The sequence below is a fragment of the Sipha flava genome, unplaced genomic scaffold (genome assembly GCF_003268045.1).
Source record: "Sipha flava isolate LNK unplaced genomic scaffold, YSA_version1 89_pilon_pilon, whole genome shotgun sequence".
Taxonomy (NCBI): Eukaryota; Metazoa; Arthropoda; class Insecta; order Hemiptera; family Aphididae; genus Sipha; species Sipha flava.
In genome coordinates this window covers 398,962-470,000 of record NW_020273631.1, presented here as the reverse complement: position 1 = coordinate 470,000, position 71,039 = coordinate 398,962, and the positions used below count along the sequence as shown (strand labels likewise).

General features: G+C 30.4%; 5 protein-coding genes across 8 annotated transcripts; 4 read left to right on the top strand and 1 right to left on the bottom strand.

Annotated features, from left to right (window-relative positions):
- The first annotated feature begins 8,008 nt into the window (after positions 1-8,008).
- On the top strand, positions 8,009-8,429 carry LOC112693703. Its single transcript, XM_025568893.1, has one exon. It carries the CDS (start codon positions 8,028-8,030, stop codon positions 8,427-8,429), a length of 402 nt encoding a protein of 133 aa, XP_025424678.1. The 5' UTR covers positions 8,009-8,027.
- Positions 8,430-10,647: 2,218 nt separating this feature from the next.
- Positions 10,648-20,620, top strand: LOC112693689 (cytoplasmic dynein 1 intermediate chain-like). 3 transcript variants are annotated; one of them, XM_025568878.1, is made up of 14 exons: positions 10,648-10,757; positions 11,142-11,238; positions 11,297-11,405; positions 12,318-12,445; positions 13,097-13,117; positions 16,584-16,631; positions 18,003-18,158; positions 18,227-18,383; positions 18,452-18,703; positions 18,779-18,896; positions 18,999-19,230; positions 19,289-19,449; positions 19,511-19,777; positions 20,419-20,619. In XM_025568878.1, exons 2-14 carry the CDS (start codon positions 11,166-11,168, stop codon positions 20,566-20,568), a joined length of 1,872 nt encoding a protein of 623 aa, XP_025424663.1. In that variant the 5' UTR covers positions 10,648-10,757; positions 11,142-11,165; the 3' UTR covers positions 20,569-20,619. The 3 variants fall into 3 exon arrangements, with proteins under 3 accessions (XP_025424663.1, XP_025424665.1, XP_025424664.1); XM_025568880.1 differs by lacking the exon at positions 16,584-16,631 and having other exon boundaries at positions 20,419-20,620; XM_025568879.1 differs by lacking the exon at positions 16,584-16,631 and having other exon boundaries at positions 17,973-18,158; positions 20,419-20,620.
- Positions 20,621-22,525: 1,905 nt separating this feature from the next.
- On the top strand, positions 22,526-29,925 carry LOC112693730 (neuralized-like protein 4). Its single transcript, XM_025568918.1, has 18 exons — positions 22,526-23,079; positions 23,161-23,361; positions 23,422-23,650; positions 23,957-24,044; positions 24,108-24,560; positions 24,625-24,827; positions 24,908-25,319; positions 25,377-25,648; positions 25,709-25,875; positions 26,815-26,957; positions 27,024-27,117; positions 27,178-27,324; positions 27,389-27,553; positions 27,611-27,790; positions 27,860-28,313; positions 29,209-29,433; positions 29,517-29,592; positions 29,670-29,925. The coding sequence occupies exons 1-18, from the start codon at positions 22,918-22,920 to the stop codon at positions 29,875-29,877; spliced, it is 3,879 nt and encodes a 1,292-aa protein (XP_025424703.1). The 5' UTR covers positions 22,526-22,917; the 3' UTR covers positions 29,878-29,925.
- Positions 29,924-31,939, bottom strand: LOC112693731 (polynucleotide 5'-hydroxyl-kinase nol9). The gene is made up of 8 exons (XM_025568920.1): positions 31,624-31,939; positions 31,385-31,564; positions 31,105-31,321; positions 30,902-31,041; positions 30,637-30,835; positions 30,473-30,574; positions 30,259-30,401; positions 29,924-30,201 (listed from the first exon to the last, which is right to left on the bottom strand). Exons 1-8 carry the CDS (start codon positions 31,937-31,939, stop codon positions 29,984-29,986), a joined length of 1,515 nt encoding a protein of 504 aa, XP_025424705.1. The 3' UTR covers positions 29,924-29,983.
- An 83-nt stretch (positions 31,940-32,022) lies between these two features.
- On the top strand, positions 32,023-37,341 carry LOC112693732. 2 transcript variants are annotated; one of them, XM_025568922.1, is made up of 6 exons: positions 32,023-32,319; positions 32,674-32,716; positions 33,379-33,558; positions 35,156-35,320; positions 35,929-36,380; positions 37,133-37,341. In XM_025568922.1, exons 1-6 carry the CDS (start codon positions 32,281-32,283, stop codon positions 37,280-37,282), a joined length of 1,029 nt encoding a protein of 342 aa, XP_025424707.1. In that variant the 5' UTR covers positions 32,023-32,280; the 3' UTR covers positions 37,283-37,341. The 2 variants fall into 2 exon arrangements, with proteins under 2 accessions (XP_025424707.1, XP_025424706.1); XM_025568921.1 differs by having other exon boundaries at positions 37,079-37,341.
- The last annotated feature ends 33,698 nt before the right edge of the window (positions 37,342-71,039 follow it).

Sequence of the window (71,039 nt, the reverse complement as noted above, 5' to 3'; positions counted from 1 at the left end):
CCCCAAAAGACGGCAGTCTGTGGAAAGCCACAAAAAAAATTCTCCGATATAAAGCCCCCAATCTCCCTTTAATAAAACATAACGGCAGTCTTACGTCATCGGACTCTGAAAAAGCTGAATTATTTAAAATATATCTTTCTGAGATATTCCTGCCTCATCCAGATATATTTGATCCTGATACAATAACACTGGTCAATAGGTCTCTCAATGTCCCTCCTCAATTCTCTCTCCCAATTAAACCCTTCTCTCCTAACGATTTAAAATATCAAATCCTAAAATACCCACAAAAAAAATTTCCAGGCTACATTCTAATCACGGCCGAAGTAGTTAAATGTCTCCCCAAAAGAGCCATTGTTCATATTACTCATAATTTCAACTCAATAATCAGATTATCTTATTTTCCTCTACTATGGAAGTTCTCGACAATTTTCATGATCCATAAGCCAAATAAGCCAGCTGATACAACTTCTTCCTACAGACCAATAAGTCTTCTTCCCTTCCTTGCGAAAATTTTAGAAAAAACTTATACTTAAACGTATCCTACCAATAATTTCTGACAAGAAAGTTCTACCGGACTACCAGTTTGGTTTTCGTTCTTCGCATTCGACGACCCATCAACTGCATAGGGTAGTAGATGCAATATCTTTCTCTCTGGAAAAAAAATTATTTTGTACAGCAGCTTAGACATATCACAAGCTTTTGATAGAGTCTGGCACGATGGTCTCCTGCATAAAATAAAAACATTTCTTCCTTCACCCTTCTATCTTCTAATCAAATCATATCTAACTGAACGTACCTTCCAAATACGATACGGGTCTGACACGTCAAGTATTGGCAGTATAAGTGCTGGGGTTCCACAGGGCGGCATTTTATCCCCCATTCTCTACAATATATTCGCAGCAGATCAACCAATCACACCAAATACATCAGTAGCAGATTATGCCGATGATAAAGTAATTATATCTATGAATGACAACCCATGCATAGCCTTCGCAAACCTTCAAACTCACCTAGACCTTATGGAGAATTGGTATACCAAATGGAGATTTAAATTAAACCATAGCAAGTCTATACACACCACCTTTCCGCTTATACTAGCTCTTACCCCTGAGGTAACTCTGTACGGTGCTCCAATTCCATCCTCTCCTTCAGTTAAATACCTTGGTCTTACATTAGATAAAAGATTAACTTGGGCCCACCATATTAGAGCAAAAAGACTTTCACTGAACAACCGCTTTAGTATCCTCAAACCTCTAGTCTCTAATAAACACACCTCCCTTCATGTCAAACTCCTCATCAACAAAACACTATTGAAACCAATCTGGACGTACGGGATACAGCTATGGGGAAGTGCAAAAAAGACAAATTTAAATAAAATTCAATGTTTTCAAAACATTGCGCTAAGAAAATTAATAAATGCTCCCCCATACATATCTAACCATACTCTCCATACAGACCTAAAATTAAAAACTATCCACGAGGAAGCCAAACACTCTTACAAAAGATTCCACAACCGTCTTTCCTCCCACTCAAACCCTTTAATTAAAAACCTTTCCTCCCTCTCAATCCCCGGCAGTCCTCCTAGACGATTAAAACGTGAATGGTGTAGAGACCTGTTACAAATTTTAATATAGAAAAAAAAAAAAAAAATAAAATAACTTATAAAATATATATAATTCATTTACATTTTTCATATAAACTATCAACATTTAAGTGTCATCATTGGGTGGCTTCTTTATTCACTTTTTGTATATTGTATACTCATGTTATCTGTACCCCTTATCATATATGCTTATTGTGTCGTTTGATATAGATTGTATATTACGTATTAAAATAAAAAAAAAAAAAAAAAAAAGTTCGGTACGCATAAATTCGATGAATTCAGTTCCGTGTGATCCTCGTAAATCCAAATTTAATTCTCCGCCAACGATCATGGGTAAATCGTGATTATTATACTTTTTGAGCACCTCGAACATTCCTTTTAATTTAGGGCTGTATGCCATTAGATTTAAAACGAAAAATGCTTTAATTCTTTTGCTTTAATTATTTGGAGAGATGTAAACTGACACAAGTACAGTTCGTTTACAATTGATCGTCGTCTCGATCGAACAAATGTCACCGATATCGTCATGGAGATGTCGCAATTCGCTTCACGTTCTTATTTTCTCGATTAAATTTGAACAAATTGTACTCGATCGATTGTACTCCATCGGAAGAACTCATATTCTTATTTTCGCATATAGCAACACCACCCGAACGAATCGTATTTCGTTTGAAACGCGAAAGCGTGCGAAAACCTGGTATTTCGACAGGTTGATCATTTTTGATCCATGTTTCGGAAATGGAAAGTAATTTACAGCGTGGAAGTACAAAATCTGTAGTTATATCAAGCGAGTGAGCGTTTAAAGATTGCGCATTGAACGTGCAAAGCGAAAGCGAGGTAAAATCTGACTCCAAAGAACGATCGAGAAAATCGCGGCATGTGTCTTCTATTGTTTTTAAACGATGGCATTCGAGACGAGCAAACTCATTCCTTAATTCTCGATTCACTTTTCCACGATGGTGGTAAAACACGTGGTCATCATCGCGATTCGTTAGGTATAACCCGTTTAGTGAGGTGGCGCGAAAGAGGGCGACGTAAACAAGCTGTTGTTCGTGACTTTTACTGTACTCGTAAACGATAGTATCATACGTACCTCCCTGCGATTTGTGGATCGTAATTGCACAGGCTTCAACGAGTGGAAACTGTGTGCGTTTGCAAGTAATGATTTTACTCGTTGTATGCAGATTGCAAGTACGCTGCGATATTGGTGTCCATGAATGATCGAGGTCCGGATTGGCGAGTAAATGTGCCTGGGCTTTTACACGTAGTAAACGACCTATCTTCGAATCATCGAAATAGAGCCATAGTCGTTTGATCGCACTCGTTTCAGCATTGCGGTCGATGTAGCGTAAAGTGCCGATAGCTCCCTTGACGAGACCATCGAGTACGTCTACATTCGTGGTAACCATGTACGGTTTACAATACAATGTCCAAATTTGACTCAAACACTTTACGCGATTCCATAATGAACGCTTCGTGTTCGTCATAAAGAGTTCGATAGCGATTTCTGTCTAGTACATCGATCTCTTCATTGTGGAAGGGTACGTGAAGAAGGACCATTTCTCGCTTGTACTCGTCCGCTTCTGCGAGCTGGTAATTTCGATACCGCAATATTTTCGGTATCGCTCGGCGTTTGTAGTTCTTCTTTCGATCTTGATAGAAATGAGCCATAAACTGCGCAAGTGATATTGTCTCCATCGTTGGCCGACGAGATTCGTACTTTTCTAGAACATTCTCTATCCAAATATCTGTTGATTCTGTTCCCAGTTCCTCGTCTTCCATTTTTTTCTTTGATTTGCGAACGCGCTGACGTTCACGCGGCCACGTCGTTGGAACATACTCGACTTTACGACTGCACTCACTCATATGCAGGTTTAGTAAGTACCGCGTGGCCTCTTGCGAGGAAATTTCTACCGCGTTCAACATTTTCAACCCGACTTCGGTCAATATAGCGCTATAATCTTTGTCGGGATATTCGTCTCGTAGTTTGATTAGTTCACGTTGCAAATTACTCATTCCACGGTTTGTTTTGTTCACATACTCAACAACATACGTGGTACACGAGTACTCTTCCAGAATAAACTGTATATCACAATTTGATCGCAGAATTTTCGTGACCCATGGGTTGAAATTGTTAATCCATCGTTGCGCAATCAATCGCTTTACAAATATCTTGGGACGAGTGATGCCGGCGCGCAAGATATCGAGATAGTAGTCGTTATTATCGATGCCATGGTGTAAGAGAAAAGTGTCTAGCGAATCAAATTCTTCGAATTCGAGCGAGCGGTGCATATCGGCGTACTTTTGTCACAATCGTTCGCGACGACCGTCGTCCTTTGTGATCGGCAGAAGCACCACCGTACGTTCCATTGGCCAGAATGGGGCTCCGAAACGACAACGTTTGTTCTGTTCGTCTTTGGCACGTTTGTAACAAGTAAACGTATGCTTGTGCCTCTGAAATTTCTCTTGTTCGATACGATCAGGATCAATGCTAATTAACGAGTCGATCAAGGATATAGACAGTTTCATATTTTCGTCGACGGTTTCTTTGGGATCAGCGGAGAGCCAAAGTAAAATGTGTGCATGCAGACTACCACGATGTTGGAAATCTACGCGCTTGAAATATTGGACGACATGGTAGCGACCGAATGGAGAATACACTTTCGACTTAAGAATATACATTATTGTGTCGACGAGTTTATCAAAGTATAAACAGCAAGTTACCGGGTCCTCATTGACGAGCGTCGTCCGCAAATCAGTGCTCATTGAAGTGGCTGGATCGCCTTCACCGGCCCATTCCTTTCCCACTTCCAATTTATGAAGTATTCGCAAAAGATCAGACCAACTGTACTCACTCGCGCTTAAAGTGAGGAAAATCGTGGGCTTTCCGAGCTGTCGAATCATCGCAAACACGTCTTTTTTTTCTAGCCATCCAATATTGCACGCTATTAGGAATCGATTTTAAGAACGCCAGATTACACTCGATCATACTGTCCATAAACTGCTTATCTTCGATATTTTTGCGAGTCAGCTTCTTTAAGTTATCGCTATTCTTAAAAGTGCAAAAAATGCTTTCCGTCAATCGCATTCGCATCACTTTCATTGCCATATAGAGAACGTGTTCGGGCTTGACTCCGCGGCGATCGGAACGACGGATCTCGCTAGTAGCCATCATATATAGTGTAACGCCGTCAATCGTAAATTTACGTGGTTCACCTAGGTAAATGGACGGGAACGAGAGCTCTTCGGCATGCTCGTCGAACAGAAGCGAAAGATGATATTTGTTCATCCCAGGTGCAAGCTCAAGATACTTATCCTCACTTCACATCAACGTTTGCTGCTTCGAGAGTAAGAGATTGTTAACGTGCTCCGGGTTTTCGGAAATGGGTTCGATCATAAGTTCGCCAGACGCATCAGCTTCTGCCTCAGGAATGGGTGCCAAAACGGGTGAATTATCATACTCGTGGTACAAAAACTCGTTGATACGAATTCCAAGGTACAATGGTTAAGTGACAAGAAATCGGAGCCACCTTTTTACTACCGACTTTTTCACGTATCCCGTCAAGTAGGTCGATTTATGAATTAAATGTCGTTTAATGTGAACATCGAACGCAAGATCGTCATCCAGTTGGCGAGGCAGTTCCGATACCATCGAGTTAACATCCACTGGAATGTTGATTCCAAATGTAGGTCATTACATGTCACCTAACCTCTAATTACTTTATGTTTTTGCCCCCCCCCCTGATTCAATTCTTAGCTACGCCCTTGGGTATAGAATATGTATAGAAAATCTATAGATAATTATTTTTATTTATATTCGTAGAATATACCGAGTACGGTGCGGGCCGCGAGATAATAAAATCCTCCACTCGTCATAGTGCAGACGGCAAACGCTGTTTTGATTGAAGTATAAACTATATTTTTATAGTAAATATAAAAATAGTAATTACTCATTAGTAATTAATAATTTTTTATTCGATTATTTTTATAATAATCGAGTTACTCGATACATTCATATAATCGAGTTACACGATTATTTTTTCTCGATTGTTCACATCACTAATGACACATTTAGTCCCGGACTTTCAGCCGCCCGCCTAACACGTAAATAATTTTTGCTGTAGACTGTGGAGTGATAGTGATAGTGTACCAAGTGTATGAACGTGTACAATTTTTATTAAAATACATTTTTTAACTGCAACACTTAATTGGTATTAATTTTGTTGAATTATCACGTTAATAATTATTGAATATGTCAGAGCAAAAACGTATACGGTTATCAGGAGCTGCATATGGAAAACAAAAATTAAAACGTGATGAAGAAATTAAAAAAAAAACTGGTTCCTTTGAAAAATATTGGAAAAAAAATAATGAAGTTTTAAATAATCCAGAAACACATTCTAAAATTATTTTAGAAGAATCAAATACCTTATAAGTTACCGACAATGAAATAAACACAACTTTGGAAGAATCAAATATCTTAGAAGTTACTGACAATGAAATAAACACAACTTTGGAAGAAAATACGAGTATTAAATATAATGAAAATGAAAATAACATATCTGACCCCGGGACATGGCCAGCGATTTTTTCAGATTTATTACGACTTCAATTAGTAAAAACAGGTCCCACTAAACCAAATAAAGATTTCAAATATCCTAGAGATGCGTTAAATCGACGGTTTCCAATTTCAATTTTAAGTAAAGCATTAAAAAATGGTGAAGTTATAGAACATACGTGATTAATTTATTCTGTTAAAAATGATGAAGTTATAGAACGTACGTGATTAATTTATTCTGTTAAAAATGATGTTGTGTACTGTTTTTGTTGTAAAATATTTAGTAGTGAAAATTATGCATTGACTAAATTTGGCTGTAATGATTGGAAAAACGTACTCAATATAGTTAAAGAACATGAAACAAGCAAAATACATTTTAATTCTTTAAAAAAATGAATGGAACTGTCTGCTAGATTAAATAGCAATCAAACCATAGATCCTGCCCATCAACGTGTATTAAATAATGAAACTCGGCATTGGCAAAATGTACTTGAGCGTTTAATGGCAATCATTGAATTTCTTGGTAAACAATGTTTACCTCTTCGAGGTACAAACGATATTCTTTACGAAAACAATAATGGCAATTTTCTCGGACTAGTACAGCTGCTGGCAAAATTTGATAGTGTTTTATCAGAACATGTTCGCAGAATTCAAAATAAGGAGATTCATAATCATTATCTAGGTAAGGGGATTCAAAATGAAATTATACATTTACTTTCTCGAGCAATTAAAAATAAAATACTTGAAAAGTTAAAAAATACTAAATTATACAATAATTGTACTCCCGATAAAAGTAGAGTATAACAAATATCAAGAACTATACGGTTTGATGATATTAATTAAGATACAAAAAAAGTAGATATTTGTGAACATTTTCTTGGATTTATTCCGGTTGATATTACCACAGGTCAGGAACTTACAAATGCAATATTGTCAGAATTAAAAATAAATAAAATTCCAATACAGGATATGCGAGGGCAAGGTTATGATAATGGCTCAAACATGAAAGGTCGTAATTCTGGTGTACAAAAAAAAATTTTAGATATAAATAGTCGTGCTTTTTTTGTACCATGCCATGCTCATACACTAAATTTAGTTGTAAATGATACTGCTAAATCATCAACTGGAGCAAGCAAATTTTTTATTCAAATTCAAGCTATATTTGTATTTTTAAGTGGTTCTATTCGTCGATGGGCTATTTTAAAAAAACATATAACACAATTAACTTTGAAGCCATTAAGTGAAACTAGATGGGAGAGTAGAATAGATGCAATTAAACCATTCAGATATAAAACAGGTGAAATATTTTATTCATTATACGAAATAAGTCAGGATATATCTTTTGATCAAATTACACGATTAGAAGCTGAATCTTAAGCTAAAAAAATAAAAAATTTTAACTTTATGTGTTGCGTTATAATTTGGCACTCAATTTTAAATCAAATAAATCTAGCGAGAAAAGTGTTACAGAAAGTAATATTAGATATATCTGGCGCAGAAAATATTTTATCTGAAACTATTAATTTTTTAAAAAAAATTCGATGTGATGAGAGTTTTGATAAATTTTTAAAAGATGCTGAAACCATAGCTCTTGAATTGGATATTGAGGCTTCTTTTACGCAACAAACTTATATACGCCCACGAAAAAAAAAACCGTGTTCTTTTCTTATGAACAACCAGATGAACCCATAATTAATTTAAAAACTAAATTTTAAAGTTGAATTATACTTTTATATATTAGACGTAGCTCTCAATTCTTTTGAAGAAATATTTGAACAATTACATAACCACTGCGATAACTTTAAATTTTTGTATGATATAAGTAGTCTAAAAAGTATAACGAAAGATAACATTGTGAAAAATTGTATGGATCTTCAATTGCTACTCTCAGAAAATGAAAATGTTAGTAATTCAGATATTGATGCCATAGAAATGACAGATGAGTTAGTAGCAATATCCGAGTTATTAAAACCCAACAGTACTCCGTTAGAAGTGTTACAGTTTATTGTAAATAATAAAAATTTTGTACCAAATGTAGCTGTAGCACTTCGAATTATTTTAATTATGCCTGTGTCGGTTGCATCTGGCGAACGGAGCTTTTCAAAATTAAAAATAATTAAAAACTATTTAAGGTCTTCTATGAATCAAGAAAGATTAAGTGATCTTGCTACAATTTCTATTGAAAAAGAAGTAATGGAAAATATGGAATTTAAAAGTTTACTGCTTGATTTTGCCCAAGAAAAGGCTCGCAAAATTAATTTTATTTAATATATTTTTTAATGTTAAATTAAATACATATTTTTATTAATTTATTTCATACCCAACATTTATTTTAATTTTATTATTATTATTTTATATTTTGTAAAGAAAACTTAAGTCAGTCAAAACATTTTATTTTGTTTAAATAAACAATGTTTCATAAATAAAAATGAATGTCCTTATTTTATTCAACCTCTTCCTCTCCAAAAAATTAACTATTGCATAGGGCAGCGTAAATTAGATTTGCCTAGGGCGGCAAAAAACCTTCGGCCTGCTTTGGGGCCTGGCATAAAAATGTTTTATTTTATTATACAATTAAACTAGTGGATTCATTTATGAGGAGATGGAAACTGGGACATTTGCCAGTTTAGTCTTCAATTTATAGTTGGCACACTTAAAAAATATTAGAAAACTTCAAGAGGCTAATTTTGTTAATAAATATTAATTTTGGGTCAGCTGACCTCCTGAACCTTTCCTAAATCCACCTCTGGGCCAAAAGCAACCACGCTAACATGAAAAATCGCAGTACTTATTTCCCTGAATTCAATTAAACTAAGGTTATTCTTGTTGACGTGATTTAATAGAACTAGGTTTAACCGCTATAGTTTATATACATTTTTGTCTCTAGATCAGAATCAAACAAATATACTTTGAAAAATTGAGATAAGTGTTGTTAACGGTCACATACACGAACACAATGATAATTCGTTAATTACATAAATTTATATTTTATACATACATATGTATGTTTGTTCGGCTTTAACTAATAGTCTACCCATCGAATTTTGATGATTTTTTTTTCAATATTCTCATGACTCCAAAAGTGCTATAGGTAGCGCCGTATTTGGGAATTTGACACCAGTGGCAACAATAAAAAACGCCTCATTATACCAAATTTCTGCGGGTTGAAAAAAATTTTTCTGAAGAACAGTGGCGCACACAGGATTTTTTTTCGGAGGGGGGTCAAGGTAAAAATATAACACATTTTACAATTAACAAAATCAAGCAAATCCTTAATATATTTTGACTTAAATAATAGCATTGATAATAGAATAGACTATTCTATAATCAATGATACTAGGTATTTAATACTAGCTCTTCATATTTCAAACTTGTAAAATTTGTAAATTTTGACCTAGATATCGGAGAAAATTTCGGGGGGGGGTTACAACCCCTTATCCCCTCTGCGTGCGCCACTGCTGAAGAACAATTCATTGCTGGTGTACACAAAAACATTCGAAGTGCGATGTCAACATAAGAATAGATTGTAAATCTTTAGAACTATCAACAGTACTCGACCGTTACCGAGTGTGTGTGTGCCGTGACGCCGTGATTGGCGATATATATATTTTTTTGAGATACACTTTTTATTTTGTAAAGAAGTTACACTTCAAAAATATTAGATCATTAAATATTGAAAATATAAAAAAATTATCCGCCCTCTTATATTCATCCAGCCGGGGAAACAGCACCCTGTAGCTCCCCCCTTAATTACGGCCCTGGGTATAGGCTATGTTTCGTTAAATTTTGTAATATATTTATTAACTTTTTAATAAATTTTCATGTATATAATTGCACGGCGTATTTCGGATGTTCCCGTGACCGAACACGATAGTACCTACATATACTAGAAACTTCTAGAAGAGATAAATAAATAGCAGCAATAATGCTGCTATTTTTAAACATTCATGCGGTAGCTTATGCATATTAGCATCAATTATAAATACAGTATTTATATACTTTTGCAATAAATAATGAAAATATTAAATTTCTTACAATCAATTTTGAATAAAAGTTATCAGATTAATGATATTGTTACGTTCAAGATTATATATAGAAATAATCTATAGAATTTGGGGAATATTATAATAAAAATGGAAAATTCCATGACGTTACAACCATGGTAGCCTAATCACCAAACATAATTTCGTTGCGCTCGTAAATGTAGGTACGTGTATTGAACTTTTTTCTACTTATGTCAGTTGTGTTTCATTTCTAATTTATTTATGTTACAAATATTGGCAATTTTTAATAGTTAAGTACTTGTGCTTTATAAAATTAAAATTGTTGTGTTAATAATACCTACATCTACTTACTTTTATGCTAATTTTTTATCGACGTTTTAATTGTCTATTTAAAACGAGGCAAGTATATTTAATAAGGAATCCGTGTCTTATATTTCATAGTACTCAAAAAGTAAATAATAATATTAAGTTTTTTCTAATAGTAGGTGCAATATGGCAGACCGAAAGGCGGAATTAGAAAAAAAGAAAGCAAAATTACAAGCTATTAGAGAACAGAAAGAACGTCTTCGTAAAGAAAAAGAAAAAAAAAGATGTAAGTGAGATGCATATTTAGAAATGTACAATAGAGTACAATAGAAATACAGTAGACATTTTATTGTAATATTTTTTTAAAGCTATACTCTTTATACTTATATTATAAAAAATATGTATTTTTTATAAGAATTTTATTTTAATAAACATAAATATTATTTAGAAGTGATTTATACCAGATTAAAATATTTTCAAAATCAAATCAAAACTTTAATATTTTTATGTATATAATACCAATTGTCTATTATAATTATCTATTAAAGTTTTATTTACTTAATAATTAATTGAACATTGGTAAATTGTTAATTAAAGATAAATATTTCTTTATGAATTGTTCCAAAAGAACTGAATATAGTGTAATATTATTAATTATTTAATAAAATAGGCAGATGAAGCAGTTTCTCGTGGTATGAGTATTGAGAAAGATCAAGGTAAAGAAATTGATGAAATGTTATCATCTCTTGGAGTTGCACCAGTTTCCGGTATTTTTTATTTACATTTTATCAATTTCTTCAAAATTATTTATTTTAATTATTTTAGATGTATTGTCAAGTTTAACCATTTCACCAAACAAAAGTGAATTATACAGTTCTATGTCAACTCCTGATTCTAGTATCAAAAGATCATTACCTCAAACTCCCTCTACTTGGTAATACCTAATTAAAAAATATTAATCATACATTTATAATCTTATTTATTTTTATTCGTTTAATGTTGCATTATTTTGATGGTTGATAATTAAAATAATAATTTTTCGATTTTAATTTAAAAATTAAATACTTATGAAACTAAATGTCAGCAATTCAAGTTAAGTCTACACAACAAGTCCACTATGTCAGCAACTATTTATTACTAAAGCTGTTTTTTCTATTATTTATAAATTAAAAAATAAATTAAATTTTATAATGAACTTTTAAAAAAAGAAAATTTTTTTTAAAAAATTTCTTTAAAAAAAATCTTAATTATAACTATTATAACTTTTAATGATCAATCTCAATTTAAGATGAAGGCAAATCAATTTGTAGATTCACAACAAACATTTTAATTGCTAAAATTTTGAAATAACAAATCTAACTAACTTAAATGTTTCTAGTTATCACCCCCTGTTATTTAAAACAAGAAATCTCCTAAATTAACATTTATAAATTCTTGAACGATAAATTAGTGTATAAAATATATGATTTAAAATTTTAATTAAATAAAAATATTAAAAAAAAGTTGGAGTAGGTATCATTAATAAGGCGCTGTTTTTGTAATATTAAGCACGTTAAAATAAAATGGCCTCACTTTTGTTCTGAAATTGAAACAGATTGTGTACAATAAATAAAATCAAAAAACCTACAGTTATATAAGATCAAGTTAAATTTAAAATAATTAATAATATTAAAACTTCTTATTAGTGTTAGCATTTTAGATAAAAGATAAAAATAACTAACTGTATTTTAATAAATTCTATAAAATATATTTTATATTAATATTTTTTCTTTATTATTTTGAGAAAAAAATTATTTAATATTATTTTAAAATTATCTTATTGTATTTATATTTTTAAATATTTCAGTCCAAAACCAGTAAAGAAAGTTAGTGAGTTATCAATTGTTTCTTTATCTTCTACTAATATTCCACCTAAAGAAGTTGAATGCTATACTAAAGCTGTTCAAACTACACATTCATCTAATGAAAGAGACGGTATAGTTCACTTAAACTATTTTAATTTTAAATCAAATAAAAGTATAGATTTTAAAATTAATTATAAGCTAGAAATCAAGAAAAATGTGCTTGTTATTTTTTATTTAATTTTCTTAACATTATTCATTGATTTATTCTTAATATTACTATTGTCACTTATTATATTTCTTATTGTTACGCTACACTGGTTTCTGATGTATAAATTAAAGGATCCTACACTTCCTCCCTTCTTAAAGGTTATTTAGAAGATTGGTGGAGGCATAGAAAAGATTAAATTCACAATTTTCCAATAGTAGTCATCTAATTGTCTCATAGTCATCTAAGCACAATTTTAAAATCACTTTGTGGTTAATCCAGGTGGTATACCCTTATAAAAGTGTTATTAATACATTTATTTAACCATTGATGTTATGAAATATGAAAATAACACTATATATAAATACAATATTAATAAAACTAAAAGTAGTTTTATTATAATAAAAATGGTAAAAGTCATCACGAGGTATTGAACATTTTAGTGTATATCACTTGGAGATTATTTTTAATTAATTTTGTATTTTAATAGTTTTCTTGTATATTAATTTTTTTATTCATTTTTTTTTTAATTTGATGTGGGCAATATTGAAAATCATGGATCATTCTCATCAACAGCTCAAGCCTTTGGATATTACGGTAAGGTATTATTTAATATGATCATAGGAAATAATTTCTATAGATATGAATTTGTTAATTATGTTAATTCATAGAGCACATAAATATATAATCTATAATAATAGGTATTATGCATGGTATATGTGTTAAAATATTGTTATTTAATTTTTGTAGATCATAGATGTAATAAAATTGACTATGTTAATAGTTTAGTTAGCAAAAATGATTTGATAATATTTGATAATATCTCAATCAAATACAAGGGTAGTTTAATATTAAGTAATACTAATATTTTAAGTGTACAGTTATGAATATAAATGGGATATTATATAATAATTAATAATATATAAATATTTCAATAATATTAAATTACATCAAATTATTATATTAATAGTAATGAGAAAATAAAACTTTTTTCATTTATATTTATAATTAATTAACGCAACCATCCAATGTAAGTGGTCCATAAAATTTGCTAATATTTTCATTTAGTTAAATTGGTTATTCATAAATTTTAATTTTACATTAAATTGAATACTTAAATATTAACTTAAGTAATGATACTAAAGTCACTATACTTAGTGCTTACAATAATCAATTTATTACTACATTTTTATAACTATTACATTTATGCACTATTTTCTATTAGTTTTATACTTGCACTGTTTTTTGCTTCTTAAACACTTAAAATTGTATTTTGAAATATATTATTTTTGTATTTTATATATATATATATATATATACATAAATTAAATTTATTACATTATAGCAAAAAGAGTTAATTTATATTATAAAGCAGGGGTGTCCAACTTGCATGGCCTCAAGGACCAAAACATAAACCTCTGATCTGGTTGCGGGCCATATACTAATTTTATTAAAGTAACAACAAAATAATGAGAGGTATAAAAATAATTAAAACAAAAAAGTAGTATTATTTCTTTTATTGCTCAACATCTTAATTTTTTATAAATACAGAAAATGTAGACTCTACATTGTAGAGGTAGTTTTTTCAAGAACTAAGACAAACATTGTAATAATAATAAAAATATATCTAATGTGAAGACTGTGGTCGATCGGCTTCATCCACCAATGAAGAAATGTCCACTGCCAGTTCAGTTGTAGACAGTCTCATGAGATGACGTAAGGTAGAATCGGTAAGGTTGATTCTGTTGGGGTTTTTAATGTATTTCATGTAGGAAAAGGCACTTTTACATATATATGTGTTTTCGAACATTGATGTCATTTTCAGTCCAAAATCTCGCAGGTTTGGGAATTTCTCCTTAGACAGCAATTTAAAAAATTTGGGTCCCTTTTCTTGTCGGGTGATTAGAAACATGGCAGTTTGAAGGTCACATAACTCAAGTTGTAAGTCAGGTAGTTGATCTTCAATGGATGCTCCAAGAGGATTATTATAAAGCAGTACACTGCTTTTGAGACTTTCAATATCTTTAAATCGTGTATTGAATTCATTAATAACTTGTTGAATTTGTGAACTGCAGCATGAAAAGTCAATATTTTTCTCACTGTTGAGTTCTTCTGCTAGTTTCAGGCAGCTAGGGAAGTGTGTTAGGTTGTTCTTTTCCAAAGCATGTTTAAACACGTTTAGCTTATTCCAGAAGCCGTTTATTATTACGACCAAATCTGAAACCGTTTGGTTTCTTCCTTGAACACTCAAGTTTAAGCTGTTAAGGTGATTACTCAGATCTGTTATAAAAGCTAACTGTCTTAAGAATTCTGGATCCTGAAACTTATCTTCCAGTTCAGTTGTATCGGATGAAACGTGAAATGCAGGGATTTCCTTTCTTATGGAAAAAAATCATTCCATGCACTTTCCTGCACTCAGCCACCTTACATAATTGTACATTAGCAAGTCTCCATACTCAGCCTCTGTTTCCACTAAAAACTGCCTAAGTTGCCTGTGTAAAAGAGATCGATTTCCACCTCTAATCATATTTATAATTTTAATCACGGTCTGAAAAACTTGATCCGGCTTGACTGATTTTCCACATAAAGCTCCCTGATGTATAATACAATGTATTGTCGGACAAGTAACACCATTCTCTCGAAGCGGACCCACTAATCCAGTTTTTTTACCAGTCATTGATGGGGCCCCGTCTGTTGCTATGGCTGAACATTTATTAAAGCCTCCAATTCTGTCAACTGTTTTCTTCAAAGCCTCATAGACGTCTTTTCCTTTTGTTGTTCCATAAAGAGGACAAATATCAACAGCTGACTTACATCTGATTGATCAGTGCTTTCATCCAGACAGTGAGAAATACGAACTTTTTTTAACCAGGCTAAGCAGTTAGAGTAAGAGTTTTCTATTTGCTCACCCATAGCAACAACCCTTCTTTGTATGGTTTGATGTGAAAATTGCACGGATTCAAATTTCTCTGCCATTTTGGAATCTTCAAAAGCTTTGGCCATTTCAACGGCACATTTTTTAATTAAATTGGCATCAGTGAAAGGTTTTTTTGCCTTTGCCAGCTCAAGCGACACAGCATAAGATGCATGCAAAGAATGCGATTGAGAGCGCAATATTTTACCAAACATACCAGTTTGCTGTTTAAGCTTTTTCTTCAAATCTGCAACTAGCGCACGCCGACTTTCATTTGTATATGTAGCATACTTCTTTTCATGCATTGTTGTGTAGTGTCTTCTCACATTATATTCTTTAGGCACAGAAACAACATTCATGCACACTAAACACTGCAACTTTCCATTATTGTTAGTAATCAAGTAATCACTCTCCCAACTTTCTTTATAACTCCTGTTCTCACTGTCAATTTTACGTTTTACGCTCATAATTGTATTGAAGTTTAAGGAATCAAGACAAAAAATTAAATAATTAACTAAGATATGTAACAGACAACTCGTTGAAGCACACTGGCGCGTGGCGATTAACGGCGCGACGGACAATTGACAGTTTATTATGACTGATTTTCACATTTTTATTTAATTTGATATTTACTTCTAGATCTATTTTTTGTTAAATTCTGAGAAGAGTAAACATTTTTTATTGTTTTTAATAATATGATAAGTATAATTGTATAGTATGTTGATAGATAGTTTAGAATTTTGCTTAATGCATAGTTAAAATTATTAAAATTTTAAATCAATTTATTATAATATTAGGTATATATAATATATTATTATTATAATAATTAATTTATATGCAATAGTCTAAGGCATATGGTTAATTTTAAAAGGTTAAGCAGGAAAAGACTAAATTAGTATTTATTATAGTGAAATTATTAAAAAAAACAAATGACTAAAAATTGTGCTATAATTTAAATTGTATGAACAAATGTGTTTATTTTAAAATCTATTTCCTTGCTTTTACCTTTTATAAATTAAAAATACATATATACATATGTTTATTTTAAGTTACATTCATAAAAAGAAAATGCAAAATTTATGCCTCTTATAATTAACTACTTCACGGTGGTGTTTATGTTGTTTTGCTTGTTTTTGTTTTTTTTTCAAGACGAATACAACTTAAATCCTGCCTTGGAATGGGAAGACGAATTTACAGGTAGGTACATCAGCAAATGTTTTTAAGCTTTTTTACATTTTGAATTCATAGGTAAAAAAAACTAAAATCACAATAATTGTGAAAAAAAAATGTTTGAATATAAATTATTTATATTTGAAAGTTTTATTTTTTTTCCATGTGAATTAATTTGAAAATATTTTATTGATGGAGGTTGCGTTAATTTTATGTTATGCTTTGTAAAATATTCAATGGATGAAAATTGCTCTGGATGTTTGTATGTGGTGTAATAAGATTCAGAAATTCAATTTGTTGCTACATAAATAAACTAGTGGAAATATTATTATTAATATATTAATACAGTTTATCAATTGATTTAATTTTTTTTTTTTTTTTATTAAAATTTATAAGTATTTATTTTAATTTTTATTATAAATAATAATTTTCAATTTTTGTTATTCTGTTATCATAAATTTATTTTCTGGATCTAATTCAATTTAAGTTATCAATGATCACAATGGTTTTATAATATATATATATAAAACTAGCCTCTTGACTCATACAAACACATACTTAACCTTTTTTTTTTTTAAATATTTTATATTGATTATTGGTAGAATTACATTTTTAACACAATTAACATATTATTACGGACATACATAAATGTAGGTCCTTACGACTTTCTCTTCATAGGGGAGCACATAATAAGTATAGGACTTGCGTAAACAATATATAAAGGAATTACTAGCACGATTATAGGACCAGAAGATAACACACATATGCAAATGTGAGTTACACGGCGACACTTCAAAGTAATATTGAGACGGGAAATCTATTTAATAATAGAATTCAATTATGAAAGTGCACCACGGAATATGGAATATGTGCGAGATGCAATATTAGCGAGGTCAACCATTAAAGTTTTAAATTTGGAAATGTACGCATTTACCTCAGGGTGTTAACAATAATTGAAAATAACTTTTATATTATAAAACTAATGCCGCATAACTGATTCCCACAAGATCTGAGTATATGAAGCGGTCGCTAACAGACCAATAAACGGATGTATTTTAGTCCGGTAAATTTAAGCACCTTCACGCCGCTTAACTTAATATTTTAATTTCTACTTGGAATTATTTTATGAAATTATACTATTGAATTAAGAATTTATTAATAAAGTATATATTTAAAAGTCTTTAGTTCTTTAATTTATCACTATCGATAATTTAATTGAGAAGCTGTACGATTGTTTTTATTCCTCTTCTATTGCACTAGTCTGTACACTCAGACTGGTACGCAACAATATAAAATATTTTGAACATGTATTAAATATGTATACTCTAAGCATCTATTGCTAGCCATTCCTAAGTAATTAACAGACAGTTCTTACGTTTGATGATGTTTCTGGTCAAGCGGAAGATGAAGATATCAGCCTCACAAATTTGTTCACATTTCAAAACAAGCTACCTCCAGGTATCCTATCTCAAGGACTCCCACAGGTTAAAGAAGTTGCACCTGCTATTATTTCCTTGGAAAGAGAACTAATTTTTAAAGAAGAAACAAAAAAGAGTAAAAAATTAATGTACATGTCTGTAATACTGTAAAACTCATTATATTTTTGTATTTTTATTATTTAGTTAGAGAATTAAGTGATGCAGAAAAAATGACGATAATTCATTCTGAAGATTTTCAACAATTTATAGACCGTGCTGGACGTGTGATAGAACGAGCTTTATCTGAAAATGTAGATATCTATACAGATTATACTGGTGCTTTAGATGACAAAGATCTAAAGTTAGTATCAATTAAAATTTAAAAAGATAATGCAAGAGCTTGTGTTGTAATGTCTTAAACATTTTCAGTGAAGATAAAAGTAGTACTCGTTTATCATTGACACGCGTATTTTTTGATGAACATTGGTCAAAAAATCGCCTAGTTACATCCTTAGATTGGTCTCAACAATTTCCAGAACTTACTGTTGCATCTTATAATGTTTCTGATGCACCCCATGAACCAGATGGTGTAGTTCTTGTATGGAATACTAAATTCAAAAAGGATTCTCCTGAATATGTGTTTCATTGTCAATCAAAAGTACTCTCGACCACATTTGCTAGGTGAAACAATGTTTAACTAAATTATAATAGTTTTATTTACAAAAGAATATATTCATATATGTATGTGAAATATAGATTTCATCCAAATTTAATTTTGGGAAGTACTTATTCTGGTCAAATAGTTTTATGGGATAATCGAGTACAAAAGAAAACTCCTATTCAAAGAACCCCTTTATCAAATACTGTACATACTGTAAGTTAATATAAATAATAGGATATATTTTTATACTTTAACAAAAATAATTTTGAAGTTAAATTATACTCATACCATATAATATATATTTATATATTTTAGCACCCAGTGTACTGCATTCAAGTTGTGGGTACACAAAATGCACATAATGTCATAAGTATTTCAACTGATGGACGATTATGTTGCTGGAGTTTAGATATGTTAACCCAACCAATTGAACGTCTTGATTTAACTGATAAACAATCTAAACCTGTTTCAGTTTCTTCATTTGCTTTTTTGCTTGATGATGTTAACAAATTTGTGTTTGGTAGCCAAGAAGGATCTGCATATTCTGGTTGGTTGAAAATACATATTCTATATGAGTCACATCTTATAATTTAATGTATATTTAGCATGCAGGCATACAAAAAAAGCTGGAGTTGTTGAGAGTTATGAAAGTCACATTGGTCCAATTACAGCCATTGATACCCATTGTGTTGAAGGGAGCACTGATTTCAGTCATCTTTTTTTAACTAGCTCATTTGATTGGACTATTAAACTATGGAATATAAAGGTTTGATATTATTTTCTTTGAATTTAATTTATATGTTATACAATTTGAGATATTATTGAAGGAATCAAAGCCAATCCACTCATTTGAAAACAACAATGATTATGTAAGCAATGTTGCTTGGTCTCCTGTACATCCATCTGTATTTGCTGCTGTTGATATTACTGGCCATTTAGACTTATGGAATCTTAATAATAATACAGAATCACCTACTGCTAGTACAGTACTTGATAATTCATCATTGTTAAAAGGTCTTATGTGGTCACAGAATGGAACTCATTTAAGTGTTGGTGATGAGTATGGAAAAATATCTGTGTTTGAAGTTGGAGAGGTAAGTAATTGTTTTATTTTGTTTAAATTTTCCCCAACTAAAAGTTATTTATGATTTACTTAATATGTTAGCAAAATATATTTTTTTATTTTTTTACCTACTATTGTCTATTTTCTACTATAAAGTATTGTAATAAGATAATGCAGCTAAAGCAAAGGAACAATGGGTGACAAGACATGGGAATTTAATGACTAATTTAACCCAATTAACATTCAAATCTTTACCACCCTATGTTTTGAATGAATCATGAAAATTCATGGTAGTAATTTTTTTTAATTTTTTCTTTTTTGTATTCTCAATATAAGTTAAATATGTTTTAAAAATTAAAATAACGCCAGTTTTTTAATTTAATCTTCTCAAATTTTAAATAAATTTATATTTTATTTTAATAAAAATCATTAAATTTCTTAATAAATGAGATTAAATTATCAAATTTTTATTAAAATGTTTTCTTATAAAACTAAAAAGTTACTTTTCTATTGCAATTTTCTTATTTTATACCTTCAAACCCAACCACTGACTTATTACCTTTTAATTGTGTATGTTATATAAAATTATAATGTATTCATTATTCAATTCTATTTATATATCCTTGAATACAATTTCTATATTAAAATTTTAATTTTATATTTTAAATTTAGCAAATGACACAACCAAGACATGATGATTGGTCAAAGCTTTCAAACACATTACAAGAATTCAAAAGTAATCAGGCAGATGAGATGGACAAACCGAATAACTTCAGTTCAGGATCAGTGTTCTCTAGATCTTCTAGTATTTTGATGAAATAAATAAGTTCTTAAATAGTATTTAAGATATATCTTGTAAAGTTTATATATATATATATATATTTAGAAATTGCCTTTATATTTTTATAATAAAATAAATTATTATTTTATTTATTTGCATTATATAAAAAAATCTTGTAAAATATTATTTATAAATTAACTTAAATTTATATATTTATCTTGTTTTCAATATAATTCATTTTTGTGATAGCTGAAATAAAATATGAATGATATAAAATATTTTTAATCATATTGTTGCAAATAATTAATAATTTGAAATAAATTTTTATTTGGTTGTAAAATATTATAAAAAAAATACATTATTTTATTAACAATAATAAATAATATTAAAAAAAGCAGGAAATCAAAGTTTTAATGTTGGAGCAGTTCTTTTGGTCGAAATCCTGTACAAAGATAAAAATGGCATATACAGGGAGGGGTTTAGGGTTAAGGTTTTTTTTTTAAATTAGGTAGTTTTTTTTTAAATAGGTAAATATTTGTATATTTTAACTTTTATAATCAGTGTTGTAAAATTATAAGGTACTGGTATAATTGACCCGCGCCAGGAAGGCAATTCCCCCGCCATTTACCAACCTATCTCTCGTATTTTTGATGTTATAAAATGTATAATATACTGATATACTGCAGAGTGCAGATAAAAAAGGTACGAATCATATACGGTAGTTATTTGTGTAAAATAGATAAAAATTAATTATAGATTAAAATAGATATTTTAAGAATTATATTTGGTAAAATCCGTGTACTGAAATGAATTATATAAGATAGGTATAACAGCGCGTGCTATATATAATATTATGATGTACCTACCTCCGTCATCTGAACAAAAATAAAATTAATTTCCGACAAATTTATAGTGACGTGCATGATGTTTCATCGGCAATAATTTTTTTGCAAAACCAAAATATTATCCATAAGACTAGGACTTGTGACAGTGAACACGAGATGGTTTAGGATACAGAAAGGGGTTGGATATATTTTAGGCTTTAATTCATATACCTTATAGATCTACTTACCTGGAATCTAAATACTTTAAAAACAGATGAATTAAAAACTTAAAATTTTACCATTTTTCAATTCTATTTCTATTTCTACTATATTATATTCATAATGTGCACCTACATTAGAAATTATTAAAAACAAAATGTTTTAATTTTTCTTCATAATTTAACCATTGCATAAGTAGTATGTTCAATTTACCTATTAGAGAGCAAAAGTTGTTTTTTTCTTTTAGGCAACAGTTCAACATTTGTTTGCTCCCTAAGAGTGCTTGTAGATTCTTTTTGGCGTCTATCCCCTCATATTCTTACACACAAATTTAAAATAACTATATAATTATAAGTACCCAGATCCCTAATCGCACTTAAATTTTTATTATTTATAGGATCTTCCTTATAATTAGTATAATTTGAATATTTATCAGGCATATTTGATTTATCATCATTCTCTTCATCATTTTGATGATGTAAAGTTTCTCTATTTAAAATAGTAAAATGCTTTCTTTTTAGGTGACCCAATAAATTAGTTGTGCCATTAGATCTTTTATAGTTATTTTTACAATTAGTGCAAATAGCCAGGTCTGAGTTATTTGCATCCTTTTTAAAATGCTTCCAAACGATAGAACAATTTTTTTTGGGAAGTAGCATTATGAATTAAACATGTATATAAATAATAAAATAATAAAAAATATATTAATATTTTATATTATACATATTTATATTAATAATAACCTAATATTAAACCATACAGTGAAATAGATCCGGAAATAGACGAATCAAAAAACAAGCATTAATACTAATTAAGTATTACTCAGATACGATAACGGTCGATTGTTTCGAGTCAATAGCCATTTGTTTTGATGTTCATTAGTCGATTGTTTCGATAGTCAATAATTTTGATAGTCGATTGTTTCGATATTCGATTGTTTAGATAGTACGAAAACAATCGAGTTAATCGGTTAAACAACCGAGTGAATAGATAGTTTAAACTACCGAATAGTTCGATAGTTTTCACTCGGTAGTGCCCATCACTATTTTGAACGTCACACCGCATTGTGACCAGCAATCGTAACAGGCAGACGTATCCCGCGTTGCCACTCGTTCATTGGCTGAAAGACATCAATTGGTCACCGCTCTTCGGCCGCGTGATACATTTGTCAGACGCGTCAACGATCATCCGAATGACGTGCGCTGGCTCTGCGATGTCGCCGGACAAAACTTCGTCGCCACCTCGGCCAGCTCGGGGAATCGATTCCAGGCGGGCGCGAGACCACGGCACGACGTCGTAAGGGAGGTCCCTTCGTGGACATTGTAGTCTTCCCTTCGGCGCATCGCGATGCAGGACCCGGACGACCGATTGAGGTTTCACCTTCGGTGTGGCACGTTAGTGAAATTGTCGACGAACAACAGGTCGGCCAAGCGGCTGCGTGCCTACGACGAGTTCAACAACGGAGTGGTCATGACGAATCGAAACCTGTTTGACGACGAACTATTTGAGGTAGCTGGCTGTGCGACAAGCGCATTTTTGGGGGCACTGTGTGCTTTGAATGTTCTTTCATGATTGTTTTTCCTCTCTCAGATTCGTATCGATAAATTAGTAGACAAGTGGAGTGGTAGCATTGAGGTAGGCGTTACAATCCACGATCCAGGGGCCATACCCATACCTTCAACAATGACAAATATGAGAACCGGCACTTCTATGATGTCTGGACGCGGTATATTGGCCAATGGCAAAGGCATTCGAAGAGAATATGGTAATTTCAATTTGGACGATTTGAAGGTACATATTCATTATTCAAGTGTTTCTGATTTTAGTTCTTAAGGCATATAATCGTTTTAGGTTGGTGATCGTATTGGCTTAATGCGAAAGCGAAACGGTGACTTGCATTATTACATCAATGGTCTTGATCAAGGAGTAGCGGTTTCTAATTTACCCTCAAAAGTGTGGGGTGTTGTTGATATGTATGGAAGGACAGTTAAAGTTACTATTGTTGATCGCGATGTCAACGAAGAAAAAAATTTGCTTACAAGACTAAGCAATTCGTTAACCGTATCTAATGAAAATCAATGTAAGTTTGAGAAATAGATTTTACGTGCTAACAAATTTCCTGTAACTATTGGTTTTATTCACATTGTATTTTCAATGAAAAAGATCTGTTGTCTATAATAGCACTATAGAAGATGGTTAGTACATACATTTTAAAACATTTGCTCATTGAAAAATTTGACTTTTTACCCTTGTTTTTTTTAACAAAATATTACATTTTAGTGAAATAAATTTATAAAAAAAAGGTTCTGTAATTGCTCACAGACATTAATTTAATAACTCAGGGAATATGTTATCTGGCATTAAATATACAATTATCGTGTTTTAGTGATCAATGAAGATTTACTTGAGTTTCATCCCATGTGTGGTGCACATACTCTAGTTATTAACAATAATACAGTTGCTTATAGACCAAAGTAATAAAAATATACCATATACTGCTTAAGATAATTCTTTACATAATTTAATTTTAATTTTAGTGCATTAGATGATTTTAATAACGGTGTTGTATTAACCAAGCGTCCTCTACATCCAAATGAATTATTTGAAGTACGTTTGGATCGTTTGGTTACCAAATGGGCTGGTTCAATAGAAATTGGAGTTACAACACATCGTCCTGGAGATATTGATTATCCTTTAACTATGACAAATGTACATTCTGGTACTTGGATGATGACTGGTGTAGGGATTATGCATAATGGCATTACAGTGGTCAATCAGTATGGAGTCAATTTAGATACTTTAAGGGTAGGAGACCGTGTTGGTGCTATGGTTAAATCAAATGGTTCTTTACATTTTTATGTAAATGGGTTGGACCAAGGAGAGGCAGCTAAAAATGTTCCGATAGGTGTTTATGGTGTTGTTGATTTATATGGACAGGCTGCACAAATTACCATATGTCGTGATAATGTTGATCAAATTTCTCCATACAAGTGATTACTTTTCTGACTATTGTATATATAAATTTTTTTAATTGTTTGTTTTTTTATAATAAAGAAATAATGTAAGGTTTTTCCCTAATCATGGGAAAAATGCACGTATTGTTCCTGGTTCACGTGGCCGTACAGCTGACAGGTTGTACTGTGAATATGAATTTAGTCAATCAATTGTTTTAGTTAATCAGACATTGCAAGATGGTGAACTATTTGCTGTCAGTGTAGATAAGCTTAATGATCGATGGTCAGGTTCAATAGAAGTTGGTATGTTTTTTTTATTGTTTATTTTTATCAATTGTAATATAAATTATAGAAAATTATAATTATTAGAAAATTTTGTCTAGGTGTTACTACAATTCCACCAAATATTTTGTCTACTGATCTACCAAACACCATGACAGATTTAGATCATGATACCTGGGTTTTATCTGGATGCACAGCGATGAAAGATGGACTTGCAATTAAATACAATTATTCATTGGATTTAGATAAAGTCAAAGTAGGTTCTGTGGTTGGTGTAATGAGACATAGCAATGGATGTCTACATTATTTTTTGGATGGTAATGATCAAGGAATAGCTTGTACAAACGTACCTCCAAATTTATACCCTGTAATTGATATATATGGTCGATGTACTCAAGTTACTATTCAAAGTCCACCAGAAATTAGATGTGATGATAGTGATTCAGATACAAGTTGCTGTTCACATGATGATGTAATATCTGTCCAAACTGAAACTGGAGTCAAAAAGCAAAAGTAAGACTAATTCAATTGTATAATGATTAAATTTTAATGTTTTTTTTTCATTTCTAGAGATATTAATTTATCTAATTACATTTATGGAGAAAATATAAAACTATTTGATGATAATAGAACAGCTACTCGAGTAAAATCTTTTAAAGAGGGCCTTTTAATATGTGACAATAAGATGCAACCAAATGAATTATTTCAAATATTAATAGTAAAATGTAATACAAATTATGCAGGGGGTTTGCGAATTGGTGTTGTTAGTTGTTTGCCAGAAACTCCATTGCCATCAAACATCAAACATTTGAATAAAAACAAAGATGTATGGTATTTTTCAGGTATATAATTTCATTGTATTGTTATATTTTCAAAAAATTTAATTGTTAAAATAATTCTAGGCAATCAAGTGTGGTACAACCAATCAGTGATTATGAATAACTATTGTCCCAGTTTGGATAGATTGAGAGAAGGTGATAGGGTAGGGATTAAGTATACAGGAGATAAAACATTACATTTATTTGTAAATGGCTATGATCAAGGAATTGCGATGTATAATATACCTGAGGTAATGATTATTTAGGTTTTTTAAAAATACATTTTTTCTACTATAATGTGTATATTTACCATTGTTATCAGTATGGAATAAATTTAATTTGAAAAATAATTTTATTAAATTGAAACTTATATATTTTTTAGAAACACCTGATTTTATTTAAAAAAAATTTAAATTACTCTAAATTCGTTCCAAAAATTATACAACTTGCTACTTTAAATTAATATACTATCTTAATTATAATTGAAATGAAAATAAATTTGTGGTTTTAAACAAATTTTATGAAAAAAACTGATATAGTAATGATAGACAGAGGTTCACCATATTGTCATTTATAGTATAATATACATAGGCTTGTTCAGACTGGTGGCCATGGGGGCACAATACATTTTTAATCATGATACTTTTTTTTTTTAGATATTTATAATAAAAATACATATAAAACTCAAATAAAAACACGTAAATTTTATTACTGTACTGTACTGAGACTATCAGTAGGTAATGAGCAGTGGTACATACAGGATTTTTTTTCGAGGGGGGGGGTCAAGGGGTAAAAATATAATACATTTTACAATTAACAAAATTATGCAAATCCTTAATATATTTTGACTTAAATAATAGCATTGATAATAGAATTGATTATTTTATAATCAATGATACTAGGTATTCAATATTAGCTCTTTATGTTTCAAACTTATAAAATTTGTAAATTTTAACCTAGACATTGGAGAAAATTTGGCGGGGGGGTTACAACCCCTTATACCCCCCCTGCGTTTGCCACTGTTAATGAGTACAGATCATATGACTTTTTTTTATCCTGATATGATTTTGTTGAAGGCATATTCCACCAGGGGGCCAGTGCCTACACGGTCCATCCCATGTAACCTAACCTATGATAATATATTAAATATTATAATCAAATAACAGTTTAAATTTTATGAAATTTTTTAGACTGTTTATAGCGTAGTTGATTTATATGGTTGTCATATTTCGGCTAAAGTAATACATACTGATCAAGATACCAAGACAAATGTACAGATGACTTCATCACAATGTAGTGAAAATACATCTGATTTATCTGAATCAGTAAAAGTGTAAGAATTAAATAATTCTATAAAAATTTAATCTGATTACTGTATAATTTTGTAAATTTATTATAGTGATACTACAATTAATGTTCTGAAAAGAATGACTGTATTAGATGAAGATATGAGTGAATGTTGTTCATCAGAAATCAGTTATTTTATAGACGAAGTAAAAATTTATTGATAAAATTATATTTTACATAATATTTAAATCATATTTGTTTTACAGTCTACATATAAGTTAATGAGATTTAATGATTGGAAAGGTTATAATATACGCTTATCTAGAGATGGCCGTACTGCAACCAGAACAGAATCCTACAATCATGGATTGATAATGACTTCAGATATATTACTGCCCAACATTTTATTTCAAGTTTGTAGAAACATTGGAAATTTAAAATAATTTGTAATAATTTTGGATTATTATTGGTCGGTAGGTTGAAATCCAATCATTAAATAAAAAATGGGAATCGTCAATAATGATTGGTGTGTCCAAGGTTACCTGTACAAATAATGCAGCACCAGCAACAGCATTGTCTTTAAAAGGATATAATAATTCATGGATAATTTTTGGTGATTCTGTGTATTATGATGGCCTTAAGGTAAATATTTCTTTTCAATATGATTAATTTTGTTGAACTAAGTTCTTGTATTTTTAGATTAAAAGTAATTACGGTCCAGATTTAAATTATTGCTTGCCAGGTGATATAATTGGAATTATGATTGATGGGGAAAATCAATTAAAATTGTTTGTTAACCGTATTGATTATGGAATTGCTGCAGTTAATATGCCAGCTGATTGTTATGGTATTATCGATTTATATGGCCAGTGTGAACAAGTATACACATAGATTATTAATTAAATTTGATTTTCAAATATGCATTCACTAATTTATTTGTATTTCTAGGTTTCAATTGTAAATCCTTTTATTGACTTGTCACCTATTGATCCTGTTCCAAATATGCCTTTAGAATGTGAATTATTACCAGAAGATGGTAGCCAACCAATCCCATCTGAAGAGAAAGCTGACCTAGAAGGTGATGAAAAACAGAGTCCAGCATGTGAAGAAACAGAATTAGCTGATTTAGCTTGGATGAAAACTGATAAAACCAACGAAAATGTTTTGGTTGCTAGTGGTCATGATGTTAGATCACGTTCAGCTGAACTTACTGGATGGATAGATGATGAAGCAAGTACATCTACGCTGAGGATGTCAAAAATTCGTGCTGGAAAAACTTCTAGTTATTACACTCCTGATACTAGAGAAAGTAGACAAAATGAAATTTTAAAGGCTCTTCGTCTTAAACAATGTCAATATTTTAATCTATCATTAAAAATCAGAGCCCATCTTAGTATTCCGGGTAAATATTCAATCTGAATTGGTTTTAACCCGTAACTGGTATGGTGTGGTCTATGAGACTGGTTAGTTTCTTTACTTAATTTTGGACCACTTATTTCAATTATACTATCATATATTTGCAAAAATATTATCATTTTTGTGTCAACTTTCATTAGACGATAATTTTTCGATTCAATTTTAATTTTTTTAAGGAAATAAATTAATTAATGTTTTGAAAATTTTTAAAAATGTATCATATAATTTTCTGCTTGAGTTTTGATTAGCCCTAAAGCATTTTAAAATAAATTTTCAACTTTAAAAATGTCTTAATATTGTAGTAGACATAATTTGAAGCAGAATAAAAAAAAAAAATTGACAAAAAATTTTCAATTTTTAAATAAAAATTATTGAAGTCAAAATAGCTCTTTTCTTGGGTATGTACTAAAAGAAACGAATGAAAAGTCATATATAAAACTTGATTTTTTTTTTTTATATATATATTTGCTTATTATCAACTTGAATAAAATATAATAGCTTTATCTATTTTATAATAAATAACCAAAAAAAAAAAAAAATTAATTGTACGAGATTTATTTGAATTTTTTAGAATAAAAATAATAACATTAGTGGTATGGTGCGGTCTAATATACCGCTTATTAAATTTAAACAGCTATGATGACCAAAATCTAATACATTAACCTCCATAACCATGGTTATTATTTCAATATTTCAATGCTATCTCTATAGAAAAGTACAATCTACATCCGTGATCATATCAACAATACCTTATCACCTAAATAAAAACTAAAAACAGCAGCGGTCTGTGAGACCGCGCTATACTAGTTACGGGTTGAGTAAATTTATTTTCAACTAATTAATTAAACTAACTAACTAATTCAAATAATTGTTTTTTTCAGATGAATTTTTTTTAAGTAAAGGTCATACATGTTACTGTGATGGATGTAACTTGTATACATTTGATGAAAATAAATTATCGATTGAAACTGGTTGGTGCAAATTTTTACTTTGTCAACATCCAAAATACAATAATTTATCACTAGATAAATGGCGATCAGCTTATGTAGGGAGATCATTTGACATGATTCGTAATTGTTTGGATAATGGAACTTTAACTCACCAAGGTAGAATAAGTTTTTTTTTAAAAAAATTTCAACTTTTATATTTTATCACTATTATTATTTTACAATTATAAATTATGTGACAGATACTGAACCAGAAAACATTATACTTTATCCATATTTAAAGCGTACAGTATGTTGTCAAAACATAAAATATTTTGTGTAAGTAAATTATTTTAAATAAATGCATAGTAAGATTAAACATTATATGCACAAGTTAATATTATTTTGTTTATCAGATATTATGATCCAGAAACTAGTTATCAGTATAAATGTCATGCAGCTTTTGAATTGATGATTGAACCAGGTTCATTTGAAATTGGCGATTTATTGCCAAAGTCTAGCAGAACAGATTGCCATCAAATTTCATCATTAGTAATTCCAAAGTTAGGTACAAAAACTGTACTCACTGCTCTTTACTTTAGATTTGATAGAGATATAAATTAAACTAAAGGAGAGATTATTTTAAAAATTTAAAAGACATTGATCTCACTATTTTTGTTATTTTTTTAATATTATTTTTAATTTTGATGAAAAATTATAATTAAAATATTTATGACATCACTTTATAATGTCTTGTAACATCCTCATTAAAAATGTTGTCTTGTTTAACACTAACAAACTTTGATATTTGTGTACCTTTTGTATAGAATGTATATGGCAAATTAATGTTACCAAGGTTAAACTGATTAACATATTTTAATAGATTTGGTGCAACAGGAGTAATTACAAATATATCACCTGTTGATTTATTTATGTTACGAACAACACCTAAAAATAAAAATAATTTACAATGTTGTAAAAAAAATAAATAAAATAAATACGTACCAAATCCAACACATTCATTTAAATTTATATTATTAGAAATACATAAAGCTATCACATTAGCATTTATTACTTCTAAAGATTCATCTTGTGTTAATACTTCATCAATATTATTTATTTGAACTTTAATATTTTGAATGTTTATTCTATAAATAAAAACAAAATAAAATAATTAATGAATAATAGTACTATGTAAATTTATAATAAGAAAACATACTTATATGGGACAACATCATTGAAATATATGTCTGTACTTTCCAAGCATTTACTCAAGTATGATGTAATTATCAGTTCTTGTCTAAGTTTTTTATCAAATTTTCTATAAATATATATTGATTAAATATAGTTAAAAATCATTAATTATAATAATTTTCCGCTTACGGTAAATAAGGAGCTTTGGCTAATTTATTTTTAACAATTGATGTAAAATACCAAAGATCGTAAGACAATGCAGATTTTGTTTTTTCATTAATATTTTCTGAATGCAAATTTAATTCTTGTTTTTCGTTAAACTTCATCTGTATTACATCTGATGGTTTTATTATAGATATAAGTATAGATAAAATTTCAAGGCCTGGACCTAAATTTAAAATAAAAAAATATTTATTTTGTTTTTTATACTATACATTTAATTTTAGACCATTACCTTCAACAAAACCCATAGTGTTTATAAAACATGGCATTTGATGTGAGTCAAGAGCTTTTAAATCATTTACTATTTTTTTAACAATTTCATAGTAAAAAGGAACATTTGTCATTACATCATTGCTCTCAAAAAAATATGATCTACAAGTATGTAAAACTTAATATTTTTTCAACTATTTGGTTATAGCTTAAATTACTCATTACTTGAAAGGCTGTTTTAAATGTGTAAAATTTGGTCCAAGCAATGGAGTGTCAATAATAAATGCAGAAATACATCTAGGTATAAACAATTCACTTTGACCAATATCTAAGTCCAACACTAATATTTTGTCCCACTTTCTTAAGCATTTATTTATAAGATAGCGCATCATTGTTGATTTTCCAGAATTTTTGAATCCAGCCAATAAAATTTTAATTGGTTCTATAATCAAATACATTAATATACAATGTTATAAAAGTGGTAAAATAATTAGTAGAAACTCACGGTTAATAGGACGGTCAAGGAGTTCATCACTAAAACCTTGCCATTGTTCATCAGTAATTAATCTTTGGTGTGACATTGGTAGCTTGCTCAAGTCAAACCAACAACCCAATTGATCTTCTAGTTCCAGTAAAAGCTTTGGTGGAGTTAACCTTGTCCCGATCACATCAAATATATTAAAGTCTGAAGATACGATCGCTTTTTAATAAAATCTTAAAATATAAAACAGTAATTCAACCTACTGGGTATATATTCATTCATGAATGTTTTCCATTTGCTAGTATGGGCACTCTTCTCAATTACAACAATTGCTTTTTGTCCATCCGCAGATGAAATTGAAATCAATCCCAGTAATCCTGAAGAATATATGGTAATTGGTGGAGAATCTGCTTTCATGGTAAAACCCCATAGTTCAATTGTGCCTTCAACGACTCTGACATCAACTACACCGATGATGTGCAAAACGTCTTCACCGTTAAACTCGAGTAACACTTGATCGGATCCGTTAGATTTATAAAACAATGGTAAGGTATCGGGTAATTGAAATATTTCTTTCATTGTTATAAATTGTCAACTTATTATTTCACAAAAAATTACAAATATTGAAATTTGTATAAACTCATGTCGGTTGATTTTTATTTCCGATCAAAATATTGTGGGGGGATAAAATCATGGAACAAATGCAATCATACAAACAGTGATAACCGGATAAACCCTCGTGCATTCGTTTGATAGCGATTGGTTGTTTGTTTCGAATAAACCAATTTTGAAATACCTACTATAAAATTGTACATATATTCGTGGTCCGTGTGATTTCGCAGTATTTTCAATTCGTATTCCATCAATTTGAATTCTTTATTTTTTTGATACTTATTGTGCACAAGTTACATTTTGAAATCATGGACAATTTAGGTAACGAAGTTATTATAAAAGTTAAGGTAAGTGTTTTTTGTTTACAAATTCAACTTTATCGGACTTGGCGAATTTCCTGGTATTTATATTATCATAATTATTGATTTTACACTGTAAATTCTAAACATTAGTGTCGAAAGATTTGTATTAAGTATTTCAAAATTAAATGAATTAACTAGTTCTTAGCTCGATGCTTCAAGTGAATAATAAGTGTGCAATCAAATTACATTATTTTTAAATAGTTCTTTTATCAATGATAGTAATAGCTAACAATTATATGTTTTAACTTTTAATACAATAAACTTTGAAATCTTTTGAAATAGGTTCAATGTATTAAATATATTTAATTACAATTAAATTACTTGTATGTTATATTACAGGAAGCCATCCGAGAAAAACTTAAAGAAATGAATGCAAATAGCAGTAAGTAAATATGTTTAAATATATTCAGTGAAAATTGACTCAGGATGTACACACATTGGTGTAAATATTCTGTGATTGGAAATACCTATTTTTTCTTGGTTGCAGTGTTAGAAACACAATACTACAATTTTTTGTTTTAAATAAATTTTATTTTTATAAGCAGATATATATATATATATATATATATATATATATAAATAGTTTGCTTATCCTGCTTTAATTCTTGAATTTTCCTTAGGGTTTATAATTATAACTTAAAATTAAAAAAAAAAAAATGTATTGTTGTAATTAATATAAAAATAATCAAATTAATTTTTAAATATGTTGGGGTAGTGGTAGCAAATTACATTTAAAGTAATGATTTTTAACCAATAGTCATATTCCATTTTAGACAAGTTTCTAACTTATCCAGTTAAATGTTCATAATCCATTTTTTAATATCATTATATTACATTTTTCATATAATACAATTTTCTCTAATATTAGTTCATGTCTTTGATAGGTTCTACTGTAGAATACCATATTTTGTTGCAAGATAAAAAAATAACATAATAAGTAATAATTACACAATTATAAAACCTCTATAAAGAAATTCATACTACTGTTTTTTTATAAGTATAAATTTATTCTATTTTTTGAATAATTGTATTTTTATGTTTTAGGTGATGAGATAATAGATTATATTATGCTATTAGTTACAACTAAGAAATCCAGTGCAGAGCTCGCTAAAAGTATTGATTTTGTAATGGAAAATAATACCAATATTTTTGTGAAATGGTTGTCAACTATAATTAAAAAACTGCAACAAGTTACCGTGTCAACAACAGAAAAAAATGTACCTGGTAATTAAAAAAAATTGAAAAATATTATTTTAATATTATTAATTTATATTGTATAATACCAAATTAAAATTTACATTGAAAGTTTAATTAATATAAATGCATAATTAATATACAATAACAATAAATGCATTTAAAATTTATTATTCTACAATATATTAAGAATAATTTTGTAATATGATTGTAAATGGTAAACCTACTGATTTATTTGAGTTTGTGTATTATTGTAATATTTTTCAACTTAGAACTAAAATCCTATAACTCATATAAATACTATTTTGTCGCGTCCCGCGTAGTCATACATGAACACTTACACAATAAGGGGTTCCTGTGAATGCATCTACAGATAGTTACACATAATCTATTAGCAACTATTTAGATAATCAGAACTACAAAAACCACAACCGTGGACAGATTATTAAATTATTATTAAATTTTATTATTTTATTAAAATAAGTAATAACAGCGACGGTGACCACATCTTGGATCTGTGCATCACTAATTACGGGCCGGTTGAGAGATAATTCACAGAATTCACAGGAAATTATCTTATTTTAATTATTTTATTATCAGTTTTCATTTACACACACACACTTGGGATTTACATACACACATGCAGATACCAGATATAAAAGGGACCCGAAAACAAGGGCAAATCAGACGAGTTTTGGCTATGCTGCACTGAGCACCTTCACGTCAGTGTATGTTATGGTCTGGACTTGGAAATATTTCAAACTATTTTTATAAGTTACAATTGTTAGGACTTAGATAATTTCTACTTAGAATATTTACAAAATTGTAGTTAGGATAATTTTATGAGTCAAATAAATTTAATTATTTTAAAAAGTCTTAATTATTCCTGACTACACTTCCAATCAAGCGTTGACTGAGACGTTGAAACTGAATCATCAGATCGATCGGTTGGCACGTAACAATTTTTTATGTTTGAATTCTATATTATGTTTAAAATCATCTATAGTAAGAAATCATATTATTGTATTTAATTTATCAATAATTAACCATCATTTTTAGTATTTAAAATAAAATAAAAATTATTATAAAAAAAAAAAAAAAGATTATAATATAAATTGCAAATTAGCAATATTGTTGAGTATTAATTCTACAGCTAAAATATATATATATATAAACTACATAGCACCAAGATCTGGTAATAGGATTTTAATTAGAAATATAACTAAAATAGATTTAAAATATTAAAACAACTAAAAAATGAATGATATGAAATAGTTGTATTAATTAAAAATATACTAGGAATGTATAATTTTCATGTATTTAATATGTTAATAGACATTATTTTATAGATGGTTTATTAAGATTTATCTATTCATGTATCATAAAATGAAATAACTTATTAATTAGTTTTTCAAAGTTATATTATCAGTTAATATTCTTTACTTCTGTCCAAAACTTGTTTTTGAAATTAATTTTGTCTAAAAATCACTGATGTAAAAGAGTGGCCTTAACTTCTGCAAAATTTAAAATAAAATATACCGATTTGTGTTTAAATTATTTTGCCAAATTGATTTGTATTCAAAGATTTATATAATAAATTTGATAAAACAATATTTATATTTTACAGAAAATGTATCCAAAGACAATAAAACAGCTAATAAAAAATATCAAAGCGATGATATTTTAATTTGTGAAACTAATGATGTAAAGTTGGATGATTCTAATAAAGAAAAAGAATTAATGTTCAATTTAAATATTGAAAATCGGAGCATAAAAACATCTGATGAAGAAAGTATGATTTACATTATATCTTTATTGTATACGTAAATAAATAAATTTTAATACATAAAATATATTTAATGATGTATAAACTTTAAACTAAATTTAAATATTCACAAAAGTAATTATGAAATTAAAAAAAAATCATTTCAACTAAAAATAATGTTGAGCATATTTTAGTTGGTGACAAGTTCAATTAAAGATTTATAATTTTCAAATGTTTATTTTCTATACAATACTTAATGATTTTTTATTATTGAAGTATATTACATAAAAATTATTAAATATAAATTCTAATTTTTATATTTTATTCTAATCATATGTTGATGTAATTATTTTTGTCATCACAAATTTAATAGTTAAAATTTTAAAAGTTTAAAAAAGAGTGTAAGAAACATTTACATTTTTATAGAAATCTGAAAGCAACATTATTGTCTATTATTTTAAATTTGTAGGTTTTGGAAATGTCTTTGTGTTAAATTAATATATTTTAGACATATTTTTACCTAAAAATATATAATTGTAAAAAAATAGCTTTATTCAGTTTTAAGTTAAGAGTAATATTTATTTTGATTTAAATAAATTGTTTTATTTTCTTCATGTTTTTAAAAAACATTTCAGAGAAAGAAAAGTCTTTTGAATTATGTGAACTGGAAAAGTATGATGAAAACAAAATATCCTCTCCAGTCAAATCAAATGAAATAAGACCAAGAATATGTTTTTCTCCTGAAAAAATAATAAAAACCAAAAATAACATATGTTTAAATTATAACAATTCTTGTTATAAATCTTTACATGTAATGAAAAATACTTCTATAAAAAGCAATTCAAATATTTTAAACATTGGTGATGTTCCAAACAAAAATAACACTGATGGTAATATTAAAAGGGATGTTAAAAAGAAAAGACCTCGAATATCAATAAACAGTGATGATGAAGATGAAAAAAATATTAGTATTAAAAATCCAATTACAATTAAAGAACCAGCTAAACAAATTACAAAAGGATTGCTAAAGAAAAATAATAAAATATCTATGTCTCAAATTATAGTTGTTAAACCACCGGAATCTAAAGTAAGTTTTTAGTTCTGTAATTTTTAATTTTATACTATGGAAGCAATTGATATCACTATATCTTTAGATGTTTGCATAATTTTAACAGTTTAGATTAGATTAGAGAGTTATAACTTTATAACACTGTAAGTCAATTTATAAACAAAAGTTAAAATGTGAAAGACATTTAGATATAATTTACATAGGCTTACCTATGTTGTAACCTTATAGTTACTTTGAAATATTTTACATTTTATAAATAGGTATTATATATTATAAACTTTTAATAAATATAATATATTCAATAAGAGATGAAATAATCTGTAAAAGATTGAAATATTGATAAATATCTAAATTATAATAATCATTATTAAATCAAAATAATTATAACAAATAAACAAATAACCTACACGCGTAAAACTAATAATAAATTAGTTATGTTAGGTTCTTAAGCATTTGCATAGTTCACAGAAAGAGTGTAAATGCAATACAGAGCTTATTTAATTTAATTATATTTAATTTTCTTTAGTATTTATAAAATTACCAGTATTTTATATATGCTTATTTTAATTATTTTAATGTTAAGAGATATTACCTTTAATACTGCTTTATAACAAACATTTGTTTAATCTGAAATCATGACTATAATACCTAAATTTTTTTGTCTTAATTAATTCTTAATAATTATTCCTATTAATTTTATTTATATTTATATGTAGAATGATATTGGTAAGATCAAAGAGAAGCTATTAATGCATGATTTAATTGTACAGCGTATAGATCATCAGCGAGGTGCTCTAGCTTTAGATACTGCTTTTAAGTATATTCAACAACAAATCGGAGCGTCAGATAAAGAAATTACAGTTATAAAAAAATGGAGAGATTATGCTGTCGAAATGTTACGTCATAGCGAAAAAGCTTAAAGATGTACTAATAATAGTTATTCAAAATTTTATTCTAATAAACATTTTTAGGTTTTTTTTTTTTAAGAAAATATTAAAATATTAAGTGATAGTATTCCATTTATGCTTATATATTTTAAGTATAAATAAAGATAATTATATTTATATTATTGTAAATAAAAAAAAAGCAGCAAGAACTATAATCAACTGTGCATTTATCTTGTTAAATACTTAATAACTTATTTTAATAGTTTATTGTATTTTTAGCGTCGGAAAGTAAATAAGTACCCTTTTTATATGTGTTTATATATATTAGATTCAAAATTTAACTAATCAGTATTAATATTTATATATATTTATATACTTGTACACATAATCACTTGCTTGATATTTTAAGAGACTGAATTATAGAAATAATATTTTACTTTTACATCAATTTTAATCTAAGTGCATTCATGTTAACATCTAGTTTTGCATTTTATAATTGCTCATAGTTTATTTATAATTGGTGTTACTTGAATATGAATTGAAAAATCAAAACCAAAACACCAAGGTTATAATAAGTAATCATTATTTATGCTAACCTATCTAACTCTCTTCTGATTAATATTGATACTTGGCAAATTGATGTAATTCTATAGTTAAAATACATATGCTTTGTATATTTTGTAATCCAAAATATTGATTTGCACCAAGTATATTTTATTGCTAAGGTTACTGTGTAATATAAATATTTAATCAAAGAATAAAACTGTAATTTAATGACTTATTTAAGTGATATTTTGAGCATATAATTTAAGTGACATTGTATCATTTTTATTTGTGCAGTTAAAATATTTTTTTTTTTAAACAGTAATAAATTATTTGAAGTCTATTGATTGACAGGAAGCGTAGTACTACATTTCCACTTGTATGTATATTATGTTTAAAATTAGAAAAGTAAACGCATTCGAACTCTTAATAACTCTAGGCTGTCTGTACACAAGGCGATTTCCTATCAAAGTGAACGGGGATCCACCAACGACGCGATTTGATTACAACGCGAATGCGATGCGAGCAACGAACGACACACGCGTACGGTAGTGCAGGTCGCTTGGCAGTAACCCTCGAACGGATCGCACATAAAATAATATTTTTATATACACTTATATAACTATCACAAACATCTGTTAACGATTAATAATAATAATCGCTCGATAATCGCTTCGTGTGTACGCACAGATCGCTCGTATTGCATGCATAGGCGTGCGCAGACTTAGTCCGCAAAGGGGGCCCCTTAAAAAAAGTGAACCAAAGAGTCTTATACTAAAGACTGCTAGTATAATTAAATATTTTAAATTTTATAAATTATTTAATTCAATATGCAAATATAAAAATAAATACTATTTAAATGTACACAATTTATATCTAAAAAATTCTTATTTACATATTATTATACTATTTACAACTCCATCCTTCTGTCCACGGGACTAAGATTTTTGAATGTATCAATTACATCTTCAATTTTTATATTATATGCAAGTTCTGATTACTCTGATTAATAACTTATAACTGTATTACATTTATTCACAGATATCAGTTCTATACTATAAGATTTAAACGGGATTTACTTTATTCATGTAAAATGTAAAAATGTTCGCTATCTTGTATAGTATAGATATACATTTATTAAAGAAAAAGCCAGAGTTCGCAGGGGAGGCCGCGGCCCACTCGGCCATCCCCGTGCGCACGCCTATGATTGCATGTATTCCATAGATCAGTGGTCTTCAACCTTTTTTGACCTGCGACCCACTTTTCTTACCAAACATTTTTCGCGACCCATGTAAATTTCGTCAGCAAGGAAAACCAAATAAAAAAGTTAAAATTGTTTAATGTATGCCATTTTAGAAGTGCTTTTACAACTGAATAAATAAAAATTTATATTTTTTAGGTACCTATTTAGGAAATATTTAATTTTTAATATAAGTAATAATACAAAAAAAAAAAAAAAAAAAAAAAAAAAAATGCATGTAGTGATACCGAAAAATGTATATGTTTTGATGTACAAAAGAAATTAGTGCGATATTTGTCCTTCCGGACTGTTTTCACACGAAATACCTCCACCTCAGCTCAGTTTAACACAATGCAGTTTATAGATATATGAAATGTAAATGAGATTTATAAATTAAGTTGGGCTATCACCTCATTTGATTGTTAATTATTTTTTTCTTTTATTTGAAAATTGAGGCTTCAACAGCTAATACTATTAGCTATTAGATGTTACATATTTGATATGTTAGATGTTAGATTTAAAATTACAATATTATATTACATATGAAATATTATATAGGTGGTTAGATGTAAATTAAGATTTATTAATATAATATTTGTGATACTTAATAATGTGACTATTTTCATAGTTTGTTTTTCGCTAAGTACTTTTACTATATGGATGGTGTATTCAGGTCGGTGTGTATTGAGGTAAATTGTGTACACTCCTCCACTATGTGTTCGACAGTTAATGATTAGTGGTATGTGTTGCATATTGGTTTGAGAATTTTTTCTAATTGAGTATGAGAAAAAAAGTGTTCATTCTAATATTCTACAAATTTAAAATAATTTAAAATAGTACAATTTTGGGTTTATCCGAAAACATTTTCATACAATATCATATAACATACATTATATAATATATATATATATATATATATATATGTATATATAAATATGAATTTTTTAAATTTTAAACAGAAAACTTATCGCGACCCACTGGTTGAAATCACTGGCATAGATCGTGCTTGCATCGCGTCGCGAGTCAATCGCTTCGTGTGCGGAGGGCCTTAATTCCACCATAGTATTAAAATGACATTTAAACTACATACAATTATGTGGACTGGAGATCTCACATTGCGAACGTTTTAATTTTTATCGATTATTTTCTTCCGACGTTTTCCTTAAATTCAGTTGTAATTATTGATATGAAAGCCCGGCTCACCGGGCTAAACCGTTAATCCAATTTCCGGATCGGACTACAGGTAGAGGGATGTACTATGTTACATGTATACAGTGGCATAATTATTAGACGGATTTAAGTCCCGGGTGGTACAGTCTAAGAAGTTGAATGTATTTTGTGTTTCAAATTATTGACACTAGGGTTTATCTCATAAAGCACTGAATGTTAGTTCTAACGGTCATCAATAGCTTATGTATCATGATGATCTTAAATACTATTTCATTAATGAGATTCAGCCGTTTTTTTTTGCTCTTAATATCACGGGACGAGGCAATTATTGAAGGAAATGGAAAAAAATATTTAAATAATTATTTAAAAATATCGCTCCGGTTACTATCATCCTCCCATGGATTACGCATCAAAGTTATTTCTATGTTATATACGGGGATAAAACGAAATCTAATCCGACCATTTGCGAAAATTTCAATGAAATAGGTCCATCGTCCGGCCATATTCCTTCACACGTATAATACTAACAACCAGGATTTTCGAGTATACCGCAATAAATATCGGTAGGTGTCGGCTGATAGTGTTGTAATGTCAAAAAGGTGATGAACAATGAAGCACAACATATGTTTTGGTAAGTACTCTACCACACCTCTATCATATATATTTCCACTGTGAAATTATACATGGTTCCTTTAAGTGTACGTTTTGATATTATGAACGCATATGTTCGGTACAATTTAAAACAACTAATATTAGCATTAGTACACCAAATTGCACGACGCCTGGATGTATAAAAAAAAACCTTTCCGCCACTGCGGCGGCTATCCGAACGCGCGTAGTACCCGAAATGAATTCCTTTCATTGCAAATTAACATCTATCGCTTTAACGTGAAATCTCGTTTTGTTATACTTGGGTACCTACTTAACTTTTGTTTTTAATAGCAGAAAATTGATTGGTAATATTCTAATGATAACGTACCGATTTGAAGCGCATTAATATACTTGTCGATCAGATCGTCTTATTGCTTGTTATTATTTTATTGATAATGACTGACACGTTGATGGCTTCTGGAGCATCATGGGTATATGTTTAACACGGACATTCGACATTTGTAGGGACGACTGTCCTCTTAGCTTGCCTGTCCGTCGCAGAAAGAACATCGTAATCGAACGATATCGACCCTCGTGATAACGGAAGGGGTGCGCAGCGATTTCAACGGGAACGTTGTACGCACACGGACGGATGGAACGCTTTATTCTCAACCCCAGCCCGTTTCTGTCCGCACAGTCCGGTGTGTGCGTGCGCGCGCTCTGTAACCGCTACAAGCTTATTAACGATTCGTGGTCTGTACGGCCCCGTCCGAAGAGTCTCCCTTCTTTAATTTTACCAAGTTCAGCATTGCCTACGTGTTAATCCACTCATCCGGTTTGTCTTTCACCACAACACTCGTGGCGGCAGTATCAGCCAGGGCTGTGCAATGTGTTCGGGTATTAGGGCTATTCATGCCGAATCTCGGGGCCCCGTTGGCGTCTTACGGGAAACTGCTCTACGATTCGAAGAGGCCGTCCGCATGGTGAAAACCAGATTGGCAATGAAGACAGTCGGGACGCGCAGGACAATTCTCACGGATGGAGAGGTGCTACTGGCGTCCACATTACCGGCGGACCTTCAGGCGCTCGAACAGAGGTGAGTCGGGCACGGATATTTCCGTCACCACTTACATCGTATGAACAGGGCCCTGGACTAGTGACGCCGAAATCAGGGTTCGAGTCGGGTCATAACCAGACCATTTCTTAGGGTGATGGGTGGCGCTATGGTGGATTAGTATACGAGTAATAAGTGAATTAATCCAATTAAATATAAATTGTAATAATGCCCACTTAATAATTACTATTTAAGACGTTTAAATTCCTAAATGCTATCAAAATACTAAAATAGGTTAAATATTTTTGGGTAATTTTTAAAGTACTTCTTAGGTGGGGTGGATTGTAAGTTGTAAATTGGATTGGTCAAATCATTTTATACTTTATCCGGACACTTCATACCACTACTACGTCAACGATTGGGATACCGCAAAGCAAACACTTTTTGAGTGTCCACACTAGTACGATCTTGCTATAAAATCACCGGAAAACGTGGCCTACATCCTGGCAACGTCAAAGACCTGTGCGGACCTCATGATCTTCCAAAGCGAGACTAGGATCCTGCCCGATACGAACGCTTTTTATCGGCATGGTCGCATGAAAGCGTTCATTGATATGGTGAAAATAATCTTGCGTGGAAAGTAGAGGATGAAAGAGAATCGGAAAGAGAGGTCAAGAGACAACCGAGTCGGTGGACTGGACCAAGAAGAAGGCAAAAGAAAATGAAAACCTAGGGAAGGGTACTACTCCGTTTAGAGGGAAGCTCGGTCTTAGATCCCACCCTCTCAAAGTCATGCACCATGGCGACAGGGGCTACGTTAAACATACTGGAACGGCATGGGACATCAGGGCTGGCTGGTGTTGACACAAAGGATATACAGTAGCAGACACAATGTCGTTACTGTGTAGCGCGGTTACAATCACTTCACGAACGGCATTTCGATTGTCTGACCAGCGCGCGGCCTCTCGTGAAGGGGACCTATTTGTAAATATTATTTTGTCAAACAAACGATGAGGAGGGGGGTCGGGTAAAAGTAATGGGACTAAGCAGGTAACCCACCGCCCGATCATCGGTGCACAGAAAAGAAAAAAGAAAGGTATCGAGCAAACAAGAATCACATGTTATTCCGCCCACCGCAGCCACCGCTCGGTATTATATAACGAGTGCGAGTAGCAAATCACATTTAGAAACACAACCCTTGAGAACGCGTGCAAACAATTCCGTGGCGGTTCGATCGAAAACAGAATAAATGTCATTAGCGGCCGAAGGAAATAGTTGATGAGCGCGCGCGCGTGCGTCGAGAGAAACGATTATTTTTCGGCCAGGGACGAACGCGTCGTTTCGCGTATACGTACGTTTTTCGAGTGAGGCTTTCGATTTTATACCTTGGCATCGACCATCATTTTGGCTTTTAGAGGAAGCGCTGTGTTGGGTCTGTGAAGAGAAACGTGCACTACAGATACCCGTACACAATATTGTTTTACACGCGTGTACGTGGTGACGGTTATTTATTTAACGTGAGTAACACTCGAGGTTTTCGTGTGTGATTTCGACGAAAGTTATACACCGGCTTGTTCTGTGTATAAAAAGCACATCAACTAAAAGTACCGTTGAGTTTAAAACCGTGTCTGATGTCCAAAACATAAAAGTTACATTTTGCACACCATCGTACGTTTGGTCAACTACGTGTACAACATTTGTTACTTAGGTAAGAACGTATATTAATAAAAGGCATCTAACGCGTAACAATGTCATACTTACATCCTCTACCCGGTGTGCAAAATCCTATAGCATAGTAGTCGCATAGTTGTCACACTGACGGTTGAGAAGTTACGAATAAGTGCCTGTTGACTTCTCATGGATGTGTTATGGACGCTTAACGCCAGGTTGAACGAAGTTACTGTATGAGATATCAACATGTAATTACTATGAGTAGTCAATAATGTCATATTTACAGCTTAATAATGTTAGTACATAAAGATTAACGGAACTTCTCATTTTCTGCGTATAGACTTCGCAATGGTTTTGTCCAGAAAATAAAAAAACCGTAAGTTTACTTTCATTGCTCGACGAGATTTGAACTGTATACCCCTATCTTCTTATTCCTAGACCTGTACTACTGGGACACCCTATCGTGACATTTGCTAATTAATAAGTTAATATACTAAAAGTAAAAGTAAACATTATATATGTAACATTATACAATGATGCGTTTATAAATAAATCGGTGATGGGTTTTAATATAGAAACTGGTGGTAAATATACTTGTATTTACAATAAATTTTTATTTTTATAGTATATTATAATAAATAAACTATTTAGTATTATTAGGAATAATTTTCAATAAATTATTTAGGTATATAATTTATTATATTCATATTTAATAATATATACTTTACTGCTTTATTGTCAGACATAAAATTTAAAATGAAATCTAATAAAATAGCGAACAACGACTACAAAATAAAATAATAAATCATAACCAAATCATAAGTATACAGTTCTACATCGACCGTCGGGATGACGAAAATATACAATATTCGATAAAAACCTAATTATATATATATATCAATATCAATATATTCGAAAAGACGGCAATTAGAATGATAGAACTTGATATGATGTTTTGAGTAAAACCCTTCGTGATAATTCTTATAATTTATTATTATACAGACGCAACGTACACAACACACCAATAAATGCGCGTTTTTCGATTTACTTTGTTCATCATACTATTATGGTCATTATAGGCATAGTGAAAATGTTAAATATAATTTTATTTAGTAGATAATTTATATAGATTTACAACTTCAACAAAAATCCATGGTCCAATAATCGCTAGAGGTACGACAGGTTCCGTTTGTATCATTATAGTTATTACTATAGTCTATAACAGCGTTTCCCAAACTGTGGTCCGCGGACTCTGAGGGCTCCGCACGTATACCGGAGGGGGTCCGCGAAAGTAAATTTAAAATTTACAATGTATTATTATAAATTATTGCTTTTAATTTTTATTTGTACTAAGAGGTCCGCGATCATTTTTATTATCTCTAAGGGGTCCGGCAGTAAAAAAAGTTTGGTATTTCAAATTATGTTTCGTTAATAAATAATAAATAATTGACCGCAAGAAAACGTTATATACATATATTTTGGTTTTTTATTTTTTGCTTAACATGGTAATTATTCATTATATACTGCACTACGCATGAAAGTCCTTAATATAACTAGATTATCCCGAACTTCATGCGATGACACATAGAAATTGAAATGTGTAGTCAATTTTGGGACTCAAACAGTCCTTCGCATATAGATTAATGATTTACATTACATGTTCAATCTAAATGTGCCTACGTATTGGAGTCTTTTTTGCGATAAGTTTTTAGTGATGTTCATGAAATGGATAATGGATATAAAACGGGGAGGTCACATTTGAGATCCAAACAGAATATCACATAGTAGTGGAAGTCACACTATTGCACACCGGGTACCTACTCTTTATTATCTTATGGCTGGATTATAAATGTAATTTTATAATTTGAATTCAGAGCGTTTCAATTAGTCATGTACATTCGTTTTGTAACTATTGACAAAAGTTAACAGTGCATTTTTTTTCTATTCCCAGACATTTGGAATCTGAATCATGAGAACCATGGAACCATGACTAGTTGACAATCATTTTTTAAAAACTAATTTTCTTCACGATAGACTATAATATATTTTGTAGTGAACTATAGTAATGATGCAATTTATTAGAATCTATTAAGAATTCATTAAGAATCTATGTAAATAGAAAATACAGGTCTGTTATTACTATTATAAGATTTAGTAATCCTGTAACACGGCGCATTGTATAGGCAATTGAAGGGCATAGCGGCGTAGACGTATAAATTTGAATTTATATTCAATTGGTAATAAATGGTAATACATTTATGTGTAAATTTCTAACTTTGTATAATGTGTATGGTGTAAATTTATCAATGAATTTTGCAGCCATCAGTCACTTTCCGAATCTTGAATTTGAAAAATAAATTTCTTAGTATTGGTCTTCTCGTTCGACAAATCGTTATTTATACTTGTGCGTTTATATTATTATAGGTGAGTAACATGCGTGTGCCTGAGTGGAGGTGATCGCCCCCTCCCCAATACGCCGGGCGATATTCTGGTTTTGTCTTAAAAAATACCCATATTTCTAAAGTACAAATTTTTAATATAACAATTTGTTTTTACTGTTTCTTTAGGTAAACAATTAGTGTAACAATTGCAAAACGCAACTTCTCAACACTTCGCAGGTAGTATTATCACTTCAGTTAAAAAAAATTGTATAAATACATTTTTATACTTCTATTTTAGCCATTTCAACTATATACTTTTTCAAAAATACTAAAACACAATTTTAATTCTATATTTTAAATACATAAAAGTATAAAAATTTCTTGTGCTGTAAATTATACTACTAATAGATGCGCTTATATTATATCAAGGGGACAAAATACATTTAATTTATTGTGTTATATAATGAGATTTTCAAGAGGAAACAACAGTTTTATTTGTTGAAACAAGATTATCCTTGTATCGATCTTCGTTGCGAGTTGACTGTATACCTACTTAAAATATATTAATAAAAATTTATAAAAATTCAAATACCGAACCAGATGAAACAGTTAATTATTTACTATCATTTAAAATATAGGAGAACGGAGCAGTACACCGATATTTGGTAGCTTTATACTTGTTACGGAAAATATTGAATTCTAAAATGTTATGAAATTAAAACAACACATTGTAATCTGAAAAAGTAATAACGCATTAAAACTAATAAAATAAGAGTTATAAAAAATAATCTTGGGTGAATTTAGCGTGTAGTGTGTGTACGAGTACAGAAAATGTATAACAAAATGTGGATTTTTGCTTTTCAAATTATATTATATAGGTCCCTTCAAGCATGATTTAATAAAACATAAGTTCAAAAATTCAATATCGTTTATTCATCTTTAAAATGTTAATTATATATACATAAAAAGTACATATTGATTAGAAATGGATATCGAAAACCTACCTAGCAATTTTTTATGAGATATTTTTTGAATGACTTATATAGAAGTACTATATATTATATAAACGGGATTTTAAGAGATTGATTAAATATATAATTCTCAATTACAGTAATTTGTATGTATACAGTATTTTTAAATCAACTTTTTCTAAACAATTGAAGATATTCATAGCCGGTTTGATTTTTATTTTTTGTGGCTTTTCTTTTCTCTATTAGATCCTTTGGTGTTATTCCTTTACCAATAAAATGTCTATAGATAGAAATTTGAAAATTATTTTATATATATATTTTTTCGAGTGATTACATTCAAGGAATTTGATTTCATATGAAAAGAACATGCTTTTTTTCACAAAAACAATTTTCAATCAAATGGATAATTTTTTTGTAAAACCGGAAAACTACTGTTTTTATACACACATTTTGTGCACGTATCCGTAAATACACACATACATATATATATATATATATATATATATATATTTATAAATATCCTGTAACCGGAGTAGATGGAAGTATTTAAAACTGATAAGTTTTCGATCATAAATTACTCGTATATCTGTATGAAAATCTAAATGAAAAATACGTTATATCAATGCTGATCCCGATTTATTCGTTCCAACTTGTCAATTAAATCCTTTTCGAATGCACATACATCTTTGTCAATATAAAATGTGTTGTTTGAAATTTATTTCGGAGCCACTCGTAAAATCAATGACTCCCGGTGGAAGCGTAGGTTGGCCAGTATGGACATTGAGACCATTGGCTAAACATTTCTTATCCGCCACGCGATGTTAATTTTCGTCCCAATACAACTATGATATTATTACGAATCATACATAACCGTATCGAAAATAGCGCTGATAACAATTACTCTTAATATTCCTACACAGTCGTCCGAGGCGGAAGTGTCCGATTGTATAACAATATAAATATATTATATTATCGGTGATACACATGCAAGTTTATTTAGAGCCCGTTCGCAAAATTTTGAATAAGCGGGTTTACCATATAAGTCAGTGTCAATATAATTTAAATTAGTATATTCAGACGATACGGTATCGTACTGTATTCGGTAAAATTACCGATTAGCTCAATTTTATCACTACAAATCGTTTTTGGTCGTACGGTGAAAAAAACCAATTAAATTAATCATGGCAATATTTTATACCTATCCATACTCGTTCCATATTCAGACGATTCGGTATAATAACCGATAGCTTGTCCTTTTTCGTTTTCCCTTCTGCCAATTAATATTGTTGTGTTTGTGACAATTTTATTATAATTAGTATAATTAATAACGGAAGTAACATAAAAAAAAAAAAAAAAAAATTAGTGTAATTTTGTTACAAGTGCGCAATGGATAATAAAAATACAGAAAATCTTTTATCATTGGTTGAAGTAAGACCAGCATTGTGGGATGAACCATTAAATGAGTATAAGATTAAACATTGAAAGAATCAGCATTTATGGAAATATGGATTTTAATGACAAATATATTGTTATAAATGTATTTCATATTAACATACGCTACGAATGAGACTGAAATCGAGTGAATAAAAAATTATGTGTATACGTATAGTAAAGTTGCGTACGGTGAAAATATCGAACTGTGTGAACGGTCTCTTATTTATTACGAGCATACTGGGTGTGTACAGTCAACATGTTAACAGTAAGACATAAATTATTATTAGACGTACAAACAATCGTCAATAAGCATATTCCGAACCAATGGCGATACATGTGGTCGATCAATAATAACGAACTCAATGAAATTAAAACCACCAGTTCATGGCCAATCGTTGAATTCACAAGAAGTAATCCTAAATAGGCTCCGAATAGGTAACACACGAACACCTCACGACCAAAACTGATCAGGACCTTTGACGCACGTGTGAGAAACATTTGACGGTTAAATATTTAACGTTTCATTGCCGAACGTAGAGAGGGACATCAGAGACAGCGTGGACATTTCCGATAGCCTATACCGGTTGTTCTTAACCTTTTTCGGTTCATTTCGGTTCGGAGATAATAAACTGCTATTGACCCTTTCCTACCAATCAAAATATTCTCAAGAGGATATGGATTAGTGTTCAAAATTAAAATAAAAACTATCATTCTGCTTTACAAACGATTTTACTTTTATATATAAATACAAGAATATTTCATTATATCTCTTCGATGACTAATCTGGGCCAGATGAGTATTTGCTAATGCTGCAATGTCTGATTCGATGTTGGTTAAAGTTCAATACAGATCACCTTTATTGCAAATATCCAACCGATTGTTTTGCTTCGTTAAAAACTGAACAACAACGCTGAATTATTTTTCGATTAAACACGTTAACTGGAAGGAAAAAAGCAACAACTGAACTTTTTGTCATTATTGTGGATAAGTATCTTTAAGCTTGACTCTGGCAAACTCGCAATCGATCATTTTAAAAATAATTTGTGTCTCTCCGTCGTGTTTTAAATCGATAAACTTAATTTGTAAATAGGGTAAAATAAGGTTAGGTAAATAATGTTCGATATTTTCTACAGATTCAAATGAAAATTGATCTAAAATTCAATTAAGTATTTTTCATTCCAGTAAAGAATTGATTTCATATCCTTTTTTTAGCTGTAAAAGACGATCAGTAAAAATTTGAATATTGGCAACAAAAATCACACCATTTCCATCTGAATATGCTCTGAGATTCGGAAACTGACATAGTTCTTAGCGATTTATGTTCGTTTTGTAAAGATAAAATTTGGCAATGAAAAAGGAAATTACCACTTTGGCCTTTATAAAGTTAATTTTATTTCATTGTAACTTTCCTATTTTTTCTCAATATTCTGCAAAAAGAGCTCACCGTCTCTCTAACGTTTCCTTAACCTTCCTTCTCCTGAGGGACCAAAATGCTCCTCAGATTGTGTCTCCACTTACATTAAGAACCACTGGCTTATACGAAGAACTAGGCCCCAACACGGAAAAAAAAATTATAAAATACATTAAATAAATAAAACTATAGAAATTCATTTCATCATGTTACATGTAACATATTTAATCTTATAAATGTTAATACTATTGTTTCACTATTATTTGACGACCTGCAAATGTGTAGTAGCAATAGTGGCTGGTTTGCTAACCGAAAAAAAATTATAATATACACCGCTGTTATAATTATTTTATGTATTGATAAAAAATTTAATCATCGTAGTAATTAGTGGTAGTTAGTAGTAGTTACTGTTACAGCTGTAAATATATACTTTTATAAACTGTTGTTAGTTCTTACGGCAACCTATAGAAACTCGAAACAACATAATGTCCAATTGAAATGTAATGTTTTGTATTTACCGTAATCAATTTCGAACGCTGCGTATATTATTTCGTTCTAGATCGTTTACGCTTTACTGTGTATAGTTATAATGACATATTAACTCGTTCGAGACGAATGTACAACTAAACTCATTAGTTTTTTTTTCTTGTGTTTGACAAATAATGAATAATGAACAGTGAAGAACTGTCCCGGATTTCTTTATTCCCGAGATGAATGAAATATTTACCATCGAATCTTTCTTTTACATTTTTATAAGCTTTTACGCGTGTTTAGAGAGACGAGTTGATAATTATTTTTAAGGAGGTACTACTTAAGTTTCTGATTAAGGTATACAAGCAAGTGTTTAATGAAGTATATTGTGAGCGGCGCTGTAGGCACTACATTATAACCAATGTATAATAGTTTAACAATAATTGTGTTTTCTACTTATAATTATGTTACCTTGGGTACCTACTACGAAAATATATGTAAACTTTCCGAAGTAGGCAAAGAGTATTATTTAATTTTATAGTGTACATTTTATTCGAGTGTACTTTAAATGCAGTACGCATTTATAGTATGAAATAATTTTCAGTTATTAGATTCCATGCGGCTAGCAGTAAGCCGAGCGAGATATTTATGGACTATAAAATGATATTATTTTTATACTCAGAGTTTTCGAGGTCATGGCTATATAAGTATATTAGGTTTATGTGTAAGCCCGTTCGATGTTTTCTCATAAGTTGTATCGCATCAATATCTGGAAGCTGCGCAAATACTATAGTGTACATATTATGGTCGGAGCAAATGGTGGGGTATGGGGGGGGATAAGTGCCACCTTCGTTGGAAAAAAATAAAGTATGATATATTTAGAAGAACTAAATAATAGATAAAAATAAATAAAATTTGACAATCTTAGTACAGTATTGTAACATTATTTTTTGGGGGTATTATCCCCAAATATAACCATCTCAAGACACCCCTACATACATCTATGATCCACTATATTATTTAATTTCTCCTATAAAGTGTCTCGACCGAAGATAAACACAAGACCCACTCTTGTATATTTTTATTGTTTAACATTGTATTTCATTAAAATGCGGAATTCATTACAAGTTGAAATAATTGTTAATAATCGACACTCAGAAATTAATTGTCATAAATATTTTCACATCAACAATTTATTTATATTATATACAAACATTAGTATATTATCCAATATTTGAAAATTTGAATACATTTCGGTTTTGCATGAATTTTTATTTAATAAGAATAATTTTTTTTACTATTGTTTATATTAATTTTACCTTTTAAAATTCAAATTAAAAACGGATTCAGAGTTGTCTAATTCAACGTAGGTATTCAAAATTCTTAGTTTTAACCACTGAATTTTTCAAGGTAACTTTTTCTACACATTTTTGCATGCACGATCAAGGGTGCTCGACGAGAAATAAGATTCTAGTACAAACCAGGTGCGCCATTTGAGTGTTTTTTTAAAGGTGTGTAAAAAATTGAAGAGGTCAATTTTTTCTACCATCAAGCCAATTGTTAAAAAAATGTTTCTTTTATCTTTACCTATTGAATATTTCTATCTAAAATATACTTACAATGCATAGACCTTAAAGTATCTATTATCTACTACAGAAAAATGCTATCTTCATCGTGGAAAGAATCATTTACCATTAAGCAATAATTTTATTAATTTTATTTGAGATAAATAAAAATTGCATATAAAGATGTTTTATTGTTTCAGAAATCAAATATTTAAAGCTGAAGACCAAAGTCATAGTATCAATTAGTTATGAATGCCTAGGTCAAGTGTAGATAACAATATGTCAAGATGTGCGGGCGTACATCCTGTCTTCCACTCAAATGGTGCCCCTGTTTCAAGCGTTTTAAAATTTAAATCAGAAACTGATATATAAATATAAATATAAATATAATATAAATATACTAAATATATTTTACTTCAACTGTAGGTGTATTAACTATGATTATTATAACGCTAATAATTTATATTATTTCTCGATCGAATGATGTACCTTAACATGATTTGTTCTGTATATTTACACGAATTATATCATAGTTGTTTTATAGTATTTAATCGTAATAATTAGTACGATATATTTTTTTTATAATAAATGTATACTTATTTTCTTTGAGAATAAAGATATAGTCACTACCAGAGCTACTACTGATATAGATTTACTTAATTAGAAAGTAAAATTTCCCCGAGAAAATGTTTCCTTAATTTGTTGTGAAATTAATCCGTTGTTTTGATTTGGGAGTTTCTTAAAGTTCAACAACAATTGTTTCTGAAATATTTTAACTAATTTGGGGATAAAATTTAATTTCACTATGCCGTTGTTACGTTCATTAAAATACAGTAACGCACTATTACATATTTCACTGGAGAATTTGCTGAAATAAATTTAGTATTTTCATTATTTTGTTAGAAGTAAACACTCCAAGTTACAGTTTCCTTAAAATATATTAAGTTTCAAAAGTACAATTCATAAGTTTACACTACATATTCACCTTGAATAAATACTTAAAATAGTCACAACATTTTGTCATTATTCGAATAAAAATAATATAATTTGCTTTTAATTTATTCATAAAAATGTACGCATGGTGAATTTTTAACGTTATTTATTTTTTCGTTTATATTTGGTTCTTTTTCCATAGTGAGGGATATTTTTATTTTTTTATTTTTATTAAAAATGTTAAATCATTGTTGCTCAATATTTTGAAAAAGTAGTAGGTTTAAATTCGACCGCATTTTAATTACGGAATAAGAATTTTAAAACTGTTTTGAGATGCTAAGTGGCTAGCCAAGGGATATTCTTGGTGCTTTCACTAAATACGTCGACCAGAATGTTTCGAATAAGCAACATGTATCACCATCATATTACATTCATTACAAAGCCAATTAGGAATCGATTTTCGAATTACTAACTGTCGGTTTTGTGTTTTTTTACGACATAAATGATGTTAAATCGGTTTGTTCGATAACACAAATAGGATTACAAAGGTTTTTGCAAGGTACATTTTGTTTCATGTATAGATGACAACGGTTTAGTAATGCTACAACAGTGTTGAAATTTACACGCATGTTTTAAAATTTTTAATTATAGCCACTTGATGCGCAGAGAAAATTAATATTAAACCGAATTGCATTAAACAAGTTATTGTTTGTACGTTACATCCACCACAAGTCACTCGTTGAAAATCATTATTGAGCAGTTGTGTATTATCACGAAATTCATTTTCAAATATTTGATATAGCGCTGTTGATGGCTTTATACATCCGTTCGGTATGCATGGTGCGTAGCTTTGTATCAGGTATATCACTTTCCATTTAAAATGTATAACAATCTATGGATGGCGTATTACGAATACAAAAATAATATTGTACAAGGCTTTTGATTTTGATTTTTTTTTCTTTACATACTGCTACGAGCTCGATATAAAAATCTACAGCAGTGTGCTGTACTGCTGCAAAACTCGTGTACCTTTTTTTTCAGATTTACCGAGAAAAACTTTTTCGACATTCACGTTTACTAACAAAATGTACATTAGTCAACATTACATATCAGATTGTGTTACACGTACCTCACACACACACACGCAAGTACATACATTTAGTTTGGTATAAGTAACACGGGTGCTTACAGAAAGAGCCAGGAGAGGGGAACATTTTCGTATGGGTGAAAAAGGTGAAAACACACACCTACAGTTTTGAGGATGTTCGGTTACTGCAGAGGAAAATTTATACGTTACACGGCCGCGAATAAAAATAGTACATTGCGATAAACAATCATCCTGAGCGTTGTGTGTATATACATATATATATGTGTGTGTATTCATAGTGATAACAGTTTTTTTTTTAAATTAAAAATGTAATTATACATTATCTATGTCGATTCATCTAGGTGGTTTAAGTTTTCAGTTAACAAAAAAGTTGCCCTCGCTCGACAGCGAATAGTCGTTAACGAATATAAAACTAACTTCATAAACAGTTCCTATTGCTTGGATATAAAAAAAATCGGACAGAACCATACGTATCCGGGGGAAATGGCGTAGCCAGAAATTTCACGAGGTGGGGGCCACCAGATTTAACACCAAAATCATAAATTTTAGTTTATTATATTTAGTATTTAATTATGATGTAACAATTAAAGTACGGATATTAAACTTATTAAAAAATGTACAATTAAAGTATTGTCTATTATTTAGACCAGTCTTGTAGTTGCATTCTTCTGGCAAAGCTATTTATGAAAACTTGTGCTATTTCTTCCACAGTTACATTTTTTTCCTTTTTTATGTTTGTAGAAGCTAAGCCGTTCTTGAGATATTGTTGATCTCAGATAAGTTTTTATTCTTTTAAGAGTAGAGAACGTGCGTTCTGGAATGGCAGAAGTAACTGGTAGTGTGGAGAATAACTGTAAAAGTGGTTTAATGTTCGGAAAAAGAACTTGGCAGTGCTGCATTGCTTCCATTGCAGTTAGTGATAAGTTTTCTATGGTCTTCTATTGATTTATCCACATGAATATTTCAGCATTTAAACTGAATATTGCGTGAGGAAGATCATTTTCGTATATAGAAAATTGAATCATCATTATATAAATGCAAGTTAGATGGAATTAAGCCTTGAAGTGGCAATATTTTTTTTAACCTTTCATCAAATCTTGAATGTAATTGCGATATTAAACTATCGAGAAATGGTATATATTGATACTTTAAAATATTCTTCTGGACTATTGGAACCAACATTTACACGTTTCGTCTGTCTATTACAAATACGAGGTATTTTAATGTCAACATTTACAATAGAAGCTAATTCTGAAACAGTTTCCATTATTTTTTTGAAAGAGTTATCGGCATCATTTCGAATATTTTATAAGGCATTTTTTACTTGTGTTACGTTAGCAAAACATTGCATATGTCTTGTTGCTTACCTTGTAAAAGTTTGCTCAAATTAAAAGTAAAAGAAAAACATTTAACAGATACTTCTAAAGCAATAATGAAATCCTGTTTTGTTATAGCACTTCCATACAACGTAGCTTTCGTTGATGTTTCTGGATTGGTATCATACTAAAGATCTTCTAGCGTAGAAACAATGTAAATGTATAGTTCTTTAAAAGTTAATATAGCATTGTGTCGCTCTACCCATCGAGTTAGACACAATTTATTTAGCTTTTTCTTTTTAACAGCGTTAACATCTAAGGTCGTGTCAAATATTACAATAATATATTTTAACTTCTCTGTACGTTTGGAAGATGAAGAAAAAAATGTACAGATAGATCCGACTATACCATTCATATTTTTTTATAGCCGATACTTCACATACTTTTGATAAACATAGATTAAGGGAGTGACTGAAGCAATGAGTATAAAATGCCAAAAGATATTCGTTTAAAAGTAGAGCTTGAACACCATTACACTTACCAGATATGTTTGATCCTCCATCGTTAACCTGCCCTTTTAAATTATCAAAATTTAACCCAGCTTTTTCTAGTTCATGCTACAATATTTTTGTTATTTCTGACCCAGTAGTTGAAACCTTTTTTAAAAAACATAGAAAATCTTCTCTTATAACACAATTTTTAAGTCAACATAACGTACGCATATTTTCATTGTTTCATTTGTACTGATGTTTGTTGTCTCATCGCACAAAATTGAAAAATACTCAGAAAGTTTTACTCTATCAACAATTTTTTGTTTAATTACAGAACCCATTGATTCGATGATTTCATTTTAATAGTAGAGCTTATCATTGAAGAATTTTTAGCAGAAATATCAAATTATGACTCTAGATCTTTATCACTAAATTCCTTGCGAAAAAATAATACAGCTCGGAAAATTCCTTGATTTTCTGATAAACAATCTTCACGTACATTAACAAATTTAAGTGAACCGGTCTCTCGAAGATCACGCGATGGTAAGTTATTACGTGCGCAAAAAGTATAGTTTTAATTATAGGTAAAAGTCTCTAACGATTATGTTCAATTATTTCTCTTTTTTGATTGCTGAGAAGTACGTTTATCGCTGTTTCGTCTCCATTTTCATAGTTTGTTAAGAAGTCTTTTGCTCTTTGACTAGAAATCATATGATAATTACTTTTAGAATGTTCATTTAAATCAGCCATTGCATTCTTATACTTAGTCATCGGCTCTTTTACTAGATTCTTTAACGACTACAAGAAATAATTACAAAATTCCTATATTTATAAATAATCAAGAGAAATTTTTTTTTCTTTTTGTATAATATATTTGGTTGCCTGATCCACCGCCCGAGAAAGCAAATATAATACACCATTTCCAATAGGTTTCTTTTTTGATCTCACTATAAGCTAACCATGGAAATATTTCTAAATACTTATATTGAAATTTTTTATTATGTTTTCCTTCTGCACGTACAGGAAAACCATACTTTGGCTCGGGTATCCAAGTAAATTTCAAACAATTAAATATTTCAGAAGACTGTAATGTATGTTTGACCACAAAATTATACAATATCATACAAATGTCCTGATTTCTAAAATAATAAAAACTTTTATTATAATTATTTTATGGGTGTACGCGTATGTGCGTAGACGCGTCTCGCATGCATTAACATAGGCGATGGCGACTACCGCCTCAGTTGAACTCTAGCGCTCTAGCAGTGACGGCGAAGGGAAAGGTATTATACGGAAACGGCTATAATACCTTATAATATTGTACAACGTTACAGCGACGCACAGCCATTCTCGCGTTGTGCACACGTTTTTTTCAAAAAGCATTAAATATTCCAAAATGTTGTTTAACCTAAATCATTTAATGTCCATTGTCTATGTATATATATATATGTATATAAAATATAAAATAAATTATTCGAAAAATGTATTAATTCAATTTATTCAAAATAGCAGTGGCGAAGTACGAGTATTTAAGTCAGGGAGACGTTAAAAAAAAATACATTACAGCCCTCCCCCATTTATAACTTTATATGTAAGTACGATAAAAGGGACACGGTCTTTTGTTTTTTATTTCATATATTTTTTTTCGTATGAGTAGTTACTATTCCATCATTCAAAATTTCATTATTTAAGTCGTCAGGTATGGTGGCAAATGACAATAGTATAATATTTTAATATTTCGATACGAATACCACACCAGAAATAAATAAATCGTAAAATAAAAATCAACCAATAACTACGATAACAAAATTGCGTCGAACGATAACGCAACAACGCGACAAGCAATGACGATTATATTAATGTATATTAAAATGAAACAATAAATACAAACGACGAGACACGTCTCATAGCGCAACGATAATTCCTATTCAATAACCTATTCCCCCTGCACACTGTGCCTTGAAAAAACAAGACGCTGCTACACGTCGTCTCATAATATTAATTTTTATATCTGTATTTTGATGTTTATAGAATTACCCACTACGCCACAACAGACGACAGCTCGCGTGCACGGTCAACTAATCTATTTTAAGAATACTAATGTGGTATGGCACAAAAGTAAATCAACGATAAATATTGAAGTATATATAAAATAAAAATTAATAAAATTTAATAAAACCAAATTATGTATCCGTATTAAAAGTGGGTAGACGTTGTCTCATTGTCTACTATGACGCTTCGCCACTGTAAAATAGTAATAAATAACTGTACATTTTTATTTTCCTAAAAATTACAAGTGAGGCATTGGCCTCTCACTTGTCTTACCTCCAAAACCACAATTGCGGTAATGGACAATGGTCTACAACTAAACTAAATATAATAATAATCAAAATTCATTATTAGAATATAATCAGATCATTCGTCTATGGCTTTATGTTTATTATTAAAATCAATTAAAATGCTGATACGTAGTACCACTGTCTACTACTCACTAGTATCATTGTGTATATAGCTACAGTCTTGCTTATTTATTTTATAATATAATACCTTTTCGATTTCCATTAAAATAAGACTCTGTGAGTCGGACTGTAACGACTGCTGTCCGTCATTCACGACGTCGTTAGTTTCTATTTTAATTTTTTTTTTGTGTTAAGTAAAAAGAATTAATGATCTTCGATGTTCTTTTATTTTGTTGCATATTTATAAATTCGGTTGTCAATTTATACAAATATTAAAATATATACACAAGTAGATAATTAAGTTATAAATAATGCATTGACAAGTAAAATATTGCGTTATTGACAACTACACCATTAGACTAGGATCACACTATGCGTTGCATCCCCTATCGGCAATTAAACAGCAACTGAGCAACATATGCGGTATAAACGTATTGTCCGAACGGTTCTAGAGAAACGGTATAATCTAGATACGATAATGCTTTATCGATTTTCCCTTTTGCTATTTATGTCTTAATCGGTATCGCAAAACAATGCGTATTTACAATTTACCATTTTTATTTTGGTTTTCATATCAAATCATTATTTAATTATACATTAAACCGTATAATACGAGTATTGAGTAGTATTGTGTTATACTATTAAATGTACTACACGGCCCTATGGTCCCCCCCCCACTAAATACGCCACCGACCGGGGGTGCTGTTGGTTTGCGGTTAAGATTCTGTTAATATTTGTACCATCGGTGTGTGCAATCGGTTTTTAGTTGGTGAAATGAACCGTTCGATTTCTCTACTCGACGTGCGCGTTTTCAAAAATGATATCCGTACGCGTTATAACGCTGTCCGTGCCGCCATTGAGTATTCACCGTGAACGGCTCGGTATACGGGCGCGTCCACGAGATGCCGGCCACCGGTCAACCGGTTTCGAAAGCAGGATGAGCGGGATGACAACCGAATGCACTGCAAGAACGGCGCGGGCAAAAATCAATAAACACCGCGGAAACGTGTTCATAGAAACCGATGTGGGCCGGACCGTGGCCGCGGCTACGGCGGGTCGAGTACAGCCCCGGCGGGTCAGTCGGACGATACGGGTTTTGCGTCGCGCATTCGCGTACTCGCGTGCCGTCCACGCACGAGGTGTTGACGAACGAGTAGAACGTGTGTGCAGTGTGTATAACACATCGCGTTGCGAGTGAAAACCGTATCGATTCGTCCGCCCGAAGTCCGGTGTTGGCGCGCGCGTGAACATATACGGATTCGTAGCCGCAAAAGTAATGGGATCGAAATGATTATGCGCGTTCGCGGAACTGCGACGCGTACCGCCACCGCGCGCGTTCGTCTCGGCACTCGAGAATTATAATATTTTCCCGCCGTCGAGCGTGTGTCGCTGAAAACGAATCGATTCCGCGCGGCGCTCGAGTGCCGCCTGGATAGGTTAAAAAAAAAAAAAAAACCCCCACGTACCGTGTGCGACGTTGTAACGCCGTTGGTCGATTTTACGTCCGCGATCTTGTCCCCGGGTGCGTCAACGGTAGACCGCATAATCCGGTCTCCGGACCATCGTGTTCCGGGGGCGTATTTAGAGGGGAGTGATATGGGTGTTAGAACACCACCTCCCCGTGGACCGTATTTTATGGTTTTCCACCAGATCGCAAACTTGCTTTGAATAAACGTCGAATAAACAATGTTTATATTTTAGAACAGATTTTACATACACTGTCTTAATATAATCATTTTCATTAACATAATAATTTAATAAATACATGGTATTTATTACATTGCAATACGAAGGGGGGGGGGACGAACCCCCTGTTAAATAGATCCTAGATACACCACTGATCGTGTTGTTAATCGAACCATTGCACTTTATTTTCAGCCTCGGCGTGCACTTGGCTCGGCTTATAAACTTATGCGCGCACATCCGAGACGCGATGCATAGGTGTGTGCTCTCACTGTTCGCGCGGTCGGCGTGCGCCTACACCGGCGCGAGTCGGTTACATCGTGAACGTACGGAACACATTCGTTACCGGGTTCTATCAGTTGCAATATATGTGTATATACATTCGTGTCCCGATGGAACTTGTAAAACGTAATCGATAAATTGCACATATTTCCGTACCGCGGCCGAATGCGTATCGTTATTTTGTGCGTATGTACGCTCTTTTCGACACCACGACGTCATCAATCATTAATTCGTTTTCGAACAACGGCCAACCGCGCGTGTTCAGATACCGCCCCTTAGGACATCGGTTTTGATATATTATTTTATTCCATCGAAAACCAATCGTTTCGATCAATACGCATAAACTATGTCGCTCATGTACACTGCAATAGTTAGAATGTAACTACTAGTTATATATACCTGTGCGCGATAATAAATTACGTTTTTGACTTTAAACAGTCATTGACTAATGTTATTATATATACTTGTATATATATATATATATATATATATTGTGCAACATAGTTTGAGCATTGACCAAAGTCGTTTAAATGTTGAAATTCGTTCAGCTTGTAAGTTATGCACGTATGTTTGGTAATTTGCAACCGATTTGGTAAAATCGAAAATTTGCTGCTTGATAGTTAAAGAGGAGATTAAAACGAAAATATTTTGATCAAACTTAAATAATGATTCGGATGTCTAATTTTTTCACGAGTTAAAAAAAATTATTGGTTTGATTAAAAATTCGACATCCATAGAGTCTAAAACTATATATGAATCATAACTACTGTTTCCACTTTAAATAAGAATATTCAAGTATGAAATATTTTTAGAAACGAACGAGGAGAAAAAAAACAATGTTGCAAGTAAGAATTATAGAATAGCGGATATTTTTAAGAGTATAATGCAAATCGAGTGATCAAAGTTTGCAAATTGTTTGACATGTATGAAATAAAAATAATAGTGGGATTAAGAAAAGGGAAGAACGATGATTGGTTCTTACAAATGAAAAACCTAATAACTTTAAATACCTGAAATGTTCAAAAGAAACCGCTACATCTCACAGTTAATTATTTTAAGGTTTTGTGTAAGATTATAACAAGTGTTTCAGCGTATATAGGCGACGACCGCTCTTCGGTTGGATAGTACAGCGTTTCTCAACCATGGGGTCGCGAACACCTTGAATTGGGGTCACGTAGATCAAAAAAAAAAAAAAACCCTGATTTACAAAATATAAATTCAAATAAAATGTTTATCTAATATAGATAGAGGGGGTGTCGCGAAGTGATTGACCATATTTTATACCTATTTTAGGGGTATTTCGCGACACTAAAAAGGTTGAGAAACAATGGGATAGTAAATACTTATAGAATTTATAAGGACTCGTTTTATAACCAAACGTATACATATACATATACGCGACCCCTTCACAACTCGTCCAGCCTCGGCAGTGCGTTATTAGAAAAGGATTCCGACGACTGACCCAAATTCTACAATCGATCTCGGTATTGCACAACAAAGTGCCACAAGATTACATAGACCGTTTATCGTATCGTATTAAGCTCTTAAGCTCGCTACAGGTTTTTTTTTTTTTTTAGAAACCCTATATGCTATCATATAATGTGTACGCCGTTCTTGAGCTCAAACGTTTTCCACTACGCAGTTTTATCGTATGTATAAAATCGTATAATATATATATATATATATACATATACATCACATAATGTTTTCTCTACACCACGTAGCAGCGCTCGATAGTATTTCTTGTTATCTTTACATATAACATATATTTATACGTAATTTTACGGATCCATTGCGACCTGATGTACGCGTATTATTTGTTTATAGTCTACGTTTCCGAGGAATCCATTTCCCCCTCATATTATTAGTTAAATAATCGGATATAAGTCTTACGCGAAATCCGCCGAGTCGAACGACTATATTTCTGCCGTACTTGTTGACCCCCGAAAACCCACTCTAATCACAATTGTTTTTACAATTATTGACTGTAAAAAAAAATAAAAAAATGTGGATAACATTTATTATTCAACGAAAAGAGGGGAAACGTTTTTCCAACCCTTTCGTTAATCATTGGTCCGATATCTTGGTGCCTACAATTGATTGATAGAATAGAAAACTATAGTAATATTCATCGTTGTTTTTACGTTGTTAAAAATCTATGTTTCATCAGATTGAAACTATTACAGCAACGTCTAGTGGTTGCGTCCACGTCTAAGTACACCTGTCCTATTATTGCCAATCTTAACAAAATTATGACATATACGTACATTCTAAAATCAATTATAGTATTAAATGCTTGTAAAAAAAAAAAAAAAATAAACATTTGTAATGGGATGGGCTGGGGTTAATGTACGTACATTTATTTGCATTATAATATATACTCATTAGAACATGATGCCTTGTTCGGTTCGCAGTGTTCGCGCACTATACGAGTTTGATTCGTTTGCACCGCGTATTATTTTCAATAATGGCCACTCGTCACGATTGATGCGCAACGCGTTATATATCTTTGTGCAAGTTTCTCGATTTCGGCAATCGAATAAATTACCGAATAATATAATATATATAATAATATGATTTAGTAACTCAAACAAGTTACATTAGTTATGATACAAAACAAATAACTGCAGTTAAGTTCCCGATTTCTCGTATAGATAGAATAACGGTAGTAACTTACGGTCGAAATAATTAATATAGTTGAAAGTTATTTCTCGAACTTTTATTATTTTTTTCGTTTCTTTGTACGTAACGCAATAATGCAAATTATTATCATACCGAAGAGATACTACTGCGCTCTGGGTACTTATAACCAAAAAAAAAATCCCTCATATCTCGAATATTCTTCTTGTTTTTTTGTTGATTTTCAATGACGCATTCTATTTTCTATATTCTATTTACAGTACTCATACAGATATATTTTCATCGCCTGTCAAGACTTATCAACGCAAAATGAACACGTTAAGACGTTACAATAAAAAATCTCAATGAAAGCCAACAGTGACTCGAACACGATAGAAAATAAGTGATCGTTTAACTAAAAGCGTAACTGAACAGCTTTGTCAATTTTTGTCAACTTTATATCAAACACCTACATGTGTTGCTAATATATTATACATGAACAACTACCTACTGATATCGCTTAAACGGATAACATGTACTGATTGCTCCGTGGCTTTACAAATTACAGATATGTTAGCATTTTATACGTGTATAATTATTGTGAATATATAATATTGTGTGTACAGATGATGGTTTCAAGTATTTCACAAATAGTCTTAAACATTTATGATATATACATATATATGTGTATAATTTATCTATGCGTCGTTATTGCTACAAAAGCGTTTTGACCGTGGCCATTAGTTTCAATCGACAACCATGTACTAGAATGTATTACAGTGTGTGGTCCTATTTATTATGGAAGAACAGACTCGTAATGTATTATTGGTTTTTTAAGTTTGAACTTTTTGTCGTTGGAAACAAGAGCTACAACGAACGATCGGAATCATTACGATATTGTACGATAATATTATGTATTACCATTGAAACTTATTGACATCATTTAATTTATTATACATCGGCAGTTTAGAATATAAAAATGTAAAGTTTTGTGTGTTTTTACACATTTCAAATATTTTTATTAGATAATATATTTATTAATGATAAATTGGATTTTCGAGTATTCGAGTAAGCGATTTTAATCCGTTTATAAAAATATTGTTCAGATTTTTTTTTTTTTTTATAAAACTTAACGAAGCAATTATTTGCATTGTCGAGAAAACACCGGAGAAAAACTAATTTAAATAAAAGGTACAATTTGTATTATATTATATATATTTATATATATAAACGAAAGTTGAAAGTATATTAGGGTAAAAAATACGGATGTAAGATGACAGCTCGAAATATTATTTGGTGAAGGAGAAAATATGGATGAATTAGCAGAAGATATGGACGTGAACGACTTGGTTTAGTTTAAAATACGCTACGATAAATTCTGTGGACGTTGAACATTCATTTTCGACCTTAGAAAATATGCTGAAAAGCAATTGTCGATCATTAAAAACGAACGATACGAAAACATTTCATAGAAATAACGACGGTAAAAATGTTACTCGTATGTTACGAGTAGAATCAATTATTTATAAAATCGATCGTGTTGAATATTTTTATACAATTTTACAAATCATCGGTTTATTTTAATATTTAATAATTTAATAGTTTAAGTAATACATGCCATTAATATTATTATTTATTACAAAACGTTTTGAATATAATTAATTTTAATTAAATAATTCTAGATTATTAAACGCAATACCCGTTCCGGATCTGACAGGGTCTACAGAGAGTTCTGACAATTTCACATTAAATTTGCAGTACGATTCGTTAAATATCTGAAAAAATTTTATATCCTGTCCCGGAATATGGTGATGACATTATGGTCTGCTATTTATAGGGCTTGGATTTAAATGCCTTAAATATATCGGAAAATGCTCTTTCAAAAAAATGAATTTATGACCTGTAAACTCTAAAACACAATATATAAATACAGACCACAGTATCTATGTATAGGTACATTAGTTAATAAATATTTAATTTATTTTATTTTAATTATATTAGTAATTTAAATTGATCTAAAAAAATCAACTTGACCTATGTGGTTCAATCAAAATAAGTATTTTAGTTTATAGTTATTAAAATTAAATTAAAAAAAATAACACCACAAAAACTTTTAAAAATGCTTTTAATATCAAAAACCTCGAAAAGTGCAAAATATGTCAAAAACATTTCGTTATTAGAAAATTGTGTAGTTGAAACACATTTGAATCTCATAAAGCGTCCAGAAAAAAATATGCAAGTGCATCGAAATCTGATCCCTATTTATTAAGAACTAAGAATCTATAATGGTATAATAATATGGCAGTACCTAAAGATGTATTGGATATTGCATACGTGGTAGCCGAGAAAAAGTTACGAGACAACAAATAAAAATGTTATTTTTGGGTTTGAATTGTGGGGTACAAATATTATATTACCTACAACACATTTCTGAATATTTCCATGGCAATAGTACAATGACGGAGGTAAATGTAAGCTTATACATATTGTCTATATTAAATTATATAACATATATATATTATATATATTTCCTTTCTAAAATTACGGTATTCACTTTGTACGCTGTATACGCGACGCTATGGATAGGATAATAATCGATTTTTAGTCTAAAATTGAATTTATTAAGTCCCGTGTACATATTATTATTATACACGTCACCGCGCGTTCCCATCTAAGTCTCGCGACTCACGCTTATTTCCATATTTCGTGTGAACACTATTCGTCTGCGTGCTTATATGTATTGTTATTCGAGGATAATAGATCGACCTTTGCGAACATACCGCTGTGTAAGTATGAAGTCGTTTCCCTAGCGCGTATGGTGTTAACCGCGATCGCGCACCTATACTATGTACTCAGTATCAGTCATAGAAGCAGACACACGCGCTCCGAACGAACAGAAAGTGATGTATCTCCGCGTTATTATAAATTTTATACGATTCGAAATATATTATTATTTGGCACACGGGTAGTTTGATTCGACAAATTGATTTACGTTGTTATAATTATTGGAAAATAATAATTTTACGCGTCGCCTAGCGCTGCAGCTGCTGATTTGCAGGTTAATTTAATGCCAGTCGTTTCAAGAGAATTCTGCAGATTTGTTCGATTATATATATATATATATTAAAATATGAGTATATACGTATTTACAATCAAAGATTTGTACGGCTCTAAAAGAAATTACATTAATGCTTACGGAATGTCGTAATTTCCGCGTAAAAACCGAGAACTTATGAAAATATACCCACATCGTACCGATCCTTGATGTTATCGACCTATTCAGTTGAGACTGAATTAATTTTAAAATTTAATAAAGAACGCGGTGAATTCATTCCCCAACTTAATGAATACGTACGCAGGTGTATAGGTACTTTTGGGTTGGAAAATTATTCTTGTATTATTGTTCGATATTACATTAAGTATCATTGCATATAAATATTTATTTCTGCGCGTCTACTTCAAAGCAATGTAATGCATAAAATATTAATGAATTATTTAGCTGTTTCATTTTTACATATACGTATGATGAAATAACGTGAACGCGCAACGTTTACAATTGGTCTGGATCGAAAAACTCGAGCGTTTGCGACGACGTGTTTATTCAAAGTTACAATTATTACAGCCTGATCGATAGTTTTAGGCCGAGCGCCCATCGAAGTAACGTGACGCGTGGCGTGGCAAGTGATGTAGCAAACGAACGTAAGCTAAACGACGTATGGCACAACGATTACGTATACTCGTCTAGTAGCACCAGTCGTCAATATGTTTTCTTCGTCGAACGACGAAAGTTTTGTAGCGTTAGTAAATTCAGTCGATGTTAATAACGCGAGTAATACGAGTAATATTTTTCGTATAAAAAGACGATATCGGGTTCACCCGTACTGGAAAAATAATCAACAAATTAAACGTAGCGTTTTTGATGCATTCAAAGATTTATTTGCTGGGCCAGAATGGTTCCAATCATTTTATAGAATAAAATAATTTAATATAATAATATAATATTTATATACAAAATGTCTATCAAATGGAATAATGATTAATATGCGAATAATGTGCATTGTTATCCATAAAATCTTTTCCCGAGTATTATCGATTACGTTTTTGTCGCTGTAGTTCGAACTACTTGGGGTTATAAATACATGGATTGGCTTCAATTATACCAAAAAAATGTTTATTAAAATCTGGATTTTCATTTAAAAATGAATATGATGAATAAATTAAAATATTTTCCAAGCGCTTGTCACTAGAACAATATAGCAAGTGGCATAAAATGAAGCATGCTGCATTTTAATGACACCGACGTAACATACCATCTGTCATATCACTGCTATGTCCAGTTTAGTTGGCGTTAAATCTATTTTTTACATTGTTTTAATACTAATTAGCGTGCTAGATGCTACATCACTTGCCACGCCACACGTCTTGTTTCCCTGGTGGGCGCTCGACTTAAATCATCTGTAGAACTCCGATGTTTATGAAATTACATTTTTTTTTTTATTGATCCAATTTAATGCGAACCTGAATACAAATATGATTACTGAATCAAATAATATTATTTTTACTTTACATGTTTCAGCATATTTTATGGTTTTATATTTTAAACACATATTTTTGGGGTTTTAAGAATATAAATTCATATATTAGGACGTTTTCGAATTTTTTTTGAAAGCAATTTAAATTTTCGGGTAGATTAATGATAAATTATCGATTGTTTGTTCCAAATATTTTTAGATTCAAGTTTGATCAAATTAAAAAAAACTCATTGTATCATAGTATAACGCTCATATTTTAAATTTGTAAATATTATTAAAAAAATATAAAATATAAATATTACAATTCATAAAAATGAAGAATTTATAAATTATTATATATTTTTCATTTTTAATACTAAAAGTTAAAACATTTTACTCTGAATGTTTAATGTTATTTTATGAATATTTTGAATGCATATTTGGTTATGTTTTAATGCATAAATGCATAAATATTACAGTCATTTTAAGTGCATAAAGCCTCAATCATTAGTAGGTACGTACAAGTGTAATAAAATAATCAAAGTCACGCGATGTACAATGAAATATGCACAGATATTCTCGGTGATTGAGTAAATATACTCGTTGCGGACCACTCACCGACATAATCCGTTTCATAAAAGCAGCTTATGAAAGCAGCACAATTCGGATTTGAAAATATTATGGTGATTTGCAAATAGGTTCTAAAAGATAAAACCGCAAAACGTGTTGAGTGAAGTGCACATCATGAAAAGTAGATCTGTTATGCAATTCGCAGTATCAAAAATTTAATAAAATTAAAATCAATAGCTAAAATGATAAAAAATACTTTTTTTTGTTTCTAAATTACTAATATTATCGTAATTAGCAAGCACTAATAATTTTATAATCCAATCAAAAGAATTAATAACTTTTTAGACTATAATATATTTTTCCGAGTAATTACATATTTTTTCGATTATTTATTTGATATTTGCTTTTATTTTTTATAAATTTTACATATTACAAAGTATTGTGTGCCAACTGATTGATCGTATTTCAGTTACTAGCTCAATTTAGTCAACACTTGGATGTAGGTATAATGATGAAATAATTAATAATCTTTATGATTAATTGGTTTATTAAACTGTTAAAACTATTCGAAGTATAATAAATTAAACTATTGAAAATATTCTAAGTTTTGATAATTAAACTATTAAAATAATTCTAAGTGTTTCTAAATATTACTAAATATTTCTAAGTCCAAAACCGTGACATACACTAGCGTGAAGGTGCTTAGTGTTGCATAGCCAGAACTCGTCTAATTTGCCCTTGTTTCCGGGTCCCTTTTATATCCAATGGATGCAAGTGTATGTGTAAATCTCAAGTATGTGTGGTATATGAAAAATGATAATAAAATATGATAATTTCTTATTAATTACCCCAAATTACGTGTCTTTGTGTGCTAACTGTCGTTGGGCTATTGTACGTTCCAATCAAATGCCGATCTAATTCTGGTATTAATTAATCGTTTTCGAACCCACCAATTAACCGTCATGAACCGAACTGACTCCAGACTTGATGATTTTTTTCATCTCTATAATTCACTCTTCTCTTATCATTTGTTGTTTGGTTTTTTTTTTATTCAAAAACGATGGTGATTTTTCATGTTGAATTCGTGTACTTCGATGCTTTTAGCATTCGTGATCCGCATGGAAAATGAAAATTATCATTAAAATCTGATTACTCCAATACATAATTTGACGTGTGAATACAACGATTAAGCGTTATCGCACTGTTGATAAAGAAGGTGTATATACTTAAAGATGTATGCTGTTGACCTGCTTGCGAACAGTGGCCAAAGCTTTGGGTGAACGAAAAATGTTTGGAAAAATACCCACGTCGAATGTGGTGAACGATACTTAAATGAAATAATATAAGCGTATAACGACGATATAAGCGACGATTGTGTATGTGTGTGTGTGTGTGTGTGTGAGTGAGTGTGATTTCGGCAATGTAGAAAAACGTGAACAAAGAAATCGGTAAAGCATTCCGTTAGGCCAATAGAAAAATACAAATCAAGTTTGACATAATTATTGGGAACATTCGATGTTTTTGCTGTGGCCTGTGACTATTATCACGTGAATGTGCATCGTACGCATCCCCACGAGGGCTTGATTATCTTATGGTTCCTTGTTTTCGGTTAGGTTTTAAATGAATAAATATAAACCTTGAATCAAAATAAAAAATTATACTTATTATTCGGAAAAAAAAAATGATTTGATTATTCCCTTCTCTGATTTCGGAGAAGAGAAAACAGTTTAAAAGGTATATACTATTAGATATTCTGTATGTACTCGTGTATTTACCTGCGAACGTTTGTGTAAAATAATCGTTAATCTTATTTGATGAAAGTCTAAAGGATAATTTAATGCGAAAAAGGAGTGTGGAATTGAACAATAAGAAGTTTAGCTGTATAGAGTTATTGTTTTGTAAAATAAATAAGCTAAGGTGTATTTGGCTTAAGTATGATTTAATGATTTTAACTGAACGTAATTATAACTATAAGTGAGATTAAACAAGTTAAGTAATAAAAGTATGGATGACTTAAAACCCTGCTGATTTATAGGTATTTCACTTGACTGACTTCGTTGAGCTTTGTATCCGACCGTCTCGGCACTTGGCTTAGTCACACATCATTATTGGCCGGATAAAATGGTCCTGTAGGACAGTGCTTCTCAACCTTTTTTGTTGTAGGGCCTCTTAAATTTAATGTAAAACTATCAAGGCCCCCTCAATTAAAATTATTAATTATTTATTTTTAATGATATACTAAATTTACCTCCACTATTTCACACAAATAAATTATTAAAAAGTAAAGAAAATAAATGTTTTTTAATATGTTTTTGAAATGTAATCCTATAATTGTTTAAAACTTAAAACATATATAAACAAAAAATAATTGGTAATAACTATAAAGCAATACAAGAATATTCAGTAATAATGTTGATTTGGTTTCAAACAAAGGCTAGGTTAATAATAATAATAATAATAATAAAGCATATTTTCGCATAATATATTTATGTCAAGTGTGATATTTGAAACTGAAATACGCAAGTTTGCATTTAAGGTCTGTTGTGAAATGCATGATCTATGTTTGTTTAATATAATTTTAAGTTATGAAAATACAGTTTCACAAAGATATGTTGATGCGAAAGGTATTAATATAAGTAAAGCCGCTTTCGAGATTACAGGATACTCTTGCTGTCGTCTTAATCAAAATGTAGTGAGTTCTTTTTCATTAAATTCGGTTTCAAGAATTTTAAATGAATAAATATTTTAAAGCCACCCAGTTATATAACCACGGCCCCTAGGGGGCCGCGGCTCCCAAGTTAAGAAGCACTACTGTAGGAGATGAAATGCAATTGTATTGGATGCGTATTCCCATATTCGCACAAAAACGTGCAATTGGTATAATATTTACTTTTTTTTCCATTTAATTTTACGATCACATGCTTCATTCAATTAAATTAAAATGTTACAAATGTTATAATATAAGACATATAGTAATACGAATATAGTCACGAATTAATTTGTTTTAAAACTAAAAATTAATTCAGATTTAGGTACCTACCGAGGAACTTGGTTGTTGATTATATAATGTTTAGATATGATGTGGAATACGTCTTATCTTATACACAGTTGATTATAGCTGAATAATATTACTTGATAGAATAATTTAACTTAAACGCTTACATTAAAATCAAAGTATTGATTAGAATTTAATTAGGTATACGAATATCTTAATATAACATGAAAATGTTCAAAATTATTTCTAGATATAATCAAATTAAATGATAACCTCGAGATTATTATTTGATCATGATCACCAATTCAATTATTGATGTCT

Coding starts and splice junctions, on each gene's coding strand:
- LOC112693731 (XM_025568920.1), bottom strand. CDS start 31,939: ATGAAAGAAATATTTCAATTACCCGATACCTTACCATTGTTTTATAAA. Junction 30,836..30,901: donor CACTATGGGTTTTGTTGAAG/GTAATGGTCTAA, acceptor TTTTAAATTTAG/GTCCAGGCCTTGAAATTTTA. Junction 30,402..30,472: donor AATGATGTTGTCCCATATAA/GTATGTTTTCTT, acceptor TTTTATTTATAG/AATAAACATTCAAAATATTA.
- LOC112693703 (XM_025568893.1), top strand. CDS start 8,028: ATGGATCTTCAATTGCTACTCTCAGAAAATGAAAATGTTAGTAATTCA.
- LOC112693730 (XM_025568918.1), top strand. CDS start 22,918: ATGCAGGACCCGGACGACCGATTGAGGTTTCACCTTCGGTGTGGCACG. Junction 27,554..27,610: donor TGTATTATGATGGCCTTAAG/GTAAATATTTCT, acceptor TTGTATTTTTAG/ATTAAAAGTAATTACGGTCC. Junction 27,791..27,859: donor TATATGGCCAGTGTGAACAA/GTATACACATAG, acceptor TTGTATTTCTAG/GTTTCAATTGTAAATCCTTT.
- LOC112693732 (XM_025568921.1), top strand. CDS start 32,281: ATGGACAATTTAGGTAACGAAGTTATTATAAAAGTTAAG. Junction 35,321..35,928: donor AAAAACATCTGATGAAGAAA/GTATGATTTACA, acceptor AAAACATTTCAG/AGAAAGAAAAGTCTTTTGAA. Junction 36,381..37,078: donor TTAAACCACCGGAATCTAAA/GTAAGTTTTTAG, acceptor ATTTATATGTAG/AATGATATTGGTAAGATCAA.
- LOC112693689 (XM_025568878.1), top strand. CDS start 11,166: ATGAGTATTGAGAAAGATCAAGGTAAAGAAATTGATGAAATGTTATCA. Junction 18,897..18,998: donor TATCAAATACTGTACATACT/GTAAGTTAATAT, acceptor TATATATTTTAG/CACCCAGTGTACTGCATTCA. Junction 19,778..20,418: donor CTGTGTTTGAAGTTGGAGAG/GTAAGTAATTGT, acceptor TTTTAAATTTAG/CAAATGACACAACCAAGACA.